Genomic DNA, 66,614 nt, shown 5'->3' on the forward strand with positions numbered 1-66,614 from the left:
TTTTTTTTTTCCATCCAGAAGGGATAAAAATGAAGGGTTGATGATAATAAAACGTGGACTATCAAATTATTCTAATTTTTATATATATATATATCAGCTTTTTTTTATCTACTATTATAATTTTTTAATGTAAAAAATCTGTTTAAAAAATCTGTATTTTTATTTTTTATGTCCATGACAAAGTAATAAGTAGATAATTAATATTTATTTTTTTTATGTAAAAAAACCTTTGTATCCACCTGTGGAAAAATAACTTTAGTGGAAATCTGAAAATGGATTATTATTGATTAAAAAATAATAATAATTAGAACCCAAATAATACTATTTTTAATATTAATACTTTTAATTATAATAAAAATAATAATATTTATAACACAAACAAATAATATTTTTGATATTAACAATTTTTAATTATAATAAAAAATAATAATATTTATAATACAAATAATTATATTTAGAAACCCAAGACCCAAGAACCTTGGGTTTTTGACGCAGGACCCAAGAACATTGGGTCCTGAAAACAGGACCCATTTAGCCTTAGATCCTAACACAAGACCTAAGAGATTGAGTCCAGAAGAAAAACCAAAAGTCTTGGGTCAGTGTGGTTGACCAAGAGATTTGGGTCTGCGCTCTAGCTACACCCGAACTCTTTAGGTTAGGTGCTGTTTTCCAGCTCCAAGTTTCTTAGATCTGAGAAAGGAATGGTCTGACCCAAGTTAACAACAACAACAACAACAACAACAAAAATAATTGATTTTACCTTTCAAATTCATTCCTATGTTTTTTTTTATAATAATAATTTTTTTTACACAAATTTTAATAATATTAATGCATATAATAATATTTACAATATTAAATAATATTAAACTCATTTGACCTAAGTTCTCATGATATTTATAACACATATAATACTATTTTTAATATTAATACTATTAATTATAATAAAAATAATATTATTTATAACACAAGTAATAATATTTTTTATATTAATACTGTTAATTATTATAAAAATAAAAAATAATATTTATAACACAAATAATACTATTTTTTATATTAATACTTTTAATTATAGTACAAATTATATATTTTATTACACAAATAATAATATTTTTGTTTATATTAATACCTTTAAATAATAATAAAAATAATATTACTTATAACCCCGAATAATTACTATTTTTTTAAAATTAATAATTTTAAATTATAATAAAAAAAACAATATTTATAATACAAATAATAATATCCTTAGATGTGGCTGCACAACTAGACCTAAGGAACATTGGATCCTATTACCTAGCCAGACCCAGCCCCGTTTTTAAAGTGTTTTGGGTCTAACTTAGCCAAATCAAACATTATTGGCGCCATGCTGGGAAGCAGAAACCCAACAACTAGTGGCTTATTTTGGAAAGTGTTTTTTGGCCAGACCCAAGAGCGTTGACTCCAAACTACCAAGCCAGCCCATAGCTTTTAACAGAAGAGCAATGCCTCCAGCTGTAATTCTTGACAAAAATCATAGTAGAGGAGGGGCAAATGCCCCCAACCGCAAATTCTTGACAAAAAAACATAGCAGAGGAATGCCTCCCCCGGGGCCTCTACAATATTTATAACATAAATAAATACTATTTTTAATAGTAATACTATTAATTATAGTAAAATCAATAATATTTATAACATGAATAATACTATTTTTTAATTTTAATATTGGTTAAATTATAATATTATTTATAATACCAATAATACTATTTTTTTACATTAATGCTTTTAATTATATACCAACAAAAAATTATTATACAAATAATAAAATTTATAATATTAATAATAATAAAAATTTATAAATATTTATAAATACAAATAATAATTTATTTGGGTATGGGTGAATAGCTAGACCTCAAGAATAATTGAGTCTAAGCTCCCCACCTAGACTCAAGATCCGGTGGGTCTTACTAGGCAGCTAGACCCACATCCCTTTTGAAGTATTTTGGAATTTGGCTGAGCTACAATCGCCCAATACTATTGGGTCCTGTTTAGCAGTAGGATCCAACGTTGTGGCTCCTTTTGGAAGTGTTTTGGGCTTGGCTTGGAAGCTAGACTCAATAGCGTTGGGTCCATCTACTAAAACCAGACCCATTAGCTTTTTGGTAGAGGAGGTGATTATTACTTAAAAGTGCATTTTCATTAAGGTTTTATATCATCATATTACATTAAAGTATCATTAAATTCCCCTAACTTAAGTATGTTTTATAATAACAAGTATGATAATATAAGATATCTTTAATTTTATGATAAATGTTCATTTTGAATGCATGCATATCTCATCAATTCAAAGGATTAATTGACAAGCATTGAACCTCACCAAACCACTGAGAAAAGAATCGTTACTTGAATCAACAATCAAGCAACTTAAGCAAGGAAGAAGGCTACAGTACCTTGCAACGCTAAAGAATTTGATAATCTCACAATCGAACATCATGCTAAAGATTGTGAAGATAATGCTAGCTAGTATGTATTTCTATAATTCTAAATATCATGATAGGATTAAATAACATCTCCTGGAGATCCACACTATGATTAGATAACAATCTCTATATTTTAATTTTTTGATATATATATATATATATGATATATATATATATTATATGGAATCAATATAAGACATTGTTGAGTTCCATTTGAAACCATGATATTTTCATTTCTTAGTTTTTAATTTGGTATCAAAGCAAGTTATTGCTCTAAATATTAGCTTATGTTTTTTATTTCCATATTTAGAGCAATAACTTGCTTTGATACCAAATTAAAAATAAGAAATGAATAGCATGGTTCAAAATGGAACTCCAACAATGTTATATTGATCCTATATATATATATATATATATATATATGGATCAATATAACATTGTTGAGTTCCATTTGAACCATGCTATTCATTTCTTAGTTTTAATTTGGTATCAAAGCAAGTTATTGCTCTAAATATTAGCTTATGTTTTTATTTCAGGCTATTTTAAGCTGTTTATTTAACCACTTTTAAAACAATTTGTTTCAATCCTCTTCATTCTTTAGATGATTTTTTTATTTTATTATCTTTTTTAATGATACATCAATTCATGATTTGTTGATTCATCATCCTTAAAATCTCTATTATTTAAATAGTTTGAATACTCTCATTGTTTAATTGTTATAAAACCATCATTATGCCTTTATGGTATGTTCATTGTATTTTTATTGTACATCCAAGTAGTAAGCATGAAAGTTTTGACTTGGAATTTGATTTATTGAACATTTTTGTTCCTCTGCTTTTTCATTGTTTTGCAAGCATATATTATAACGAACCTCACAATAAATTTTTATTTAATGACCAAATAAGATTAGGTTTATCGATGGTTGAATCATTTTGACAAAGTAGATGAGGTTACAACGGCATAATATAAATAGTGTTTAATATACATCAAACGCATGAAAAGTAAAATTATCATGAGTTTGAAGGGAGAGCGTTAAGAGATTGTGACATGCTAAGAAAATAATCAAGGTAAATATTCTTAATCATTTACCTAATTAATAAAAGGATAAAAAAAAATATTTCAATTATCTAATTAAAAAGAGATGATCAAGCATTTTATATAATTTATTTTATTCTATTTCTTTATATGTCTTGTTATATAGCAATATATAAACTCCACATGAGTTAACTTAATTCATTATATATTAAATTATTAAAATAAAATTATTCTCTTTCTATTTTTAAATTTGTATAATCATCTTGTTGTTTTGTTAAACTAGTTATTCGATACTTAAAGGGAATTCTAGACCACAACATACATTACAACCAAACACTCTTTACAGTCGAATAAATATCATGTACAATTAAGAAGCAAGACGTTGTAGCACACTCCAAGACTGAACTAGAATAATAAGTGTTTGCACATATGTGACGTTGGGACGATCTTGAGCAACGGCTGTCGAATGCAAAGATCTTTTGTGGTGATGAAGAAAAGAACAAGAAATTCTTAATTTCTTATTAGTAAAAAAAAAAGAAAAAAAGAATGGAGTCACCACTTAGTATTTTGATTACTAGAAAACCTTTACTGGTTTTAGGGTCTAGATAAAGGATTTGATTGTATATAAGGAGGATGTATCGCTCCTAGTACATCTTACCTAAGGTAAGTTGTATTGTTTGTTTGTCTAATATAAACTAATTTATTGTTTTGTATTTTTAACTATTGGGTAATGTTTATAAGGTTTAGAAAAAGTTCTTATTAATAAAAAAATCTTTATCCTATCAAGTTTAATCTTAACCATTTTAATGTCCATTTCTTTTTATAATTTTTCTTTTAATATCTGGATAACGTCCTTACATAGTTAAGTTTGGTAATACTTGATATTCAAGAACAATCAAACTAATTTTTTTTAAAATGCAAACCAAGTTTCTAATGTATTTCATAAATTTAGTTATTAAATCTAAAAATGATTGCAAATATATCAACAAACTATTTTTCTTGAAATTTTGTATTTAAAGATGCTAAAGCGGTGTGTTTAAGATTGTGGGTAACAGTGGCAGTTCAAATTGTTTTTTCGTTTAGAAATGAATTAAAATAAAGTTTTTATTTTTTTATTTTTTTAAAAACTATTTTTGACATCATCAAATTAAAACGATCCAAAAACATAAAAATAATAATTTATTTTAAGTAAAAAAATAAAAAGTTTTTCAAAAATTTGAGGGAACGGGGTGTCAAATACAAGGACTTAAATCATGCCTTGTATGTTTTGTTTTTATTTTTATTATTTATGAAAATATGATTTTTTTTATGTTTAATTTTCGAGAGACGTTTCATATATAATTAAAAAATATAAAGGAATGATTTTTTTTGTTATTTGTATATAAAACCAAATAAATAAAATGTGCACACCTATGTAAAACATAAAAATATATACACTCTAGACACTTGAGGGTCTAGCCCATTGGTCAACAGCAAAGCTTGTCTTTGCGAAGGTCCTGGGTTCGATCCTCAAGAGTACCGAGCCTGTCACCCCTTAAAAGCGGTGCTTACCTGCCTACTGGGCTTGGGCAGGATGTTCAGTGGGCCCGGGGAATAGTCGTGGTGGCGTAAGCTGGCCCGGACACCTATAGACCGGGTTACCAAAAAAAAAAAAAAAAAAAAAAAAAAAAAAAAAAAATATATATATATATATATATACACACATCACTCAGCCCATGAACATGAATTAAATACAGCCCAAACAAAACAAAGGAAAACAAACAATGCAACATCATTTCGCCAACAAATAAAGCCTGCCCATATAATCAAAACTGAAATCAAACATAGAGACCCTAAGAACACGAGTTCAAGCCTGAGAGATTTGAATCTGCAGGCCAGAGTTGATGCATGCAAGTGGTTTTCATGGTCCTTTCGGGATGGGAAGAAGAGCTTGTCCTGGAGATGCCTAGCAACAGAGTGATGACCTTTAACTTTGCTCCACCGCGCCGCTGCAGAAAAAGGGAAGATGGGTGGATCTGGCTTGGCTTCCTCCTCCTTCCCTTCCTTCGCCGGTGATGAAGATCCCCGTCACCTACAACAAAAAGAAAAACGCACAAGTAGTCTATTTTAGTTGTTTTTTTAGAATCAGTTTTCTTCTGCTTTCCAGTTCTATTCTGCTTTCACTTTGTTCTTTGTCTCAAAATCAGTTCTTTGGGGCTTCGCGTCTTCTCACTCAAACTTTAGGTTAGTCTTTGCGATAAGGAGGAGCAAATGTTGGGGCGGGCATCTTTTGGGTGAGATGGAGTCGTGGTTGGCCGGAGTGAGAGATGAATTTTAGGGAGAGGCTATGGCCGTGTGGGTGCTAATTAGAGGCTGGTCGTGGGCATGTATTAAGAGGCCCGGTTGAAGAAGGAAGATCTGTTGCTGCTGAAGATCTCCGGTGAGGCACGTGCTATGCTGGATTGTAGGCGGTTTGGACGGTAGAGGACGATGTTGAAGAGGTGAAAAACTGGAGGCGTTGTGGCATGGGAAGGAGCTCTCTGATTTTCAACCGAAAATGAGCGTGCCAAGAGAGCTTAGGAATAAGGAGATCAGGGGTGCAGCCTTGGTCTTCTAGTTTTTTCACAAAAGGAAGGGGAAGATGCCGGGTAAGGAGGAAGATCGGGCAACCGCTGGGGGGGAACTTGAGCGGCTGGTTTTATTTGGGCAGAAGGCAAGGAGAGTGGGAGGAGATGGTGGCGACAGTTGGAAGCTGGGGAAAGAAGAAAAAGATTTTGGAATGATGGGGGCGGCGGCTACGTTCGAGTGAGGAGAAGAAAGAGTTTAAGTCTTTTTATGGTTTGTTTTTTGGTGTGCCTCCCCCAAATGTTCAATAATTGGCCGCCCTGTATTTTGAGTTGTGGGACCATATTAAGGTAAATGTTGTTTGGGCTCAAAATTGGTTCCGAGTCAAACTTTCGTTTGCTTTTTTTTTTTAAATTTTGATTTTTCTTGTCTTTTTTGAAGAACGAGCAAATATCAACAACTTGGTTGGCTCAAATGAGGAAAATCAATGGATTTAAAATGACGCGTGAAAAAGTGAAACTTGTTCGCAAGATTTTGAAATTTATTATTTTCAGACGACATTGAAAAGCATAAAAATGATACAAAATAATATTAAAACAATTTTTTTTTTGGATTTTAGTTGTTTTTAGCTATTTTTGGATTGTTTGAAAATTTTTTATAAAAAAGGTGGGTAAAAGAATTAGGTAAAGCAGATGCCCCTCTTTAACAATGGCTTGACGAAGCAAAACTGATTCGTGTTTGCAATAGTAGCTTTGTTTAAGAAAAGATGAAATGAAAACGATCTCATATATTGGGCCGATCCTGTTCTGTTTGAAGAAAGGGTGGTCGCTGTTTTCACCGGGTGGACCAGCCACACATCACTCACGACTAGTCCTATTTTCAACAGCGACTTTGCCCACACAGTACTCAAAAGTGGTCTATTTTTCACGGGTGACCAGCCCACACACTTTACACTGGTTTATTTTCACGGGCGATGTGATATCCGCACATCGGAAAGGCGAGGGGTCTCAGAGCCAAGGGCCTTATAAGTGGGTGCTGGTTCACTGTTGTATCGCGTCTTAAAACTAAAGACCGTGCGGGTTGCTTTCCCTTGTGGTAGGCTGCCGGCTCAAGGCCCAGGGGGACCTTAACCAGCGGACAATATACGGTGGGGCCCAGTCGCTCGCGTAACTTACTTACCGTTTTTGGGGCGTCTAGGTCAGAAGTGGGGCTCGCGTCACCAAGGAACAAGAGACCGTGAGGGTCGGTAAAAAGCGCAAAGTCGGACAATATAAGATGGCGCAAGTTGGGTCGGTGCCGTTACATTGGATTATCGAGAGCGAGGACGCCCGTCTTAATGGTGGGTGAGAATTGTGATATCCCCACATCGAAGCGAGTGTCAGAGCAGGGGCTTATATAGTGGGGTTGGTGTGCTAAACTTTTGTTGTAACGTGTCTAAAACCGTGCGGGTTGCTCCCGTTGTGGAGGTCTGCGACCAGGCAGGGGGGACCCATAGGCGGACAATATACGGTGGGGGCGCCCACAGTCGGCTGCGTAACTCTGTTTGTAACGTGTTTTGGGGCGTCAGGTCGCTCAGAAGTGGGCTCCTGCGTCACCGAGGAACAAAACCGGTGAGGGCGGTAAAAGCCCAAAGGTGGACAATATATGGCAAGTTGGGCCGGGCCGTTACAGGCGACCTGCCCACGCCGATACTCAAAGTGGTCTTATTTTCAAAGGGCGACCAGTCCGTCACACTAACTCACACTATCTATTTCACGAGCGAACCTGCCCACACATACTCAACTTTGGTCTATTTTCAAAAGGCGACCTACCCTTTTGATTGGGTTTACCTGAGATCCCATTTGACGATCTAAACAAGAACCAAAATCGGTGTGTAGCTCGGGTGAACTTGAAATTCCCATCTAGTGATTCCATTTAACCAAAGCTGAAATTTTTGCGCGGTTATATCTAAATTGAGATGCCTTCGCCCGATTCCCCCTTTAAATTAGAACCAAAATCCTTTATGGTTAGGCTAAACTGAGATCCTTTGCTGATCTCCTCTTTACCAGAACCATACCGGAAAGTCTGTGTGTGGTTTAGGCTAAACTCGAGATCCCTTCACCATCCCGTTTAACCAGAACTCATCACCAAAATCCCTTTGTAGTTAGGCTAAATTGAGATCCCTCGCCCGATGCCATTTTAAACCAGAACCAAAGTCTGTGGTGTTTTAGGCTAAACTAAGATCCTTTCGCCGATCCCTTTAACCAGAATCTAAATCTTTGTGTGGTTTAGGCTAAACTGAGATCTGCTTCACCGATCCCCTTTAACCAGAACCAAAATCATGATTGATGGTAGCTTGGTCAACCTGAAATCCCCATTCTGAAGGTCTTGAGTCCCTTCAGACAACCAAAGCTAACATCTTCTTGGTGGTTAACCTGAGATTCCTTCTGGCAATCTCCCTTTAACCGAAAAAAAGTATGTTTCTTCTTCAAGATGATTGGGTTTTGAAATTGAAGACTCTTCTTCGTTGATCTTCTTATTTCTTGGGTGAGATTTCGGCCCTAATGTTAGGGTTTATCTCATCTTCCTCCCGTCTCAGGGTAAAATGACAACATGATTCTAATTTTGTTGTTCTTCAACTCAATGATTCTTTCTTTTGTACCCCAATCTTGCTGGAACAGGACTACATTGAGGATTTTCCTGCAACAAATAAAAAATATTTGCAAATGCTTTCGATGTTAGATGAAATGCATGCATCCTTACCTGATTTGAAATATAGGTCCCACCCTCTCCCTCTCGATATCCATCATTAGCGTGCCTTTGTTTGTTATTCAAAGCTTTCTTTCTTTGACTTACAAGCTTCAACTTAGAGTGTAAGGTAGCTGGCGATGGTAGTGCCTATCTTGGTTACTCGCATGAGAATTACTGCTCTCGTTGCTGAGTCTCAAGTAGCTTGACTAGGCTTCCCATGTGTGATGTACTTGAAGTTACCATTCTATGATGAGCTTATCTCTGGATGTTCTTTCGAGAGAATTGTTCTTTGATTGAATGTGTGGCATCGTTGCCAACGGCCCATCAAAATTGTCATCAATCACGAACTTGCCTTCGGTGTAAACAGTGACTCTACTGAGTACAGTGTTATCATTAGCCTTCTTGAAACAATCATCCAAATCGTTCTAGACATGCATCTCATAGCGTGCAGTGAAAGACTCATTGTTGTATGGCTTAGGGGTTTCTTAATAATTTCTTCCCACGCTCCCATCTAATCGGATCATGAAAAGAAATGCATTGAAATTATTAATGATGTTCACCTTTATCACCCATAAATTCACGATGTGGTGAAGTGCACCTTGGAGCTTCAAAATAGATGGTCCCGTATAGGTCAGTTGGTTGGGTGCATCCTTTCAACATTCATTCAAATGCAACTTGCGATAACATCGTTCAATTAAAAGATCATAGAGTGCCATGTTGGAGATGAAAACCAAGATGAAGTTGTAGAAAATATATCCTTCAAGGTGAACAGCGTTGGCTCTTCATCATGTGTTGTCGAAGTTAACTTAAATCAGAATTGGACTGTCTTCGAACAACATTCCCCCAGTTTGATAACTGACAAAACATGCTCTTTTCTGTCTAATACTCAAATGGCTTTTGTGATCGTCCCCGGAATGACTTTGATGGACTTCGCTCAACTCAAATCATTTGAATTCTTTTTTTATCCTCAGCTGATTTTAAATATTGTTTGTTTGTTTTCCTTCTCAGGGGTTCTATTGATTGCCACCCCAGGTGGTCAATTTTTTTAAGGAGTGTTGAGATCTAAATGTTGATGTCAGTTTTTGTCAAGGATTTTGCAGACTAAAAAAATGTTTCTTTCTGTGTTCGGATCAATCTTCTTGTTTTGAGAATCAACTCTCATATTTCAAAGATCATGTCTATTTCACAAGTGACCTAGTTTGTGTGAAATTAGATGTCAAAGATGTCCTTTTTTTAAAAGACCTTATTTTGAAAATCAAGGTTTTTTTTTTTTTTTTTTATCAAAGATCCAACACAACGTATATTAAAAATATACAGTCCTTTAATTGTCATGTATTTTGAAGAAAACAATTTAACCCAATGTAGCCGATTAAAAATGGCTTTTTTCCATGGTTCTTTGTAACAATTTGAATCCTTGATATTTGGTGTCGCAACGTGTGTGGCGTCGCGACAAAAATCTTGTGTTTCCATTTTAATAAAAAAATATAAATGTAAATCTATTTCTATGTGGCAGATATTGGAAGACAAGAAATTCTTGTCTTTTATTGGTAGACAAATGGAATGGGAGTCGCCACTTTGAGTTCTAGTATTTTGGTCACTAAGAACCCTATACTGGTCTTAGAGATCGGTACTAAGTACGGGGACTGTTGCGTAAAGGGAAGGTATTAACACCCCAAATACGCCATATCCTAAGGTAAGCTGCATTGTTTTTATTGTCTGATAAAACTAAGGGTTATTGGACTCTGTTGTTGGTCTGTCTATGGTTCAAAGAACAAATCCTCCTCGTAAGAAGGTCTTTATCTTATGGGTAAAATTCCTAAATCGTTTCTAACGTCTATATCCTAAAACTTTATATAATATTTACGAATACGTTTTATGTATAAATCGTAATCCCCAATACTAAAATAAACAAAAAGATTTTTTTAGAATTTTTGGAATATTGGCCTAGTTCTCATGGCTTGATATAAACTGTTATTAAAGCCAAAATGTATGCTAATACATATATTGTTTTGAAAATTTTCTTTGTTGTGTGAAAATATGATGTTATAATATTTATATATATATATTGGAGAGACTAGCCGTATTTTTTAAAACAAAAAAACATTTTTTGGAAAAATATTTTTTTTTTTTTATGTTTTTAACGAAAATCGGAGTATTTAATACTGGGTTTTATTCTTACGGTATAAAAATACAAACCAATATTAATCCACCCTAATAAATATGCAGGAAAAATCAACAATATTTTTAAGAATTTTTTTGAAAGCAAAAACATTTTTTTATGTTGAAGTCTTTAATGTTTTGATGAAAACCGGGTATTTTAATAATGAATTTATATCTCTACGGTATAGAAATACAAACCATTATTAAGCCAAAAATGCCAAGCAAATCAACAATATTTTTCAAAGATTTTTCAGAATATATTTTTTTTAAAAGAAAAAAAAAATAATATATATATATATATATATAATATAATATATATTAAATACATAATATAATATAATATAATATTATGTGGGCGGGGCCGGCCCAACTGAATGGGCCAAACCCAGCCCAACAGGAATTGGGATTGGGCCGATCTCGGTCCAGGAGAGGATTGGGCCGATCTCGGCCCATTTAAGCTTTTATCTCTGACTGGGCCAGACCTGGCCCAGTATGCATGACTGGGCCAGAATCGGTCTGGCCCAGCAAAAGAAAACAGTCGGGAGGGGAATTAATTTTCCCCTCCCCTTCTCCTGCATGCAACACAATTATGCATGCAGGAGGGAAGCTTCTTCAACTAACAGGTGCAAAGGGGGGGGGGAGAAGACTTTACCTGGCGTGGAGGAGGCGGTCGCTGGTGGTGCTGTGATGGAGGCCGGCGTGGCTAAAGGCGGCGAGGCTGGTTGCAGGATCTGATCGCCGCTGGAGGAAGAACAAAACAGGTCCTGCAGAGGAGAAGGAGAGCCCACGGTTGCAACGGTTGGAGCGGCTGAAGGGAGAGCTGATATCCTGGCGGTCTTTGGTGCTGCTGCTATCCTGCAGAGGAGAAGGAAAACTCATGGTTGCAAGATGGTTGCTGCGGCTGCTGCTACTGCTGTTGCTGCTGCTGGAGGCCTCGGTGATAGAGGAGAAGAGTTTTGCAGAGGAGAGAGAGATGATGCAATCACCGTGTGTGATGTTTTGGTGGCTGCTTGAGGTGGAGATGACGGTGAGAAGACGAGTGATGATGGTGGTGGTGGATGAGGGCCAACGGCGGAGAGGGAAAGAGAAGAAGAGGCTGGTTGCAGGAAAACTGAGCAGTAATGGCTGGTTTTCGTCCGACTTTGTGTTTTATTTTTTCCTCCCTCAGGTCTTCAACAGAGATTCTATTTATAGGCGGTGCAAAAGGGCAACATTTTCTACATTGGGAAAAACTTTTTAGCCCTTGATTCGACCCGAGGAATCCAAGCCACTGGTTCAAAGTGTGTACCTTGAACTGCGAATTTTGGCAATCCAAGGTTGCAGACTGCCGAGGTGGCAACTTCGGGCTTAATAAACGGACCCGTTTCTAAATTTTTCGACCCGACCGACCCCTTCTCCAGGATAAAGGGGTTTCAGGTGACATTTTGTTGCGGTGCACCGTTTGTCGATTTGGAGGCCAAAGAGCCAGAAAATGCGCCTGGAAAGCAGTCACTCGGGCAGCTTTTCGAGGAAGAAACGTGAACAGTAACAGGCGACGTGTCGCTTGATTTCCCTGCGCCTTTTCAAATTAATCCTCCAGTTTTCAATTTCTTCAATTTGACCCCGAATCAATCCAATACAACACCTCTATTTACGCGCCTTTTCCAAATTGGTCCCTGGTTTCGAATTTTCTCAATTAAGTCCCTAATTGGCCATTAAACTTTAATATTTATGCAATTAAGCCCCTAGTTGGACCTAATAAATTGCTAAAAAATATATTTTGACCCCCAGAAACTTAAATTTCTTCTAATTAAAGCCTAAATTGACTTAAAAATCAATTTTTCTTGCATCAAAACCCCTATAAATCCAATTAAGTCCATAAACATCCAAATTTGGGCTTTTCTCCTCAAAATTTAAATTTTCCTTCTTAAAACAGGGCCCTCATCCTTCAAGAATATACTGTCAAAAATCCAATCTTTGTATTTTTTATACTCCTTGACCAATTTTCTGACCATTTTTCTGAACGCTTCTGCCTCTTGTTATTTTTCTAACCTCTTTTGGCTATTTATTTTATTTTTTATTTTTGTGGGGACCCCGAAAATGGGTTACAACAGATGCCCCCTCTTTATAAAGCTTGCGGAGCAGGGATTTTGCGCAGTAAGATTTATAAAGATAAACCAAAACTGAACTCCTGAAACTGATCTGGTTGGAGCTTGATCGCTCTGAAACTTTGTCTTTACAACAATCCTCCTCAACCCAAAAACTATGATCAAAATTTAGTCATCTCGAGATCCCTTCTAGCGATCTCCTTTAACCAAAAAAACTTGGAATCCCATCTGGCGATTCCTTTTAAACAAAGCTGAAATATGAGGTCCCTTCTGACGACCTCCTTTGACCAATATCGAAATACGAGATCCCTTCTAGTGATCCCCATCAACTTGGGATCCCATCTGGCGTGACCTTCATCGAGAATGGTCTCATTATTATGGGGTGACCTACCCAGGTAAAAAAAAAATGGAGAATGGTCTCATTCTAATGGGTGACCTACCCAGAAAAAATAATGGTCTCATTGTGATGGGTGACCTACCCAAGTGGAAAAAGGGAAGAGTGGTCTCATTCTTATGGGTGACCTACCCAGGGGGAAGAATGGCCTCATTATTTATGGTGACCTACCCAGGTAAAAAAAGATGGAGAATGGTCTTCATTCTTATGGGTGACCTAACCCAGAAAGATGATGGTCTCATTGTGATGTGGTGACCTACCCAAATTGGGAAAAGGGAAGAGTGGTCTCATTCTTATGGGTGACCTACCCAGGGGGAAGAATGGCCTCATTATTATGGGTGACCTACCTAGGTAAAAAAAGATGAAAAATGGTCACATTCTTATGGTGACCTACCCAGAAAGATGATGCGTCTCATTGTGATGGGTGACCTACCCAAGTGGAAGAATTCTTAGTAAACTCCATGCTTTTCTAAGAAATGGTTTCAATATGAGTCCCTTCTGGCGACCTTCCTTGATGAACATCAAAATACGAGATCCCTTCTGGCGATCTCAAATAACTTGGAATCCCATCTGGCGATTCCTTTTAACCAAAGCTAAAATATGAGGTCCCTTCTGGCGACCTTCATCGAAATACGAGATCCCTTCTGGTGATCTCCTTTAACCAAACAACTTGGAATCCCATCTGGCGATTCCTTTTAACAAAAGCTAAAATTTGAGGTCCCTTCTAGCGACCTCCATTGATGAATATTGAAATACGAGATCCCTTCTGGCGATCTCAAAACAACTTGGAATCCTAATCTGGCAATTCCTTTTTATTCAAAGCTGAAATATGAGGTCCCTTCTAGCGACCTTTCATCGAAATACGAGATCCCTTCTGGCAATCTCCTTTAACCAAACAACTTGGAATCCCATTTGGCGATTCCTTTTATACAAAAGCTGAAATTTGAGGTCCCTTCTGGCGACCTCCATTGATGAATATCGAAATACGAGATCCCCTTCTGGCGATCTCAACAACTTGGAATCCCATTTGGCGATTCCTTTTTTACCGAATGCTATCGATGTCGTTATTCCTGCTAGCAGGGTTTGAAAACCATTATCTTCTCTTCTTGTTGTTCTAGAATCAACTCGATGATTCTTTCTTCGTCCATAATCTTGTTGGAATGCACTAAGATCTCCTCCTGTAACGATCCAAAAACATACATGCAATGATTTATGATTAGATGTAATGCATGCATTCTTACCTGGTTTTGAAACATAGGCCCCAACGTCTTCTTCTAGTTCATGAAACTCTCTCTTAACATGAGCTTGCTTTTTGGAGTCGTATGCTGGATTTATTCTCACATTGCCCTATCATATCTTTGAGAAGAAGTCTTTGACTTTTCACAAGTAGCTTTTTTTCCGAAATGTGTGACTTGTCAATGCTTTCTTTGTCATTCCTTTGCCAATGCTTTAACTTATCTTTTTCAAATCTACGGGCTCTCATCCCGTAGAACTTTTATGAAATATCTTTTATTGCCCCCAGTGTGGGGTGTGATCCTAATCTGGGTTTTTATAAAGAAGAAATTCATTCTGGCTCAAATAAGGACCACCAACGATAAACTCTTTAGAGAGTGAAGGGATAATGATTTCAAAATGCACCTTGTTTAGGGTTGATAAACTTTATTCTTATCTTGAAAGAAATAGATAAGCAATTTATCATCACGAATTACTTCTGCTATTTTGTTGCAGTAGGATCGAAGGTGAGTGTTTAAACCAGTGTACTTAATGAAATCGGGTATCCTAAAATCCTTTAGCACCATAATGTTTGGTACCAGACATACTTTAACTGCTCGCATTGGGTCAAACCAAATCATTACCCTCAATTGCCCTTAATCTTTCTTCCAAAGCACACAACTTGTCCTGGTCCATCAAACTAGGAGACCCATTATCCGAGGTTCCTTCCGTTGTTAAGTCAATAGTGATTGGAGGATGAGTTGGCTGGATAGGGGTGATAGGCACCAAATGTTGTTCGTTGGCCGAGTTTGCCCCCTGGTTTTGGGATGCTTGAGGGATATGAGCTGCTGGCGCTCCTTTGGGTGGTTGTGCTGACGTTCCCTCCCCATTCTTAGTTCTTAGAGGTTGCTCGAACAGGTCGGTCAACCTAACAACTTCACCTTTTACGGCTTCTAACTCGATCTGATAGCGTGACTCGAAATGAGCTCTTTCTTCGTTCTCCATTCTTGATCTGGACCGGATTTGGTGAACTCTAGACGTTGGACCTATGTTTCACGATCTGGCGTGTATGTGATAAACAAAATGCGTGATGAAAATGCAATGCACATGTAATGTGTATATATTTTTTATAAGCTGATTCATGACTTTCGTAATCCTTTAGGCAAGATTTATGAGTTGACTCGATTACCATAAAGGAGGGTTTGCTAAGTTCTTATCATAGTGGCTTACCAAAACACATTAAGAAGATAAATACGTCACGGACTTCTTATAAATAAAAAGAAAGCGACTCATACAAAAAAACGATAAAGGAAAAGAGATTCTTATACATTGCTACCTCTAAATGGCATTTCCCCTATTAGCTAAATCCCCAATAAAACAGGCCATGGCCCCCATGTATTCTCGATACTTTGAAGCGTCATTTCCAACTTGGGTGGCTTGCTATTGCAACCTTTTCGCATAACGGGCTACGTGCTCAACTTGTTTTGACATATGTCTTATCCTATCATGGAATACGGTGTTATCCGCGATTATCATTTCATTGCTGGCTCTTAAGGCTTCGTTACTTCTTTCCAACACCCGGACCATATCTTAAGACCGTGTCAGCTTATCTCTTACCCTCTACAGCTCTTCCTTTTCAATATCCAGCTCGACTATTTTGGAATTGATTTGAACTGCAAAGCTATCCATGTAGCCTTGGCATTCTTGACGCTCTTGCTTAGCCTTACTCATCTCCTCTTCCATCTCAAAGTAGTGGCTTCTCAACTCCCTTAACTCTTCTTCTCGTACCTCGATCTCCGATTGTAAAGCCCTCAACCTTCCTTTCGAAGACTCAGCTCTCTTCTGGTAATCTCTCATGTCAGACTCAGCGGCCCTTCTCGCACTTCTCTCTTCCTCCAGTTGCACCATGTATTGAGCTCTGACCTTCCTTTCTTCTTCTATGTCGAGCTTGGCTAGACGATTCTTCTCCTTTTCATCTTCTACTTTCTTTAAAAGAAGGTTCCTTCCCTTCTTCAAAGAATCCATCATCTCCTTATCAACATTCACGCCTTTTGTTGATCTCTTAACCTTAGCCAACTCTTTTTATGCTATTCCATTCTTCTTGACCAACTCATCATAATCAGCTATTCGATTCCTTAACTCAGCCTGGACCCTCGTTGTTATCTCTTCAGCTACCTCGACCCTTTTCTGCCATTCTTTTAGAGACATTAACTGCTTCTCTTGTTTTTCTAACCGCTGATTCAAGAAAACCCTCATCGTATTTTCTTCCTCTAGCTGGTTCTCTAATAGTTGTCGCTGCCCCTTACTTTTGCTGAGATCTATTCTACACTGCTCTAGCTGCTTTCTTAGATTTTCCTCATCATCCATTCTTTTTCTTTTCTGTGGTTCTATCGTTGCTTCCGACTGTTCTTGTGTAGAGAGAACCTTCACTTCAGAAAAATCTTCATTCCTCCAAACTATATAATTCTGGCTGAATGAGGTTTCAAAACTGCTTCCTTTTTCCCGTTTCACCTCCAAAGGTATTTCTCAATCCTGTCGGATAAGCTCCATTTCTTCGATGAATGGCTGGTGCTTGAATAAACCGATGAAATCAGCTAAACCCAAGGTTCTTGGTGTATATTGCATTCCGCCTAACTGCCTTGTTACAAGGGCGGGCGCATAGCTGATGTAACCGGTTACACCAATCAAAGGAACCTATATCTTGCTTCCACAGCTCATGGTGCAAATAACGTTGTTCATCCACGACGCTTTCCACTTGAAGTTTCTCCTTGGCAAGGCTGCATACTTATCTCTCCAAGTCTTCTCATCCCAATTCTTCCAAGTCTCATCTATGGTAATCTTTAACGGTCACAAGTCAAACCACCAAAAGTTGTTGAAGATGTCTCTTGGTGTTTCGATATGACTGATTATCCATAAATACAACATAGGGATGCAGCATCTCATAGCTCCTTTTCCATGCGTTCGGCAGTGATTGAGAGATAACATGGTTTCCCCCAAGATGGCTGAGGAAGGATTGATCCGGTCATGCTCATATTCAACGAAGACACTTGCTGCTTCTAAACTGATGACCCCAGCTTCAGAAGGGAACAATACTAGTCCAAAGATGGCGAAGGCCACCAACCTATATCGTTCATCTCCCAACTTGCCTTCTTCGGCATTTTTCTTCATTCGGGCTTCAATGACCTTCCATTTAAAACCCCCTTCGGCGACTCTACATTGGTTGATCTTTCCTAAGCCTAATAAATTGACTACCTCCGAAGCTGTGTCTTCAAATCTACGTCGGTGGTAGATTTTGTGGCTGTCATTTGGAAAGTCCAGAATTCTCTCATATTCTTCCAAGGTTGGTGTCATATCGATGTTTCTAAAGGTAAAACACCGATAACTGGGATCCCAAAAATTCAGAAGGGCTTTGATCGCCGCTGCTTGTATAGGCAACCTCATTATTTGTGCAATTCTCCCATATCGCCTTTCCAACAGAGTCTCGTCAACATATTCCATGATAGACAATAACTTCCCTAAGTCGTTTACCATGTGATTTACCTTGGTAATGCATGGTAAACCACTAGCATCGATTCTTGGGCATTTTCCTTCGGTGATCTGAGCCAACTCAGACTCTTGTCCAAATTCTTGGAAAGAGAGGTACTTAGTCATGATTTCAGCTCAAAACCTGGGTTGATGAATTTAACATTATTAATCGTGATGAAAGTAAGATACATATCCTAAGGACAAGCTCTATTTATTAAGTGAGAATGGGTAGGTTTTCTATCTAGTCTTGAAGGGTCTCATATCTGCCTAGTGACGTTCTTCGTAAAGACAGTATAGGGGCGTTGCAAAGAACAGTTAAGGCACGTATGCCCACCATTGCCAAGCAGACACTCAGATATGAGTTGGGTGTTTCACACATTTAAACCCTGACCAATAGTCTTAGGGTAAATCGCTAATTCCCCACTTAACTTAAGGCTTGTGTGTGCTTCTCAAAATAAAAGTAAGTGATGCATGAAACAATTTTATACAATGCATGAATAATAAGGGTAAAATAAAAAACAAATATGCAAATAAAAGGAAAGGCATATTAACAATAAACACACGAAAACACAAACAAATCAGACAAAAAACAAAGCTTAGTCTACAAGGTCCCAGTGGAGTCGCCATTCTGTCGCACGTGTGCGGCGTCGCGGCGAAAAATCTTGTGTTTCCATTTTAATAAAAAAATATAAATGTAAATCTATTTCTATGTGGTAGATATTGGGAAGACAAGAAAATTCTTGTCTTTTATTGGTAGAAAATGGAATGGGAGTCGCCACCTAGTATTTTGGTCACTAGGAACCCTAACTGGTCTTAGAGATCGGGTACGGGGACTGGTTGCTTAAAGGGAAGGTATTAACACCCCAAATACGCCCTACCTAAGGTAAGCTGCATTGTTTTATTGTCTGATAAAAACTAAGGTGTTATTGGACTTCTAGTTGTTGGTCTGTCTATGGTTCAAGAACAAATCCTCCTCGGTAAGAAAATCTTTATCTTATCGGGTAAAATCCTAATCGTTCTAACGTCTATACCAAAACTTTATTAATAATATTTAGGAATACGTTTTACGTATAAATTCTTAATCTCAAATACTAAAAGAAAACAAAAGGATATTTTTAGAATTTTTGAAATATTGGCCTAGTTCTCATGGCTTGAATAAACTGGTTATTAAAGCCAAAATGTATGCTAATACATATATTGTTTTGAAAATTTTCTTTGTTGTGTGAAAATATGATGTTATAATATTTATATATATATATTGGAGAGACTAGGCCGTATTTTAAAAAACAAAAAAAAATTTTGGAAAATATTTTTTTTTTGATGTTTTAATGAAAATCGGGTATTTTAATACTGAGTTTGTATTCTTACAGTATAAAAATACAAACCAATATTAATCCACCCTAATAAAAATATGCAGGAAAAATCAACAATATTTTTTTAGAATTTTTTTGAATACAAACCATTATTAAGCCAAAAAATGCAAGCAAATCAACAATATTTTTCAAAGATTTTTCAGAATATATTTTTTTTAAAAGAAAAAAAAAAATATATATATATATACATATATAATATAATATATTATAATACATAATATAATATAATATATATTATGTGGGCGGGGCCGGCCCAACTGAATGGGCCAAACCCAGCCCAACAGGAATTGGGATTGGGCCGATCTCGGTCCAGGAGAGGATTGGGCCGATCTCGGCCCATTTAAGCTTTTATCTCTGACTGGGCCAGAATCGGTCTGGCCCAGCAAAAGATAACAGTCGGGAGGGGAATTAATTTTCCCCTCCCCTTCTCCTGCATGCAACACAATTATGCATGCAGGAGGGAAGCTTCTTCAACTAACAGGTGCAAAGGGGGGGAGAAGACTTTACCTGGCGTGGAGGAGGCGGTCGCTGGTGGTGCTGTGATGGAGGCCGGCGTGGCTAAAGGCGGCGAGGCTGGTTGCAGGATCTGATCGTCGCTGGAGGAAGAACAAAACAGGTCCTGCAGAGGAGAAGGGAGAGCTGCTATCCTGGCGGTCTTTGGTGCTGCTGCTATCCTGTAGAGGAGAAGGAAAACTCACGGTTGCAAGATGGTTGGTGCGGCTGCTGCGGCTGCTGCGGCTGCTGTTGCTGCTGCTGGAGGCCTCGGTGACAGAGGAGAAGAGTTTTGCAGAGGAGAGAGAGATGATGCAATCACCATGTGTGACGTTTTGGTGGCTGCTTGAGGTGGAGATGACGGTGAGAAGACGAGTGATGATGGTGGTGGTGGATGAGGGCCAACGGCGGAGAGGGAAAGAGAAGAAGAGGCTGGTTGCAGGAAAATTGGGCAGTAATGGCTGGTGCACGGTTTGTCGGATTTGGAGGCCAGACGAGCCGGAAAATGCGCTTGGAAAGCAGCCACTCGAGCAGCTTTTCGAGGAAGAAAGTGAACAGTAACAGGCGACGTGTCGCCTGATTTCCCTACGCCATTTTTCAAATTAATCCTCCAGTTTTCAATTTCTTCAATTTGACCCCGAATCAATCCAATATAGGACCTCTATTTACGCGCCTTTTCCAAATTGGTCCCTGGTTTCGGATTTTCTCAATTAAGTCCCTAATTGGCCATTAAACTTCAATATTTATGCAATTAAGCCCCTAGTTGGACCTAATAAATTGCTAAAAAATATATTTTGGCCCCAGAACTTAAATTTCTTCTAATTAAAGCCCAAATTGACTTAAAAATCAATTTTTCTTGCAATCAAATCCCTTATAAATCCAATTAAAAATCCAATTAAGTCCATAAACATCCAAATTTGGGCTTTTCTCCTCAAAATTTAAATTTTCCTTCTAAAACAGGGCCCTCATCCTTCAAAAATATACTGTCAAAAATCCAATCTTTGTATTTTTATACTCCTTGACCAATTTTCTGACCATTTTCTGAACGCTTCTGCCTCTTGTTATTTTTCTAACCTCTTTTGGCTATTTATTTTATTTTTATTTTTATTTTTGTGGGGACCCAAAAATGGGTTACAACAAATGCCCCCTCTTTATAAAGCTTACGGAGCAGGGATTTTGCGCAGTAAGATTTATAAAGATAAACCAAAACTGAACTCCTGAAACTGATCTGGTTGGAGCTTGATCGCTCTGAAACTTTGTCTTTACAGCAATCCTCCTCAACCCAAAAACTATGATCAAAATTTAGTCATCTCGAGATCCCTTCTGGCGATCTCCTTTAACCAAAAAAACTTGGAATCCCATCTGGCGATTCCTTTTAAACAAAGCTGAAATATAAGGTCCCTTCTGAAGACCTCCTTTGACCAATATCGAAATACGAGATCCCTTCTAGCAATCCCCATCAACTTGGAATCCCATCTAGCGATTCCTTTTAACCAAAACTAAACTCTGTGTGTGGTTGGGTTAACCTGAGATCCCAGCTAGCGATCTCCTTTAACCAAATACAAAAATGCGTGTGTGGTCTCATTATGATGGGTGACCTGCCCGAGTGGAAAAGGGGAAGAGTGGTCTCATTCTTATAGGTGACCTACCCAGGGGGAAGAATGGTCTCATTATTATGGGTGACCTACCCAGGTAAAAAAAAAAGGAGAATAGTCTCATTCTAATGGGTGACCTACCCAGAAAAAATAATGGTCTCATTGTGATGGGTGACCTACCCAAGTGGAAAAGGGAAGAGTGGTCTCATTCTTATGGGTGACCTACCCAAGGGGAAGAATGGCCTCATTATTATGGGTGACCTACCCAGGTAAAAAAAGATGGAGAATGGTCTCATTCTTATGGGTGACCTACCCAGAAAGATGATGGTCTCATTGTGATGGGTGACATACCCAAGTGGAAGAATTCTTAGTAAACTTGTTCAACTCTTTTAGCTATCTTCACAATCTCATGCCAATCTTTTTATGCTTGTTGTGATTGTTTGAAGATTGGTGGAAACCTTTCAAGGTCATTAGGTATCCTGGTAGCACGCAGCATCGCCACTGCCGACGTATGGAATCACACATTGTCTCTACTAAAAGAGAAACCTATGAATCTAAAACTATGATGTCTCCTCTTCAATTCCTCACCGATGGTGCAACAAACAAGCACCAATAAAGGGAGTTCTGCTCTGTTGAAGTTTCAGTCTTCTTCATGTTTTTTAGTCTAGACATGTCTCTTCTCTCTACTTCTGCGTTTTAATGCTAACACTCTTAGGATAAAATTGTAGATGATCTGAAACTACTGCATTCCTTCTTGAATTCTCCATTGGTAGATCCATAAATAGATCTCTGTTGAGACAGCTCTGCTATGTTAAAGTTCCAAGTAAAGTCATGTTTTTCATACCAACATCTTGTGTTGCTGGACTGCAATGGAGTTCATAGCAGATGTGGCTAGAAAGCAGGCTTTCGCTGTAGTGCAAAAGGCTGACAACTATTGGGTGCCATTGCAAGATGTGGAGTTGGTGAACAATTAACAGTGCAGTTGAACTAAAAAGGATATTGTCTTTTGTTTATTACTGAAGGCGTTGCTGCTGTTGTTCATGACTGAGGAGAGGTGGTGCCACTTTAGTGTTTATAGCCCCTACTGGTGGAGCGCTGAGGAGAAAAGTCAATGATGTTTTCCTTGTATGGGACATGGGCTAACAGTACTTCCATAGGAGGCTGTGCAGACATTCCCTTTCCACTCTTGAAGTTCAGCACTTGTTCAAGTAGATTGAGTTTAGCTACTTCACATTTGATGCTCTCAATTTCCTTTTGACAAAAAGTCTTATCGGACCCCATTCTCAACTTTTCTCATTCTAGTGTAGTAGACCTTGGGTCAGGGAACCTACTTTTCATCCCGGTGCATGCATGATAAATGTATGAGCATATAATCTATATGATAAACTCGCCCTTCGAGGAGTGACATATGGTCGTAACTCTTGTATGATGAAACAAAAATCTTGATTCTTGCCCAAACTCTACAATGAAAATTTTCTGCATGATGACCATTATGTCACCCACAAGTCTTGAGTTCAAGATGCTTCAAGAAGGGTTTGCCCTGATGCAAATAATGATAGCACATACAACCTAAGGACATGTTCTATTCATTATGTGATCATGGGTAGATTCTCTACCTGGTCTCAAAAGGGTCTCATATCTGCCCAATGACGATCTTCGTAAAGACAATATAGGGGTGTTACAAGAAATGGTTAGGGTACGTATACCCGCCATTACCATGCAGGCACTTAGATATGAGTTCGATGTTTCTCGCATCTTAACCATGACCAATAGTCCTAGGGCAGATCGTTAATTCCCCACCTAACCTAGAAGTTTGTGTGTGCTTGATGCATGAAATAATTCTATAAAATGCTTGGAAAATACATTAACAAAAAGTAGACAAAAAAACAAAAACTTAAACACATCAAATATACAAAGCTTAGTCCAATATTGTTAGAAACAATACCTTCCCTAGTGGAGTCGCCATTCTATCACACGTCAATCGGGCCTCGTTGGCTGGCGATTTTTTGTTCACTTGATTGATTTGTTGGGGGTCGCCACTTAGTATTTAATTGAGGGCTACTAGGAAACCCGGGTGTACTGGTCTTGTCAGAGATTCACGGGTAAGGGACTAGTTGTGGTTAGGGAAGGTATTAACACCCTTAACGCACCCTACTTGAGGTAAGTTGCTTCGTGGCTTTGATATGTTAAAGAAGTTTTAAAATTTTTGTTCTTTCATCAGATAATAGAAATATGACTTACATGTAAGTTCATAATCCTTAACTGTGACCAAATCAAAATATTAAATTCTTCTTTATTTTTTGTAATTTTATCATAAAAAAAAAATTCATAAACAAAATACAAACAACACATTCACTTTCACTATATTTTTCTTTTCCTTTTCTGTTCTTTTTTTTTGTACATCCACACTACAAATTATAAAAAAATTCAAAACTATACAAAAATTACATTAAATAATTTAAAATTTACAAAATAGCCCCTAAAATTCCAAAAATTGCTAGGAAGGCCTTCTACAACCGCAGGAACAATGGCGGTGCTAAGGCTGACGGTGAGGACGGTGTTGAGAGGGGAAAATGGAGGTTTTTGCTGGGAAGGGCTATCTGATTTTTAGCCAAAATAGAGATGCGACCAAGAGAGGGATGAAGGAGATCAGGGGTGGTTGCCTTGGTCTTCTGGTTTTTTTCAAAAGGAAGGGAGAAGATGGTCGGGTAAAGAGGAGAAGATCGGGCAACCGCTAGGGGGAACTTGAGCGGCTGGTTTTCTTTGGGCAGAGGGCAAGGGAGAGTGGGAGGTGATGGTGAGCGGCGACTGGAAGCTGGTGAAAGAAAAAAAGCTTTTGGATGATGGGGGCGGCGGATGCTTCGGGTGAGAGTTAAGCTTTTTAGGGTTTTGTTTTTTAAGTTGCCTCTTCCAAATGTTCAAAATTCCCCCCCTGTATTTTGAGTTGTGGACCTATATTTATAGGTAAAATGTTGTTTGGACCTCAAAATTGGTCCCTCAACTTTCTTTCTTTTTTATAAATTTTGATTTTTCTTGTATTTTTTAAAAACAAGCAATATCAATGTTGACTCATGTTATTACTCAATTTTGGACCCCACATGCTGGTGATGGTGTATACCTCTTTTGAACTAAGTGTAGAAGTTTAGCTCATGTTTGCTAGAAGATTGACAAAAGCAGAGAAAGAAATATTTTCTTTCGAAACCTTGTTTAAGCTATTTTCTGTTCTTTGTATCCTTCCCCTTTGCTACCAAAATTGTCAGGTTTTCTTAGATTAGTCAGGAGTCTTTATAATGCTAAATTCATTCTTTCTTTATCTGGTCTTTAAGGATGGATAAATCCCTTAGAATTTGCACTAAAAAAAATAGTTCTGCTACTGTCGCAATTTTTGGTTCCAACTTAGGCTCTGATTCTGACTTGGTTTCGTATGATATCTGACCATCCTAGCTATATTATGTCACTCATGATATGTTGAAATATTAACCTACACCTTTATTAGGTCCTAGAGATCATTTTTCTTAGGGCAGATTCTCAGTCAGATTTGAATGCTCTGCATTGTCAGATCAAGGACCTTTTTGACCAACTAGATTACTTCCAGATTCTATTCTCTAAAACAATTTTATCTCAATTCGACTCCTTCATCAAAGTTGTAGTCCTGGACGTATAGATAATTTTGGGCTTTTGAATCGTTTGATTTTGATATCAGAAGCTCAAGATATTCCCGTTTGCATATCTAACAAGAAGGCAAAGAATTCTGCCGTGAGAAGGATACTGACTTGAGTTTGCACTAAAAAACTCTATTTCCATCACAAATTTTGTGATTTTTGTTCTTATTTCATACTCTCAGTCTTATCGGGATGCTCGGCATTGTCATTTTCTGAATTAGACCCAGAGATCCGTTTTGACCAACTAGATTACTGCCAGATTCTGTTCTCTAAAACGATTTTATCTCACTTCGACGCCTATGAGCCATGGTCATTATTAACCTGGTCCACGCCTTTATCAAGTTCCTTCTTCTAGTCCTGGTATTCTTGGTCCTGGCATTGACATTCCCATCTGTCAAATTTGTAGCAAGAAGGGACACGTAGCTGCTCATTGCCATCAATGACATAGTCAATCGTCTTCTTCCACCTCTTCAGTCCAATGTTAGATTTGTTGTAAATTTGGGCATTCTGCTATTCAGTGCTATCATAGAGGCAATTTCTCCTATCAAGGCAGACCCCCTTCCACTAATCTTAGTGCAATGCATGTAAATTTTCCTTCTTCTACTTTTACTAAGTAATTTTAGGTTGCTGACACTGGAGCAACAACTCATATGACTTCTGATTTTGGGTTATTAATTTTGGGTTGCTGACACTGGAGCAACAACTCATATGACTTTTAATAATCTAATGTGCAACCCACAATCATATGTTAAAGTGTGTGTGTGAAAATGAAGATTTAAGAATACTTGTTAAATGAGCATATGAGCAGAATCAAGTGATAACAATACGAGAGTTTGTAAACCTGAATATTTCAAGAAGTATTCTGATAGACCTTGTTAAGAATGTTTACTAAGATGCATCTCAAGAGTCACTTTAACAAAATAACTCCTTTTACTCTGCCATCCTAGTAACAACATTTTTGCAAATGGTTTATGAAATAGAAAACACAGTTTTTTTTTATATATCAACTACTACCCTTTTCCCCCCAACCAAAATGAGACATTGTTCTCAATGTGGTTCCAGTTCGTTGGAGTCGCCACCTAGTATTTAATTGAGGGCTACTAGGAAACCCACATGTACTGATCTTGTCAAAGATTCACGGGTAAGGGACTGGTTATGGTTAGGGAAGGTATTAGCACCCCTAACGCACCCTACCTGAGGTAAGTTGCTTCGTGGCTTTGATGTGTTAAAGAAGTTTAAAAATTTTTTTATTTTCATTGGATATTAGAAATACAACTTACATGTAAGTTCATAATTCTTGACCGTAAACAAATCAAAATATTAAATTCTTCTTTATTCTTTTCGATTTTATCATAAAAAAACATTCATAAAAAAATACAAACAACACATTCACTTTCACTATTTTTTTCTTTTCTTCTTTTTTTACATCCACACTACAAATTATAAAAAATTCAAAAACTAAACAAAAATTACAATAAACAATTTAAAAAGTTACAAAAAATAACCTCTAAAACATAATCAAGAACAGTACAGCCATGGGAACAGTGATGAAAGGCTTCTGGTCATGGAAACACTGGTGGCGCGTCTTCTCCATGCGCCATAAATTAGTAGAAGCATAAATGCAGGGAGACCAATAGGCTTGAGGAATTGATGGGACAGAAGACCTGAACCTGGACAAAGTATAGAGGCCATCTTTACCCTGTCCTGAGAGGAGTACTTCAATGGTGTTGAGATCCTTGACATAAAATAGAAAAGGGTGAAATTCAAATTACTAAGAAAATCTGCATATTGAAGAGGATTTGCCCTTGTAACAAGACTTGTCACTAAGTCCTTAAATTCTCCGTGAAGGCCACGAAACACATATAAGTTGAAATCTGCTAGTGAAATAGGCTGGCCAACAGCGGCTAGCTCATTAAATAAAGCCTTAGCCTTTTGTAGAAATTGAGTTACCGATTCATCACCTTGTTGAAGGTCTTGAAAAGAGCCATGAAGTTGCATAATACGGGAATTGGATGTGGAAGCTAGAGCTTGCTCAAGTGTGTGCCAGACAGAGCATGAGGTTGGACAATCAACAACAAGATGAAGAACTTCCATGGATAACGAAGAGACCAGGGCACTTAAAATGAGTTGGTCTTGTTGTTTCCAACAAAGAAAGTGTTGAGATACCTGCAGAGAGACACCATCGACAGTAAGAATATGTGGAGAGGGGCAGGAGTTTGAACCATCAACAAAGCTAAAAACTCCTTGGCCTTGAAGATATTATTTCATTTGCATTCACCAATACAAATAATTGGTGTTTGTCAGTTTCAAAGAGATGACCTAATGAGTGCGGGAGAGAGAGGGACACAATTGCCACAGCAGAAGCGACAATGGCTTCTGTAGAAAAGGACAGCAACAGAGGAGCATTATTGGGGTTGAAAAGAGCATGGCCAATATTTGTAGGTTGTAGCCACTGCGGAACCGAAGGTGAAGAAGAAGGTGGTGCTGCGGTAGAAGAGGAGGATGACACTGCTGGTGCTGCTGCAGAGGGAGAGATGGCTACCGGCTGGGAGGAATCCATTGTAGAGAGGAGAAGAGGTGTTTTAGTTTATTTAAAGCTCTGATACCAAGTTGAGAATAATAAAATGACTTAGGTTGGCCTTATTCAACCTTTCCTATTTATATATGTGGGGCATAACACGTCATTAACCATAGGGATTACAACATTAGAATAATCCTATATTAATTTCCTATTCAAAAATATATATGCTATACATTCTATAATAGTCTCAATAGTTTTAAATAGTTTTTAAAAAAATTATGTCACCTCAAGATTTATATTAAAAATCAAACTATATTTATACCACTCATCCAACTTGCTTTTAAACTAGCTGAGTCGACAACATCACATCTAGACAACTCTAAAACTATTTGATTTGAAACATGGGCTCCCTAAGCAAACCAATTGGAAGGTTTCAGGATTAACCCATTTGCCACTAAAATGCTTTCTTGTAATGTAGGCATTTTTTTTTATATCGTAACCCATTGTGTAATGCAATCCATGTTGATAGTGAAGATCTAAATGGGATTTTGTTGATTAAACAACTGGTGTGATATAAAGGAAATAATCTCAAATCATTGACAACTAAAAATATTCAACTTATTCTCCCGTTTTATTGAATAAGTTAATCATTGACCGAAGAATAGTGCAATTATTTGGTGTTTTAATTATTGAATAAGTTAATCATTGATTAAAAATAATTATTTGGTGTTTTAATAAGTTTTTAGCAAAGATTTTCATGAAGGAAATAAGAATAATTGGTACAATTATTGAAATTTGTATGTAAAAAAACCATATGAAATGTGCAAAGTCAACATCATAACCTCCTGATTAACGTTGAAAACAACGTAAAAGAATTTTAAAATGCTATTAAAAATAATAAAAAGAATATTATAGTTTATATATTGATATATGAGTTGAAATGAGTTTCCAAAGCTTACATACAAGCATCGAACCTCACCAAACCAGTGAGAAAGAATCGCCACATGATCAACAATCAAGCAACTTAAGCATGGAAGAAGACTACAGTACCTTGCAACGCTAAAGATTAGATATCTCACAATCGAACATCATGCTAAAGATTGTGAAGATAATGCTAGCTAGTATGTATATTCTATAATTCTAAATATCATGCTAGGATTAAATAACATCTCTTGAAGATCACACTATGATTAGATAACATCTCTATATTTTAATTTTTGATATATATATATATATATATATATATATATATATATAACATTGTTGAGTTCCATTTGAACCATGCTATTCATTTCTTAGTTTTAATTTGGTATCAAAGCAAGTTATTGCTCTAAATATTAGCTTCTGTTTTTATTTCAGACTATTTTAAGCTGTTTATTTAACCACTTTAAAACAACTTGTTTCAATCCTCTTCATTCTCTAGATGATTTTTTAATTATTATCTTTTTTAATGATACATCAATTCATGATTTGTTGATTCATCATCCCTAAAATCTCTATTATTTAAATAGTTTGAATACTCTCATTGTTATTGTTATAAAAACCATCATTATGCCTTTATGGTATTCATTGTTTATTGTTACATCCAAGTAGCAAGCATGAAAGTTTGACTTGGAATTTGATTTATTGAACATTTTTGTTCCCTCTGATTTTTTATTGTTGCAAGCATATATAACAACCTCAACCAAAATTTTATTTAATGACCAAATAAGATTGTTTATTTATTGTGATTATTTTGACAAGTAGATGAGGTTACAACGGCAATATAAATAGTGTTAATATACGTTAAACTCATGAAAAGTAAAATTATCATGAGTTTGAGGGAGCGTGTTAAGAAATTGTGACATGTTAAGAAAATAATCAAGGTAAATATTCTTGATCATTTCCTAATTAATAAAAGGATAAAAAATAAAAAAAAATATTTCAATTATCTAATTAAAAGAGATGATCAAGCATTTTATATAATTTATTTTATTCTATTTCTTTATATGTCTTGCTGTATAGCTATATAAACTCCACATGAGTTAGCTTAATTCATATATATTAAATTATTAAATAATAGCATTCTCTTTTTCAATATGGTCTTCAATTGAAATTTATATTTCAAATTTCTTTTAATTAAGCTCCTATTTACACCAATTTAACATTTTAAAGTTTCAATTGTCTCTAATATTACAATCTTTGTGAATTGATTCGAATTAGACCTTCAAACTTGCTTTTTTTTTTCAATTGAGTCATTGATTAAATCCACAAAATCCATTAGAAGTTTAATTAAGTCCTTAAATTTAATTAATTCTTTCAATTTTTATCCAATAGACTTTTAAACTTATTTTTTCTTTAATTAAGTCCTTAAATAAGTCAATTAAACTTGTTAGAAGTTTGGATTTCAACCTCAATATTTCCTTTCAATTTTGGTGAAGTTTGGATTTTAACCTCAATTTTCTTCCTTTTTCCATCATATCTTGTCAAAATATCATAATCTAGTTGTTTTTTTTGGTATTTTGATTTTTTGCAGCTCGAAGACTATCTCCTCGTGTCTTAAAATTATTTGGAGTTTAGTGATCTACCATCATTTGTTAGTGATGCAGGTTCATATCCAGCTATACGAGAACTCCTCCTTGTTGGGTGGTGATGAATTCTGAGAAAGGGAAGATCCCAGAAGGGTTTGTTGAAGAAGTGGAGAATAAGCCTTTGTGAATAATTGGTATAAAATAAGCCAATTATCTAGTAGTTCACCCAATAGTAAGAATTTGGGATTAAAATGTTTCCTTCTCCTGAGCTCTTAGGTTCAAGCCTTGTGGTTGCTAATATTGATGGCCAGTTGAGGTTTATATGGTCGTTAATTTCAAATCTCGTGTAATTAGTCGAGGTGCATGCAAGCTGATTTGAACACACATATTAATAAAAATATAACAATAAATAAGCCGATTAATTAATATCTATAGTTGGATAGTTGTCAACATTGAAAGGAGTAATCAGTAGGTAGCTAGTTCTTCGTCCCCAAAATTGTAAATGGAAATACCAGTAGGCCAACTTGTGGGTGGTCCTTAAACGACGTGCATATATAGTTGTTTTTTTTTGTTTTTAAACTGACAGACTTGGCATTCAAAATTCCAAAGCATCCACCTCTCCTGTGGTCACCCGTGATGTGAGGCGTCCCAAAGTCTCTCTTCCTTCAATATTTTGTTTATTTATGGAAGGTAGATTCGAATTATATAGTAAAAGTACGGTATAATTATACGTTATTAAATATAATTTTAAACTAAATTATTGAATTAAATTAAAATTTTATCACAAAATTTTAAAGATAATTTTTTATATTGAGGCAATCTTTCAGGTGAATCGGTGTTCGGTACAGGCTTGTAATATATATCAGAACAGACTATATAAATTTTATTATTTATTTTCTTTTGACTTATAGAATTTCTATTTGGTAAAAATCTTTTTTCTACGAAGATGTGACAACTTGTTTTGAAAATTTTCTAATTTTACAAGGATCTTTAATAAGTTACAACTTAATTTCTAAGTATGGTTAGAATTTATTAATGTTCTAAAATCATTTTCTTATAAGGAATTTTTTTTCATCCTAATTACACAAGGAAAAACAAAACGGGTGGTATTTAATAACATATTGATTTTTAGGATCATTGGGCAGATAAAGACTTATGATTTATGAGTTTTATTTTTATTTTTGTTTGCTATAGCCCAAGGCTTATTTGAATTAGAGTTTGAGTTTATTAGTAAAGATTTTTAGATAATTTTTATAAGTGGATCAATTCAGCATATAATAATAGATAATTTTTAAATAACCTTTTAATTAATATTGAAATTAATGCCCCTTTTCTTTGATTTGTTTTAGTTTTTGTATTTAACTTTTTTAAAATAGTAATTGTTTTTTTAATTATTTTTTTATATATTTAATTTTTTGAAGAGATTTTAATTCATTTATATTTTTTGTGTTTTATATAATTGAATTTTATTTTTAAGGATAAAAAATATTTATTTTTAGATAATATTTCTAATAAGTGAAACTTTGTGATATATTTTTTTTCATATGAGTTTATGTGTGTATTTTTTCTATTATTATTTAATTAAATAAAAAAATAATTTTAATAAACATAGTTATTGAATATAATAAGGTGAATAAATCATGTTGCAATATCAAATATCTTAATTTACATCCGTTTTCTGACCTTTATACATGCATATTTAGTTATTATTGATGATTTTTATTTATTTATTAATATAAATGGTTAATAATTTATTTAATTAGATGCATGTATAAATCTTTTAATTTAATTTACATAAGATATTATTCATGTAAAACAACATGCTGCAAATACCTATATATTTAATTTTTTGATTGAAAAAAAAAAATCAGCCCATGATAAAGCGGGAATCAAATATCTTATAGTGGCTTGAAAAATCAGCCCACTGTGTCATTGATGGATTGTTTTTAGGTGATTTTGTGGCCCTATTTTGCCGTCATAAACTGATAGGTGATATATTATCATCTGTGTAATGAAAGTGAAAACTTTCTCGAGTCACTATCTCGAAAAAGACCCATGGACAATCATTATCCTGTATCCCAAGTATTGAAACTACAAGTCTTGCTATAGTTTATTAAAATAGGTAATAATTAAAATTATATTCTTATATAATTCCAGGATATTTTCGGTATAAAAAGCATAATTATATCAATTTGGATAGAAAAACTTGAGATAAAAACATATTAAAAAAATTGAAAATTTTATAAGAATATAATAAATACATTTAGAAATATAAAAGCATATCAAAGACTTAACCAGTTATATAAAAATAAATTGAATTATTTATTCAAAAAAATAATTAAAAAATTTATTTGCTTATGCACATTTTTGTTTGCCATCAATGCTAAGATAATTGACTATGATTATTTAACTCTGCATTGAAACTTTCATACTATACTATAATATTATTCTCAATATAATTGGATCAAATTCTTTTGAATGTGAAAAAGAATTCAATTATTCTTAACGTGTTTCTAGTAAAAAAATTTAAATTATATAAGAATTTATTTTATATGACCCGATTGACTTAATAAGTTTAAAAACAATCTAGATAACAAATAAAAATATAATTTAAATTTAAAAAATCAAGATTATATTTTTTAAGACTATTAAAATGATAATATATTAAATCAATTCGGATCAACTCATATTAATCTATCAAATCTATTTCTTGAATTATAAGACTCTGATAATCCTATAAAAAATTTTATTAAATTTATTTTTCAATCAATCCGATATCAAAAAATAAAATATAAATATAAATTAAAAAAAACAAACCAAATCAATCATATTAATCTATAAAATTTAAATCACAAAATTAAAATAACATTATAAAAATAAATTTATATAAATTATAAAACTCAATATTTAGTTATCAATGCACTAACTAGCATCATAGCAGGAGGGCAAGGGCAAGTGTGCCAGTAATAAGAGCTAACAGAGGGTGTGTTGTGGAAAGGACATCCTCTCATATTTCGGTAACTTCGAAGGATATTTTGAATTTTTCGGTAATGTTCAATATCAAAGAAGAGAGAGAACCATTGAAGGTGGGAGGGAGGATCATCTGACTCGTCTGCAGTATATGTCATCGTTGATAACGTGGAGAGTTCCTAACCATCCACTCACTTCCAAAAGACTCTTTTCACTATTGAAATGAATCAATAATGAGCCCTACGGAGAAGGTGAGAGAGATGGAAAAGATGGTTAATAGGAGCCATGTACTAGTAGTTCCACACTGCCAGGCGCAGGCCACATAAATCCCATGCTGCAATTCTCTAGGCGTCTGGTCTCCAAAAGGCTCAAAGTCACCTTCGTAATCACCAAATTCATATCCAAGTCCAGGCAGCTTGGCTCATCAATTGGTTCCATTCAACTCGATACCATATCAGATGGCTCTGATGATGGATTTAATCAAGCTGGTAGCAGGGAGCCCTATCTTTCAAGCCTACATGATGTTGGTCCAAAAACCCTATCAGATCTCATCAACAGATACCAAACCTCTTCAAGCCCTATCCATGCTGTAATATACGAGCCTTTCTTGGCTTGGGCTCTCGATGTGGCAAAGGATTTCGGGTTATTTGCAGCTGCTTTTTTTACACATGCTTGTGTTGTTGATTACATCTTTTACAATGTCTACCATGAAGTGTTAAAGATGCCAGTTTCTTCAACCCCTGTGTTGATCGAGGGATTACCACTACTGCTTGAGCTTCAAGACTTGCCAACATTTGTTGTTCTGCCAGATTCATATCCTGCTAATGTTAAGATGACCATGAGTCAGTTTTCTAATTTGGACAAGGCTGATTGGATCCTCATCAACACTTTCTACAAGCTGGAGTGTGAGGTAGGCAATTTTGTACCGCATAATTGGATTTTAAAACTATTTGCACTTCTTTTACGGTTTCTGGTAAAATCTCATTCTCTTTCTATTTCCATCCCAAACCAATTAATTTCATCAATTCCATCCCAAATAATTGTGAATTGTAAATAATTAAAATTTGAAACTCTTAGCAGTAAAGGTAACAGAATCATGAATATTTAGAGATAAATAATTTGAACTTGTTGTGTTTTTATGTTATGTAAATTAAGGGTCCAAATCTCCACAAATATTTTGTTGTTCCTTCAGGTAGTGGATACAATGTCAAAAGTTTGCCCGTTATTGACAATTGGACCAACAATCCCATCATTATACTTGGACAAGAGTATTGATGATGAGGATGACTACGGTATTAGTCTCTGTGAAATAGACGCATCTTTTTCTATCAATTGTATATGTGTCCTTTGGTAGCTGTGCTTCTCTAAGCAACAAGCAAATGGAGGAAATTGCATGGGGCTTAAAGAGGAGTAATTTTCAATTCTTGTGGGTGGTGATGGATTCTGAGAAAGGGAAGATCCCAGAAGGGTTTGTTGAAGAAGTGGAGAATAAGGGATTGCTAGTGAATTGGAGTCCTCAAGTGAAAGTGCTAGCAAATAAGGCTGTGGGATGTTTTTTCACACATTGCGGTTGGAACTCAACAATCGAGGCATTGAGCTTGGGTGTGCCAATGGTGACAATGCCAGGATGGAGTGATCAACAAACGAATTCTAAACTCGTTGAAGATGCTTGGAAGGTGGGTGTCAGAGCTAAGGTTGATGAGCATGGAATTGTGAAGAGAGAAGAGATTGCCATTTGCATAAAAGAAGTGATGGAGGGAGATAGAGGCAGAGAAATGAAAATGAATTCCAAGAAATGGAAAGAGCTGGCTATTGTTGGAATATTGTCAATTATGTTGCCATTGTCAAAGAAGATGGCTGTCATTATCAAAGAAGATGGTTGTCATATGAGAGTCAAAGAGGGGTGCTGGTATAGCATTTGCAGCCCCTTGACATTGTCAAAGAAGGAGGCTACAATGGTGGGTTGTTGGTGGCAGCCAACAACCATTGTCTAATGTCAAAGTTTGGTAAGTTTGGCATCCTCCATTGTTGACAAAGAAGTAAGAGGAGCTGTCATTGAAGCCTATAAATAGACACCAAGAGTGCAGCACAAAATGAGAGAGAGAGTCTTGTAGGAGAGCTACAAAAGAGAGAAGAAAAGAGAAAGAAAGAGAAGGGTTGCCACCAGCAGCCCTGCTGCCTTATGCAGCTGCTGCCCTATGTAGCAATGAGAGATGGGAGTTGAGTGGATGTGATCCTCCTCCATGTGTTGTATTCTTTCTCTATCTCTAATAATATTGATCTCTCCCGTGGATGTAGGTAATTTGCCGAACCACGTTAAATAATGTCTCAGTGTGCTTACCCCTTTTATGAGCAAAGATCAGTACATCACCGGTCCCGGATTCCGCCCAACAATTGGTATCAGAGCCCCGTTCGTCAGAAAACAAAAGAGTTTTGTGGTATATCCGAATTTTCAAAGTTGTCAAAAACAAGTTTTGATCATTCCACACGCGCCGCCTGAAGAATCTGCCCAGATCGCCCACGCGCAGCCCACGCGCCCAGAGGTTGAAGACGACTGAGCCACACGTGCGCCATATTTGAGCCGCGCCGAGCCGTTTACGCCGAGTCCAGCCGAGCTGTCCTCCGCGCCGAGCCGAGCCGCTTTCCAGCCGCCATCGCTCTTAGAGCATATTCCCAGAATATTCTCGGTTCAACCCAGCGAACCGTCCGCCGTACAAAATTGGTTTTTGGAGCGGTTCACCCATTTTCTGACCCGATTTCTACAAAGTCAGATCGGTTCCCTACTATTTGGACCATTCTGGATCAATCTACAGTGTCCGTTTGGCCAAATTCAGCTCCCAGAAAGCGATATAGTCATTAAAAGAGCAAAATGACTACAGAAGGTACACATACACTCATCCCGAAGCTGACCAAAGACAACTATGATAGTTGGTGCATCAGATTGAAGGCATTCCTCGGTTCACAAGAGTGTTTGGATATTCTACAACATGGTTATGATGAACCAGAGTCCAAAGAAGTAGATGCTCTACAAGAGGCACAAAAGCAAGCCTTGAAAGTCAACAGAAAGAAAGACAACAAAGCAAAGACCATCATCTATCAAGGTCTTGATGAAGACACATTCAAGATCATAGCTTCCGCTGAAACATCACATGATATATGGGAGGCTCTCCAACAGAAATGCAAAGGTGCTGACAGAATCAAGAAGATTCGTCTTCAATCTTTGCGAGGTGAATTTGAGTTATTGCAAATGAAATCCTTAGAATCTATTTCTGATTATCACACAAGGATTATGGTGATAGTCAACCAGATGAGGAGAAATGGAGAAGCCATCGTCGATTCTCGAATTACAGAAAAAATTTTGAGATCCCTAGATCCAAAATTTGATTTTGTTGTTGTCGCCATTGAAGAGTCCAAAGAAGTGGACAAGTTGACAGTGGATGAACTTATGAGTTCTTTGCAAGCTCATGAGCAGAAGATTCTAAAGAGAAATGGAGATAAGGCCATCGAACATGCCTTACAAGCAAAGTTGTCTCTCAAGGATAGATATGAGCAAAGGGAGACTTCAACAAGTGGATACACCACTTAAGCAGGAAGTCAACAATCCAGAGGAGGATTCCAGAGATTCCAAGGAAGAGGTTCTTGGAATACAAGATTTAGAGGAAGAGGTGGCAGAAATACCACCAGAGGAGGCCGATGACAACAAGCATTCACTCCTAGAGGAAGAGGAGGCGGTTACAATAACCGTGACAAGAGGAATATCCAATGTTATAGTTGCAATCAATTTGGGCACTATAGCACTGAATGCAGAAGAAAAGCTCTGTTAGAGATACGTGAGCAAGCCAACTATGTAGATAAGGATGACAGAGAAGAAGCTGCATTTCTTGTCCAACAAGAACTTGGCGAGAAACAGGAAAATATATGGTATCTAGATACTAGAGCCAGTAATCACATGTGCGGCTACCGAGAGTTATTTGGTGATCTAGATGAGACCAAACAAGGTCTAGTTACTTTTGGAAATACCACAAAGGTTCCATTCAAAGGTAATGGCAGCATCTTATTTGCGTGCCTATATGTTGATGACTTGATATTCACCGGCAACAACCCTACCATGTTTGAAAACTTCAAACGAAGCATGGTACAGGAGTTTGAGATGACAGACATTGGTTTAATGTCACATTTTCTTGGCTTAGAAGTAACGCAGAAAGAAGAAGGGATTTTTGTATCCCAAAGCAGTTACGCCAAAGATATTCTTGAAAGGTTCAAGATGGAAAGCTGCAATCCGGTATCAACTCCAGTTGAGAATGGAGTGGAATTGAGGAAGAGTAAGGTTGGAAATGTTGATCCAACTTACTTCAAAAGCTTAGTAGGAAGCTTAAGGTACTTGACATGTACCAGACCGGATATACTCTACGGAGTCGGACTCATCAGCAGATACATGGAGACACCAGACCAGTCTCACTTGAATGCAGCCAAGAGAATTCTTCGCTACATCAAAGGCACAATGAATGAAGGTATGTTTTATACCTCAAGTAAAGATTTTAATCTTGTAGGCTACTCAGATAGTGATTGGGGTAGAGATTTGGATGAAAGGAAAAGCACAACAGGGTTTGTCTTTTTCATGGGAGACATATCTTTCACATGGTCATCCAAGAAGCAATCGATTGTAACATTATCAAGCTGTGAAGCTAAGTATGTTGCTGCCAACTCAGCCGTATGCCATTCAATATGGTTAAGGAATATGCTGAAGTTTTTGGGATTTCCTCAAGAAAATCCTACGGGGATTTATATTGACAATCGATCAGCAATCGCATTGGCAAAGAACCCAGTGTATCATGAAAGGAGAAAACACATTGATACACGTCATCATTTTATCCGGGAACATGTGAAGAATGAAGAAGTCCAACTGATATCTTGCAACACAAACGATCAAGTTGCTGACATCTTCACAAATCCATTAAAAGGAGAAGTATTTATCCGATTAAAGTTCATGCTTGGCATGATATCCCTCAATTGAGTTTAAGGGGGAGATTTGTTGAATATTAAACTCAACATCCAGAAGGTCAAGGAAGGCAACCACAGCTGCCACCAACCGACCAGCCACCAACCGCAGCCGCCAGCCGCCTTCACACTTGAAGGTTGAATTTTCTAGTTTTTGATTTCGTGTATAAATAGAGTGCCCAGCTTCTGTTAATGTATGTGGAGAGAATTGAGAGAAACACTAGAAAGAGAATAGAGAGAGAGGGCGTGTATTGTGTTAAGCTTTTGTTAATTAATTGTAAGCTTTGGATTTTGTAATAAAACCTTGTGTTTTATCCCCTCTGAGTGTTTCAAAGCCACCACCAGTGGTTTCTCCCACCAATAATTGGTATCAGAGCTGATGGTTTAAAGTGGTGTTTGATTTTTGCTCAAAAATGAAAGTTGTCAAAAGGATGTTTTGACCATACCCCTGTGTAGAGGAGGAAGAGATGAAGCCACTAGTGAAAACGATGTAAAATTCTGACGTGGGACATGCCCGCAGGCGCCAACACGCGCCGGAGAGGAGGTTGCCCACGTGCACCAACACGCCCCACGATCGTGAGCCCCAGTTCAGACCGTCACATGACGACAAACGGAGACACCTTAGAGAAGGTGTGAGGGCCATGAAAGGAGCCCGGTTCAGAACGCTCCAGTAAAGCATGTGCTGAAGAAGCAAGATGACAATTGCCCACATAAATGGCAAAGGGGGTGATTGTTGGAATATTGCCAATTATGTTGCCATTATCAAAGAAGAAGGCTGTCATATGAGAGTCAAAGAGGGGTGCTGGTATAGCATTTCCAGCCCCTTGACATTGTCAAAGAAGGAGGCTACAATGGTGGGTTGTTGGTGGCAGCCAACAACCATTGTCTAATGTCAAAGTTTGGTAAGTTTGGCAGCCACCATTGTTGACAAAGAAGTAAGAGGAGCTGTCATTGAAGCCTATAAATAGACACCAAGAGTGCAGCACAAAATGAGAGAGAGAGTCTTGTAGGAGAGCTACAAAAGAGAGAAGAAAAGAGAAAGAAAGAGAAGGGCTGCCACCAGCAGCCCTGCTGCCTTATGCAACTGCTGCCCTATGTAGCAATGAGAGATGGGAGTTGAGTGGATGTGATCCTCCTTCATGTGTTGTATTCTTTCTCTATCTCTAACTAGTATTGATCTCTCCCGTGGATGTAGGTAATTTGCCGAACCACGTTAAATATTGTCTCAGTGTGCTTACCCCTCCTATGAGCAAAGATCAGTACATCACCGGTCCTGGATTCCGCCCAATAGCTATCGAGGCTACAAGCGAAGGTGGAACTTCTGATACTAACATTAATGTACTAGTAGCTATGTTGAGAAGCACCAAATGATTTAAATTATGTCACCTTATGCACAGTGCATTTGTATTTTATTTTTTTCTAGGAAATTAGAGTTAGAAAATAATAATTATTGAAACTCGTTAATCCAAATAAAGCAAATTACATAACTAATGAGGTGATTTATCACCCACGATGGAAGATACTTTTGATTCTAATATCTTCACAATAATGCACATGTATTGTCCTATGATTTGCTTGGGCATATATTTTGAAGACATTTATCTAGTTCAATCCAGGACGTGGACCTTCATATGTTCAGAAAAAAACAATTTGTTGAGAAGTATCCATCATTGCAGAATGATATTTTATTAAACTATTCCATCAATTTGGAACCAATCTTTGATGGATCCAAGGAAGGCGAGATGGCAACAAACATTAATAAGTATTTCGAGCATTACAAGCTCACAATGCCTCACATCTTATCCAACCTTATTGGTAGATATATTGGGCATTAGATGTGGATCGAAATAAAGGCATAGAAGGTGGTCCTTTTTTCACTCAATCTTGTGCAGTTATTGTTGTTCTTTTTCATGCCGCTTGTGTCCTTGCCTTTGTTGGAAAATTTGGAGTTCAATGATCTACCATCATTTGTTAGTGATGCAGGTTCATATCCAGCTATACGAGAACTCCTTCTTGGTCAGTTCTCAAATTTTCTTGAAGCAAGATGGCTGATATGGAACAACTTTAATGAGCTTGAAGTTGAAGTGTGAACTCCTATTCTTTAATAATATAGTCATTTCTTTTGTTCATTCATTGGATGTTGAATACTGCTTGACATTTTGCTATTTCTGTACCAAGTAGTGAACTGGATGAGAATCAATAAATGGCCAATCAAACCAATAGGACCAATGATTCCATCAATGTTCTTGGACAAATAGTTGGGAGATGACAAAGATTATGGCTTAAACCTTTTCAAGCCCAATTCAGATGTTTGCATGATGTGGCTGGACTTAAAGGAACCAGGGTCAGTTTTGTATGTCTCATTTGGAAGCCTGGCTACCGTCGGAGAAGAACAAATGGCAGAGCTGGCCTGGGGTCTTAAATGAAGCAATAGGTGCTTCCTATGGATAGTAAGAGAGTCAGAAGAGAGTAAACTTCCAAAGGACTTTGTAAAGGAGACATCAAACATAGGCCTAATCATAAAATGGTGTCCTCAACTACAAGTTCTGGCTCACAAATCAGTTGGATGCTTCATTACTCATTGTGGGTGGAACTCAACACTCGAGGCATTGAGCTTAGGAGTGCCAATGGTGGCAATGCCACAGTGGACTGATCAACCAACCAATGCTAAGTATATAACTGATGTTTGGCATGTAGGAGTTAAAGTAAATGTAAATGAAAAGGGGATTGTCACCAAAGAAGAGGTAGAAAGGTGCATAAAGGGATCCCGAGAACTCTGCATGTGTGAAAGCTTGATAGCAGAAGTGGAACGTGGCCTAATCTTCTCTGATGGTGAAGATAACAAGATTTGGAAACATCATAGCTCCAACAATTACACAGTCTCCTCTGGGTGCCATCTCTTTGACGGTTTAAATGTTTCAGGACATCTTCACTCCCCTGCTTTGCTTTGGAAAGGGTTTGCACCTCCAAAAATAGATGTGTTCATATGGCTTCTTTTCAATGGCAATGTCTGCACAAAGGGTTTCTTAGCTGAGAGGAGAATCATCAATTATGAGGAAGCTCTTTGTCCTTTCTGTTACAAGGAGATTGAGACTATACATCATCTCTTCCATCTTTGTCCAAAATCATGGTCTCTTTGGGGTAGACTATTTAGTTGGTTTGGGTGTGTAGGTTGTCTACCAAAAGAACCATATCATAACCTTCAGGAATGGTCCAACATGGTAAAAGGAAAATTCCAGCTTCAGGCAATTACCCTTCTCTGTAAAGGATTATACTGGTCAATTTGGATAGCGCGCAACCACATGATCTTTGATAACAAAACTCCAAACTGGGATGTGATTTTTGACCTCACCTTTCATCGGTTGGCCTTTTAGTTGAAGTCCTTTGTTAAAAATTTCAGTTATACAGGCTCTGATCTTTATAGGAATCCTGAATGTATCATGAACTGGACTAACTAGTCAGGTCTTTAGATTCCTTGTTTTCTTAATGTATTTTTAATTTCCCATGTAATCTTCCTTAACAGCCCTCATCTCCTTAAAAAAAAAAAAAAAAAAAAGAATGAATTAAAATTTGGGTTAAGGGCAACATGATTGGAAGTTTAAAGATTTTTATTAAACTCTTGACTAGTTTAATTAATTAAATCAATGGCTTAATTGGAGAATTGATTTAATTAAAATTTAGATTATTTTAATTAATGAAATCAAGATTTTAATTGAAGAATTAATGAGTTTGAGAACTTAATTAAATTTTGATTTAATTAATTAAAGGAATCAGGGGTGTAATTGAAAAAATATCAAAGTTTGGAGCTGATTCAAGGAAAAATTGCTAGAAAATTAAAGTCCAAGGACCAAATTGAATAGTCCAAAAACTCAGGACTGTTGTGTAAATGGCACTATAAATCAAGGATTCAATTGACTTAATCCAAGGGTACAATTAGAAATTGATTATTAATGATTAAGATCTCAATTGTGAAGTTCAAAACATCCAGGGACCAAAGTGAAAAATTCCTCAAAACACACAAACGGCGCCGTTTGCAATAATATTGTTCGTCATCCCTTCCATTTCGCCTGGGCAGCCGATTCAACAGGAAAATCAATGCATCCGATTCAACAGGCCATGATTCCGGTTGTGAAGGAGACGGTTTTTGAAGATCTAGCCTTATAAAAGAGGGGACGAAACCAACACAAAGAAAGGAGGAAATCAGAGGAAAAAAACCAGAAACAGGGCAGGAAGAAACCCAGAAAAAACCAGAAAAACGCAAGCAAAAAAAACCCAGAAAAGAAGAAGAAAAACAACCCAAAAACAGAGAACTCACAGCACAGAAACAGAGCAGATAAAACCCAAAAAAAAATATACAGAGAAGGGGGAGAAAGGCAGGGTAGAGTCACAGATCAGTCATGGCCTTTGTCCCTGCAGAAAAAGAACAACCAAGAACCAAGGACTATTGACAACCGGCATCACCATTGTCTGGTTTCCTTCATCTTAAAACAGAGGAGACAAAAACGCAAGCAAAGAAAAACAGCAGAAGGAAAGAACACAAGCAGAGGAAACGAGATCGCTGCTACTGCCTTCAGTGTTTCCAGAACCAGGAGACAAAGCAAAGGAAAACGAGAATCAAAGGCATAGTAAAGCAGAGGAGAAGAGAACAGACGACCACCGGCATCGCAGCCTTCTTCATCATCTCCAGCAGCAGGTATCGCCACACCTTTTTTGCTTCTTCATTTTAAAATGCAATTGTAGTGTTACAAGAACACTGTGTGAAGGTAATTTAATTACCTTCACCAGTGTTCATGCACGCGTGAACAATTCACACGTGCTGTTAGTATTTTTTATTTTTTTGCCCAGCTGGTCGCTGGCTGGGTCCAGCCCATGTGGGCTGAGCTGGGCCCAGCCCCAAAAAAATATATATGCTGGGCTGGGCTGGGTCCGGCCCGACCCCAAAAAAAACAAAAAAAAAACAGAAAAATAAAAAAAAGAGGTAGAGAAAAAATAAAAAAAAAAAATGTGTATGCATTAAATAAAAAGAATGTAAATTTATTGGTTTATTCACTAACGCCACAGTTAAGAATAAAAATACCGGTTTAAATTTATATTATTTTTATTCGTTGTATTTTATTTTATTTGGATGAATAAAAATAATGTAAATTTATTGGTTTATTCACTGACGTCAGAGTCAGGAATAAAAATACCGGTTTAAATTTATATTATTTTTCTTCGTTGTATTTTATTTTATTTTAGCTAGAAAAATAAAAAATATGTGCATGTGTAAAAATGAATCTAGTATTATTTATTTATTCACTGGCGCTAGAGTCGGGAATAAAAAAAAAACATTTGATTTAAATTTATTTTTTTAGCTACGTAATATTTATCAACGCCAGAGTTGGAAATATTCGTAGTTAATATTCACGGGCGCCAGAGTCAGGAATATTGTAAGCAAATTTTCATAACATAAAAAAAAAAATAAACATTTAGCAATTTAAGACGAAACTAGCAATGCAGCCTGCCTCAGGTAGGACGTTTAAGGGGTGATAATATCTTCCCTTTTACGTAACCAGTCCCGAACCATAGAATCTCTGTTGACCAGTTAGGGTTCCTAGTGACCATAATACTAGGTGGCGACTCCTTAAACAAGAATATTCCCATCAAAGAACAGGATGCCAGAAATCCGTTCTTTCCAAAGATTTAAAACTAATTTTTAGGGCCGCCGCGATGTCGGGTGCGATAGAATGGCGACTCCACTGGGGACTAATGGACTAAGCTTTGCCTTTTGTTTATCAATTGTTATAATGTTTTTTATGTTATGTTTATTTGTTTATTTTTCTTGAATTTACTGCTTTAGCATGCATCCATGTTTATATTGTCATGCATCACGTTGAGAGCACACACCCGAAAATCTAGGATAAGTGGGAAAGTAACGGTACCCCAATAGCTTTAGCCTGGGTAAGACTCGTGAAACCATCCAACTCTCCCTTGATTGTTTACTTGGAAGTGGTTGATATGCCAAACTGATATTACTCAGGGCCTCTATTTTCACACTACTTGTAAGCCTCATATCGACCTTTCATGGACGATCACTGAGCATGCGAGAGACCCTTTGAAACTAGATAATGACCAACCCTTTGATGCACTCAACAATTAGGATCTTCCTATTAGGTTGTCATCCCGTGAAGGACGTGTCTGCATTCCATATGCATTTTTAATTGAATCAACATTTTTTTGCATGATTTACATATAGCAGGTTGAAATATAGGTTCCCCATTGAAACCCATTCGAGAAAAAGACAAATGGAAGATGAAGAAAGAGCCCAGTTGGAAGCCCAACATCAAAAAGAGGTGGACAATCTTAAAGAAGAAGTCGCAAGGCTTACTAGTCTACTCGAGCAGGCCTTAAGAGATAAATCTGGAAAAGCAACACTTATAGCTCAGCCTGAACCTATGCTTGTAAATTCCTTCAATCCACAAAATCTGGGGGCAAATGGGTTGTCATCTGATTTTCAACAAGCCATGCACTTTCAACCAGCATACCCCACGAGAATGTCGTTTACCATTAATTCTACAGAGAATGAATCTCAAAAGGGCAAAATGGTAAAAGAAGATGAGCTGAACAAATTCATTGCCCTAGAACAAAGGATGAGGGCATTTGAGGGAATTCACCTATATGATCCTATAAAGGCTGCTGAGATGTGTTTGGTGCCCAATGTTGTCATTCCCAAAAAAATTTAGAGTGCCAGAATTTGTTAAATATACGGGAACTCAATACCCTATAACTCATCTCAAAGCATATTGAAACAAAATGGCTGAGGTGGTTCATGATGAGAAACTGCTGATTCATTTCTTTCAAGACAGTCTGAGTAATGTTGCCTTCACTTGGTATATGCGGTTGGAGAATACCAAGGTTAAAAAATGGAAGGATTTAGTTTATGCCTTCATGAGGCAATATAAGTTCAATATAGATGTTGGCCCTGATCGATTAAGCTTGCAAGCTATGGAGAAGGATAACAAAGAGTCCATAAGAGAATACGCTCGAAGATGGAGTGAGGTAGCTGCACAAGTTAACCCTCCCATGTTGGAAAAAGAAATGATCAGTTTATTTTCCAACACCTTTAAAGCTCCATACTTTGAATACTTGGTTAGAAGCTCTGCACAATATTTTACTGGCCTGGTTGTTATAGCTGAGAGGATTGAACAAGCCATTGGGTTAGGTAAGATCGCTAACCCGACTGAGAAGAACGGTTTCACTGAAGATGGTTGCCAAGGCACTTATCATTTCTATAGCTAATTGCTTCACATCGACTCCTAGAAATCAACTATCTTGAAGATAAAGCTATGGTGATATTAGGTCGAGAATGATCTACATTTGATTTCAATTGACTGTTGAAAAGATGTCGTTGTCAAGGAGAATGAATGATTGAAATATTCCAGAAATTTCAATCAATGATTGCTAAATGTTTAGCCCCTTTATATGTTATCATGCCAGTATTCATAGCCCAAGATGTTGTCATAAGTTCTTTCTTGTTGAACTTATTTTCTAAAGTTTCAATGAAAATAATGAGTTTGTCATTCAATCGTGTTTACGATTAGCATTATTCATTTTTTCTGAGAGAGTTTTCTTATAAAGATTCACAAACACATATTTGAAGCCTTGTGCGATCTCATAGACGCAATTCATCTACTTTACCAAAAATCAATTTCCCTATTGGAGTTTTGAAAAAAATTGATCTGGCATTTTGATTTCAAAAAAATAATTTGATGTTTATTCAAAAATGACATTTTTGACATTCTACTTGTAGAATGACAAGTGAATCAAGCAACTCCATCATTGAGGTGACTAAATTAGAAAAACAATTGTGAAAAAAAAAAAAGAATAAACACCCTTACCCCATTACTCTTGAATCATGTGTTTTTAAATGTATGAATAATGGTATGTAGTGAACTTGTTACTCATAACTCATGAAATGCATCTTTGCAAAGAATAAACCATCACACTATACGAGGTCAAAGTTTATTGATCATAGTTGTTTGCGCTTGAAATGAGGAAAGACCATCTTTGTTATTCCTTTCACGTTCTAAAATAAGTACATCCCTTGCAAACCCTTTTTGAGCCTGGATAATTTTTCTTTCATAAAAAAATCCCGACTAAGATCACACCCTACACTTGGGGCAAGTGAATTTTCAATGATCAAGAAGGATGATAAAGCCGTGAGAAAGCCAAAAGGAAAAAGAGTCCAAGAAACTCAAATGCTAGGGATCATGCCCACATAAAAAAAAAAAGGGGGCAAGTGAAATTTCAATGATCAAGAAAGAGGATAAAGCCGTGAGAAAGCCAAAAGGCAAAAGAGCCCAAGAAACTCAAATACTAGGGGGCATGCCCAAATCACAAGAAAAAGTGATAACCAAGATAAAGTGAGTATGCTCTAGCGAAGCAATGAAAAAGAAGAAAAAAGGGGCAAATAAAAAAAGAGCGGCAAAGGAAAATATGAATGACATCAAAAGTCAAACTATTGATCGTGATCTTCAGTTTTTGAAACCCTGAAACACTCTTTGAGCCTTATGAATCCTTTTCTTTCATAGCTAAAAACCACAGCCTACATTACGTGCCTGTAGAAGTCCTTTCTAATCAAGCAAGCAAGCAATCTAGAACAATAAACAATGCTCTCAAAATGCAAAGATTCTTTTTCATAAGATTCATGACATCAGTAATAAACTACTCATTATTATTCATGCAGATAAAAATAAATGTTCAAAAAGAGACAAGTATTTCTCATACAAAATCTCGAGCTTTTTCTCGAGCCCTCCACTTCGAAATAAAAGGTCATCTCATGACATATTTTCACCGAAGACCTCATTACCAAACACAAGAGCAAATAATTTCTTTTCTAAGAAAGAAAATAACCAAGGAGTTGCAAGATTTCAAAAGCAAATTATTTTGGACTCACATTGAAATAAATTTTGTTTTCAAAATGCAAGATCAAGATTTCAAGACTCATTCTAGACCCATATTCCTCCACCAAACTAAAAAGGAGAGAAATGAGAGAAAGGCCTCTTAAAACCTTTATTTATCTGAGTCGTTGACATAAGCACACTTAGGGGCAATAACCAATACAAGGGGGCAACATTGTGTTTAGAAGGAAAGATTCTAGAAAAGGAGATGGTAATTTCCTTCAACCAGACAAGGGGGCATTTCGATTTACAAAAGACAACTCGATCCTTTCAGTAAGTGATACCGAATGTTTTTAGCAGTGAGACAAGTGGTAATGAATAATCCTCTCAAATTATTTGACGAATCAGAAAATCTTTAACAAGCAAGTGGGTCACGATGAGCACCATAAATGTTGAGTTATGCAAACAAATTTGGAAGTAGACTTACATGGGCCAACTCGAGTGAGCTAGAAGTCAAGCGACAAAGATGACTCAAATCAGATAGCAAGATCTCACCAACTAATCAACAAGAAGATTGTGAAGAAATAGGGGCCTATATTTCAAATCAGGTAAAGATGCATGCATATCATCTAAACTTTGAGACATTGAGCAATGATTTCTGCATTAGAAAAAAATTCGAACAGAATCCATCCAGTGGAAGGCCACCTTGAAATGGCGAACATTGAAATTGCTTTTGAAAAATTTTCACTTTTGAGAATTTTTCAACCTAGGCAGGCCGCCCATGAGAATTAGGCCACCAAAAAAAAAATCTCTGTATTTTTCCACCACTTTTCAACCTCAACCATCATAGGTAGTGCATTTCCTATCCTACCTCCATTCGAGCGCGCCTTTGAGCCCTCGTCTTATTTCTTTTCGAGCGCGCCTTCGAGCCCTCGACCATCAAAGGTAGTGCATTTCCTATCCTACCTCCATTCGAGCGCGCCTTCGAGCCCTTGTCTTATCTCCATTCGAGCGCGCCTTCGAGCCCTCGACCATAAAAGGTAGTGCATTTTCTATCCTACCTCCATTCGAGCGCGCCTTCGAGCCCTCGTCTTATTTATTCGAGCGCGCCTTCGAGCCCTCGTCTTACATTCGAGCGCGCCTTCGAGCCCTCGTCTTATTTATTTTCGAGCGCGCCTTCGAGCCCTCGACCATCAAAGGTAGTGCATTTTCTATCCTACCTCCATTCGAGCGCGCCTTCAAGCCGTCGTCTTACATTCGAGCGCGCCTTCGAGCCCTCGTCTTATTTATTTTTTAGCGCGCCTTTGAGCCCTCGACCATCAAAGGTAGTGCATTTTTTATCCTACCTCCATTCGAGCGCGCCTTCGAGCCCTCGTCTTATACATTCGAGCGCGCCTTCGAGCCCTTGTCTTACATTCGAGCACGCCTTCGAGCCCTCGTCTTATTTATTTTCGAGCGCGCCTTTGAGCCCTCGACCATCAAAGGTAGTGCATTTTCTATCCTACCTCCATTCGAGCGCGCCTTCAAGCCCTCGTCTTATCCATTCGAGCGCGCCTTCGAGCCCTCGTCTTATACATTCGAGCGCGCCTTCGAGCCCTCGTCTTACATTCGAGCGCGCCTTCGAGCCCTCGTCTTATCTACATTCGAGCGTGCCTTCGAGCCCTCGTCTTATCTCCATTCGAGCGTGCCTTTGAGCCCTCGTCTTATATATATATATAAAATCCTCGTATTTTTTCACTGGGCCGGTAACCCATTACAATATACCATCACAAAAAAAAAAAATCCTCATATTTTTCAATCATTAGGCAGGTCGCCTGGAACAATTAGACCACTCGCGAAATTCTTCACGTTTCTTTTATCATTGGGTAGGTTGCCTAAAACAATTTGATTTTTTAAAAAAAAAAAAAAAAACAAAAACAAAAAAAATAGGTTGTCTCCCAAATGACTTGTTTCTTGATTTCTACATCTCTCTGTAAAGGTCATGTGTCAATCTACTGTTTTCAAAGTTTTCAAAACTAAAAAATAAAAAAAGAAGCAAAAGTTCTTTCTGTATCTACTTTTCTTTATAAATTTACTACACAAAGCTAAAAGAAAATGAAATTTTCTAATATCTTTTCATATTAAATATTATAAAGAGGGGCAACTGTCATAACCCAATTTTTGACCTTTTTATTTTTATTATTTGAAAAATGATAAAAAAAAAAAAAAAAAAAATAAAGAATGAATTAAAATTTGGGTTAAGGGCAACATGATTGGAAGTTTAAAGATTTTTATTAAACTCTTGACTAGTTTAATTAATTAAATCAATGGCTTAATTGGAGAATTGATTTAATTAAAATTTAGATTATTTTAATTAATGAAATCAAGATTTTAATTGAAGAATTAATGAGTTTGAGAACTTAATTAAATTTTGATTTAATTAATTAAAGGAATCAGGGGTGTAATTGAAAAAATACCAAAGTTTGGAGCTGATTCAAGGAAAAATTGCTAGAAAATTAAAGTCCAAGGACCAAATTGAATAGTCCAAAAACCCAGGACTGTTGTGTAAATGGCACTATAAATCAAGGATTCAATTGACTTAATCCAAGGGTACAATTAGAAATTGATTATTAATGATTAAGATCTCAATTGTGAAGTTCAAAACATCCAGGGACCAAAGTGAAAAATTCCTCAAAACACACAAACGGCGCCGTTTGCAATAATATTGTTCGTCATCCCTTCCATTTCGCCTGGGCAGCCGATTCAACAGGAAAATCAATGCATCCGATTCAACAGGCCATGATTCCGGTTGTGAAGGAGACGGTTTTTGAAGATCTAGCCTTATAAAAGAGGGGACGAAACCAACACAAAGAAAGGAGGAAATCAGAGGAAAAAAACCAGAAACAGGGCAGGAAGAAACCCAGAAAAAACCAGAAAAAACGCAAGCAAAAAAAACCCAGAAAAGAAGAAGAAAAACAACCCAAAAACAGAGAACTCACAGCACAGAAACAGAGCAGATAAAACCCAAAAAAAAAATATACAGAGAAGGGGGAGAAAGGCAGGGTAGAGTCACAGATCAGTCATGGCCTTTGTCCCTGCAGAAAAAGAACAACCAAGAACCAAGGACTATTGACAACCGGCATCACCATTGTCTGGTTTCCTTCATCTTAAAACAGAGGAGACAAAAACGCAAGCAAAGAAAAACAGCAGAAGGAAAGAACACAAGCAGAGGAAACGAGATCGCTGCTACTGCCTTCAGTGTTTCCAGAACCAGGAGACAAAGCAAAGGAAAACGAGAATCAAAGGCATAGTAAAGCAGAGGAGAAGAGAACAGACGACCACCGGCATCGCAGCCTTCTTCATCATCTCCAGCAGCAGGTATCGCCACACCTTTTTTGCTTCTTCATTTTAAAATGCAATTGTAGTGTTACAAGAACACTGTGTGAAGGTAATTTAATTACCTTCACCAGTGTTCATGCACGCGTGAACAATTCACGCGTGCTGTTAGTATTTTTTATTTTTTTGCCCAGCTGGTCGCTGGCTGGGTCCAGCCCATGTGGGCTGAGCTGGGCCCAGCCCCAAAAAAATATATATGCTGGGCTGGGCTGGGTCCGGCCCGACCCAAAAAAAAACAAAAAAAAAAACAGAAAAATAAAAAAAAGAGGTAGAGAAAAAATAAAAAATAAAAAAATGTGTATGCATTAAATAAAAATAATGTAAATTTATTGGTTTATTCACTAACGCCAGAGTTAGGAATAAAAATACCGGTTTAAATTTATATTATTTTTATTCGTTGTATTTTATTTTATTTGGATGAATAAAAATAATGTAAATTTATTGGTTTATTCACTGACGTCAGAGTCAGGAATAAAAATACCGGTTTAAATTTATATTATTTTTATTCGTTGTATTTTATTTTATTTTAGCTAGAAAAATAAAAAATATGTGCATGTGTAAAAATGAATCTAGTATTATTTATTTATTCACTGGCGCCAGAGTCGGGAATAAAAAAAAAACATTTGATTTAAATTTATTTTCTTAGCTACGTAATATTTATCAACGCCAGAGTTGGAAATATTCGTAGTTAATATTCACGGGTGCCAGAGTCAGGAATATTGTAAGCAAATTTTCATAACATAAAAAAAAAAAAAAACATTTAGCAATTTAAGACGAAACTAGTAATGCAGCCTGCCTCAGGTAGGACGTTTAAGGGGTGATAATATCTTCCCTTTTACGTAACCAGTCCCAAACCATAGAATCTCTGTTGACCAGTTAGGGTTCCTAGTGACCATAATACTAGGTGGCGACTCTTTAAACAAGAATATTCCCATCAAAGAACAGGATGCCAGAAATTCGTTCTTTCCAAAGATTTAAAACTAATTTTTAGGGTCGCCGCGATGTCGGGTGCGACAAAGATTAATGATATAATTTTAGAAAATTCATGTTTTAATGTTGGCGTGTGATGCTTTGGCTGTTACTTGGATTCAATAAAAGCATGAAGAGCTTGATTGATATAATAAATACATCTCGAACGCTTCATTAATCCATTATTGAAATCTATAAACAAACAATTATATATTTATTAACGACCAAACTGATATGAGGAATTTATACAATAACTTGACAGATCTGATTGATTGGCCACGTCATCATGTTTTGGCATTTGTTGCGAGGTGGTGAGAAAAGGTTTATGAGACATTTGCAGAGATTCAACATCAGTTTTGAGCACCTTTACAACTTCATGCATTGAGGGACGATCCTCGAGTTTTAATTGTATACACCATATGCCACTATAATCATCTTCTTTGTTATCTTCTTTTCTTGCTCTATGGTGTCTCCTGATACTTCTAGGTCATTTCCTTCACAAACCTGCTCATAAACTCATGAAGGAAAGTAGATTTGGCTTGCATCCTCTATCAATTCACTCAAGTTCTTCTTTCTTCCTATCATATCCATTAACAATATCCCAAAACTATAAACATCTGCTTTGTAAGACACGCCTCCAATATTTTTGTAGAACAATTCAGGAGCTATGTATCCCATTGTTCCTCTAGCCGCAGTGAGGGCCACAATGCCATTATTTGTTGGGTACAATTTTGCTAATCTAAAATCTGAAATCTTTGGAACTAAATTCGCGTCAAGAAGATATTGTGAGGCTTGATATCAAAATGCAAGATTTGCATATCACAACCTTGATGTAGATAATCAATGCCACGAGCAATCCCAAGAGAAATGTCAAACATTTTCTCTTTACTTAATGTGACGCTACCTCGTTTAGGAAAAATATACTTATCAAGAGAACCATTAGGCATGAACTCATATATAAGACCACGCTTTGATCCCTCGGCGGTAAAGCCTATAAGCTACACCACATTGACATGGTAAATTCTTCCAATGGTGTAAATTTCATTGGTAAAGTCTTGTCCATTACTCTACAAGAACTCTTCAATGATGTCATACATTGATAAGTGCCTTCTTCGCCATGTGTAGATTAAATAGGTCACGAGGCATAAAAGCCCAAAAAGGAATAATATTGCACGAAATATCATTGTGCTGAGAAACAACAATAACAGTCAATGACAAAATGAAATAGTGCTAATTTGATAGATTACCACATCAAAATTATTTTATAAATGAAATGTGATTTCCGTTGTGTTTGCCTCCTGATAAATCCTTACAAGCTTACTATGTATCGATGGAAGCATCAACATTTTTCAAATCTCAAATCCATTGCACCAAAAGGTAAAAACTTCTTACAAAAATGCAAGAAAAAAAAGATTTTTCACGGAGCATCTTAGTGAATTTTGATTTTATCCATCTTAGCTTTGGATTTTTTTTAAGTCATTAAAGTTGCTAATAAAATTAAAGAATTAGACTCAATTAAAAAACTAAAAAGTTGAAGGGCTTATTTCCATGAAACCAAAGTCACTGAAGATACTTTCTTGCGCTTTTCCATTTTTCTTTTAATCTTATGTTTTGATTTTCCAATGCACACATTTCATGTTCTACAACGAATCCAAAGAAGCATAGGAAAGTACTTACCAGTGAAAATAAGTAGTGCTATGAGCAAAACTATGATTATTCTGAGAAAATCTGAAGATATGGTCTTGGTCCCAACATATGTATAGTATTCTGCCATATGAAAACATGAAGACATTGGAAAATAAATAAATAATATTAAAAAGGTTTTTTAGATGAACTCAATAATCTCAATATTTACTTGATAACTCGAGAGTTATTGTAATTTACTTTTGTAAATTCGGAATCCCAAATGCGGTTGTCCTCCAAGATTTATAGAAAAGGAGAAAAATCAATATGGGGAAATCTTATAGATAGTAAACAAGTGGCAATCATGTACAAGAAAGAAAAAAAGTAATTAATCATAACTTATTCCCTATATAATGCTTTTAAATGGTTTTTCTGCGCATATTGTCTATCATTAATGAAACAATTCCAGATTACAAAAAAAAGAACTCTAAATTAACTCACCCCCTCTTCTTGAATAGTATATCCATGTTCCACTTGGAAAATACTTGGTTATCGGCCCAAAGACTTCATTGCGAAGAAAAGAGAAGGTCATGTCAGTGTTCAGCCTTTGCAGAACCAATTCATGTAATTAAAATTGTGTTCCATGCATGCAGTTTAGACTTCATGTTTGAGTAAAGAAAAAGGCAGGTTCTTACTGAGATAACTGAGTATGCGATTAGTCAGAAAAGTCTGCAAGAAAAAACAAATAATTTTTAAAGAAACTAGTGATCTCAATAATTGGTAATATTTATTGGCAGACAAAGACAAGCTGTGTCACCTATTGCCACTCTGATAGGAGCACCATTGAGGCCTGCGTTCATATAAACGAAGAAATCATCAAATTACTTGAGTTTTGAAGGTTTGCGTTGTCATTGAATACCTAATTGATTGAAATAAGGAACCGTAAGATCAAATAGGCCAACATGGAGAAAGTAACAAATATAAAGGACTGCCAAGGAAAGCAACAGTCAAGCAAACGAAAAAAGCTGCAACAAACAACGGAAAAGGCATAACCACAAGACACAAACATTAACACTTTCAGTAGAATCAATTTTCTTTCTTTTCGTTTTTTTCCCCTTTTTTTGTCATTACAATGTACTGTTAAGATTGATTATACTACCTCTAGTAGTTTGAAAAAAAAAAAAAAACAAAAATAGTTCAAAGCCACCAAGAGCTAACAAGAAGAAGAAAATATGTATGATCAATGGGAAGATATATATCTAGGCCAATTAACTTATAATAAACCCAGAACAAGATAAAGCTTTAAGCAATGTCACAACAACAAGACAATGGTCATGGATTTGCATAAAACACCTTCTTTTATCAAGTATAAAAGAGAGATTTGTGCTGTTATGAAATCTATATTCAAATTAAGGTAAGCTGAGAGAGAGATAGAGAGAAGAAAACGCACCGTATGAATCACAATATGTACTATCATAGTTGCAGTACTGGATCTCATTGACAGAATCACAACAAGCTGAGTACCATGAAAGCTCAAATCCATTTAATGCAATAGAATTTCCATTTTTTCAAGAAGAAGCATCCACTATATAGTCTGGAGGACTCAGTACAGGATTTTCGCAAGTTATAAAAGTTAATCTAAAGGTCATAAAGTCGGTGCGAAGGTTATCGAACCCAAAGTTATATGGAAGATAGTTCCTGTAGCTGATGTAATTATCATATGCGATGAGAGATCGATGAGGTATGGAGAAGCAATCATCCTTCTGAACAGCAGCTTCCACAAGTCGAACAGTGAAGTTACTGTATTCGATCGCCTGAACATAATATTTCACCGTCTTCAAGTATAAAGTTGGACGATGGTTTTCACAAACAAGTTCATAACTTTTGTGGCCGCAGCTTTTGGGATCGGTGTTTAATCAAAAAGGGTAGCTGATATTATGGATGTTTCCACAGGAAGAAGGAGAGCAGTAATTGCTGTTCTTTCTAGCACTGCAGCTATGGTGGATGGCTATGATCTGTAGAAAAAGAAGGGCTGCATATGCACCAAAGAGGTGCCTTAATGTTCCAATGAACATCAGGACGCCAATCGTTTTGTTACACTTTGGACATGAGTTTTATGGCATATGTTTTAGTAAATTACATGAAGAGCTCCTACCAAATTAAGAAGGGCTGGGCAGCTTCTTTATGGCTTCCAGTTAGGAAAGTCAAGCTAGTCGACATGATTGAGCTTCTTGTTTTGGCATGATTTGACTTTACACGAATCTAAAGTAATGAAGATGGCATCTAGATCTGAATTATTTGCCGGTTCATTTAAATTACTTTTTGCCATCAAATTTGAACATTGAATTGCAGTCCACAGGGCTTGGCTTTTGGATATGGAAAATCACTGCTCGCGGAAAGCCAAGAGACACACGGTCTTTTGTTCAGAATTAGTAACCTGCTGCCCATGTAGTGGAAGGTGGCAATCTACAGCTAAAAAGATAATGAACATGGAAGTGTGAAAACAGAAGAGATTGCTTTTTCCAAGTGATTTTCATTTCAAGGAGTGGATCAGTGGAGGAGACTTCAAATTCCAACATCAATGAACTTATCTCTAACTTGACAAACATCAAGTTGACATAATCTTGAAGTTTCAAGGTTGTCTCAATCTTGACTAGCTAGCGATTGTTGACTAGCTAGCGATCGTATGCTTGTTTGTAATTTAATGGTTTCACACTACCCAATTGCATGCTTATTTATTAAACATGTTTTCCTACTAAAATCATTTGAATAAGCAAAACACAGGATCATTTTTAAAATATAATTTATAATTTATATTTATTTTTTCAATATAACCACAGAAATTACTATATTACCGAACAAAAACTAAATGATTGCATTTTGAGTGTGTTTATTAGACAAAAATCCTAAATGGGAGAAAATAAAATTGAACGTAGCCCATTGCATCGGGTGTTTCATATGTATCAATTTTTTTTAATCGTAGGTGTCCGGAATTTTTACGCATATTATTAAGATTCTAGAGTTAATAACCATGTAAATCTCTAGTAGTCTTGAGGTTTGTGAAATTTAAATTGATAATCTTTAGAGAGCAAACTCAGGATCTAACTTAGGTTCAAGCCTTGTGGTTGCTAATATTAATGGCCAATGGAGGTTTATATGGTCGTTAATTTTAAAACTCGTGTGATTAGTCGAGATACACGCAAGCTGACTTGAACACCCATATTAATAAAAATATAACAATAAATAAGCCGATTAAATATCTATAGTTGGATAGTTGTCAACATTGAAAGGAGTAATCAGTAGGTAGCTAGTTTTTCGTCCCTAAAATTGTAAATGGAAATACCAGCAGGCCAACTTGTGGGTGGTCCTTAAACGACGTGCATATATAGTTGTTTTTTTTGTTTTTAAACCGACAAACTTGGCATTCAAAATTCCAATGCATCCACCTCTCCTGTGGTCACCCGTGATGTGAGGCGTCCCAAAGTCTCTCTTCCTTCAATATTTTATTTATTTATGGAAGGTAGATTCGAATTATTTAGTAAAAGTATGGTATAATTATACGTTATTAAATATAATTTTAAACTAAATTATTGAATTGAATTAAAATTTTATCACAAAATTTTAAAGATAAGTTTTTATATTGAGGCAAACTTTCAGGTGAATCAGTGTTCGGTAGGGGCTTGTAATATAAATCAGAACAGACTATATAAATTTTATTATTTATTTTCTTTTAACTTATAAACTTTCTATTTGATAAAAATCTTTTTTGTACGAAGATGTGACAACTTGTTTGGGAAATTTTCTAATTTTACAAGGATCTTTAATGAGTTACAACATAATTTCTAAGTATGGTTAGAATTTATTAATGTTCTAAAATCATTTTCTTCCAAGGAATTTTTATTCATCCTAATTAAACAAGGAAAAAAGAAACGGGTGTTATTTAATAACATATTGATTTTTAGGATCATTGGGCAGATAAAGACTTATGATTTATGAGTTTTATTTTTATTTTTGTTTGCTATAGCCCAAAGCTTGTTTGAATTAGAGTTTAAGTTTATTAGTAAAGGTTTTTAGTTAATTTTTATAAGTGGATAAATTCAGCATATAATAATAGATCCATTAGGGTTAATTTATCAAAACTATTTAAATATATGTAACTTAAATTTTGGCAGCCATTGATGAATAATACTTCTGAATTTTTTAATTTTAACGTGTGAGAGATTTTTGTATTTTTTTTATTCTTGAACAAATTGAATCTGTATAAAACATTAACCTACTTTTGTGGTCTTATTCAACCCTTATTCCATTAGTGATGTTTTAAAATAAGTTATTATTGTATCAAATTTATTTTGATTTTTTGAGATAAAATCTACAAAATCAAAAGGTTGGCATAAAACAGACTACTTTCTTCTTTCGACTAAAATTGATACCTTTCATATTAAATTAGCATAAAATCTGGGTTTGCAAACATATATGGAAAGGGTGATTTTTTACCCATGTTTTGCTCCAATCACAGCTTAGACATGTTTGGCATTGCGTTTTAAAAGTGCTTTTGAAAAAAAAATTATTTTTATTTTTATTTTGAATTAACATGTTTTTGATGTTTTCAAATCATTTTAATGTATTGATCTCAAAAATAATTTTTAAAAAATAAAAAAATATTATTGATATACTTTTCTTAATGAAACAAATATTTTTCTTGTTCTTCAAGAGTAGTGTCGCATGTGTGCGGCGTCACAAAGATCGTCCACCCTCAAGGAAAAATAGTAATGTAGAGACAAGGAATTCTTGCCTCTTATCAGTGAAAAATTTGAATGGGAGTCGCCACCTAGTATTCTGGTCACTAGGAACCTTAACTAGTCTTAGAGATTAGGTACAGAGACTGGTTGCGTAAAGGGAATGTATTAGCACCCCAAATATGCTCTACCTAAGGTAGGATGCATTGCTTTAATGTCTGATAAAATCTAAGATCTTGTTGTGGTTTCTATTTGTTGATCTGTCTATGGTTCAAGAAAAGTTCTCCTTTGTAAGGAGATCCTTATCTTATCAGGTAAAAAACCTAATTGTTTTAAGTCGTCAAAATAAAATACATTTTTAATATCAGGAATACGTTTTACATATAGATTCATAAACCCTGATATTAAAACAAAACAAAATAAAATTTTTGTTGTTTTTTAAATTTTGGCCAATGTTCTCTTGACTTTAATAAACTGGTTATTAAAGTCAAAATACATGTTAAAACATTGTTTTGTTTTTTATGTATGAAAAATACAATATGATTTGTAGATTTGAGACACTTGGTTGTATGCACAAAATTTTTTTTCTCTTTTTTCAAATTTTTTTGTATTTCTAGAAGTTTTGACGAAAACATGGTATTTTAATATCGGATTTTGTATTTTTAACGACATAAAATACAGATCGATATTAAGTAAAAAAAAAACATAAATCAAAAGGTGAGCAAATCACATCTGCTCTTCTCTCTTCCCTCTCCCCTCTTTTGTGTTCTCTCTCTTCTCTTGTTGTCTCTCTCTTGGTTTGTTTTCTTTTGTTTTCTTCTTCCTTTTCTGTACACTCTCCTTTTTTTGGTCTTCCCCTTCTCTTGTTTTTATAGGCAAAAACAGGGGAAGGAGACGTGGCTGGGGTGGCCATTGTGCTGCCGCCCCGAACCGCCCAAGTGGTATGTCTCCTCCATTCTTCCACCATGTGGCAAGCAAGTGGATAGTCGGCATCTTTTTGAGAGAGAGTTGGCGGTGGAACACAGGAAAAAATCTTGTTCTTCCTCCCCTGCTTCGCACGTCCAGGGGAAGAAGAAGACGTGGGTGCCGTTCAAAACGGCACCGTTTCAAGTTTTCTTTTTTGTGAACAATGCATGAAACGGTGCTGTTTTTCCCAAAACACGTCGTTTCATTTAAATGGATTTTGGCGTCAAAACGCGTCATATTCAAAATCAATCCTTCAATTTGCGCGTGTTTTGCATTTTGGTCCTTGGTTTGGATTTCTTCAACTAAGTCCCTAATTGGCCATAAAACTTCAATATTTATGCAATCAAGCCCTTTATTTGACCAAGAACTTTAATTTGACACCAGAACTTTAATTTCTTCCAATTAAAGCCCAAATTAACACCAAAAATCAATTTTTCTTGCAATGAAACTCTCCATAAATTTAATTAAACCTTCAATAAAATTTAATTGAGTCCATAAACATATGATTTTGGACTTTTCTTCCTCAAATTGAATTTTCTTTGTCAACACGGCTCTCATCAATCAATAAAATACTACTAAATTTTAATTTTTGTATTTTAAAACCTCCTCAACCAATTTTTGACCATTTTTTGAGTGTTTTGAAATCCTTTTTCACTGTCATATTTTTTTGATAATATTTTTTGATTTATTATTATTATTATTATTATTATTATTTTGTATTTTATTATTTTTTATCTGAAGATCCAAAAATAGGTTACAATAAATAGTACCATCATTTTTCCAGGTATGTTCCCTTCTTTTTTTTTTTTTCTTAACACTTCAGCTTGCTTCCAAAAATAGGTTACAATAAATAATTCATTCTGCTTATGGGTGTTTTTGTTTGCATAAATAGAAGAATGACGAGAGAATGGAGTTGATTTCATTTTTCTATTGCAATGATTTTTGAAGAGATTTTTAGAAAAAGTTCCAATTTGATTAATCTAAGCTTGCATCCTGTTTGTTTCAAGTTGCAGTAGTTTCTTTGCTCTTCCTTCTTTCCGTCCACGCCTCTGGTTGCTGCGTGAATTCGTGTTTAGGTTATTCACTACAAAATTTCACAGTTTTACCGACGGAAATATTCCGTCAGTGTGTGATAGAACTTTCGTCGGTAAAGTATTTACCGACTATATTACCGATGGAATACTCCCGTTGGAATACCTTTTGTCGGTGATTCCACATTCCGTCGCTATATCGGTCGGAAATACAAAAAAAACTTTTACCGACGGACCATGCGCGCCAAAAAAAAAAAGTTTCCCGCTTGGCATATACCGACGGAATATTTTCCGTCGGTGTTATAAAAATACCGACGGACGAACTCCGTCGGGAAAAGAGTCGGTGATATTTTATACCGACCGAATATGTCCGTCGGTAAATACGTCGGTAAATTTATACCGACGGATTTGTTCCGTCGGTGATGGTCGGTGACGGTGGCAGGCACTGTCGAATTCCGATGGAGTTTTTTCGTTGGTAAATCCCTGTGTGATTGTTTTTTTTTTAATTTTTTTTAATTATTTTGAAAAAAATAATATAAATTAATGGTAATACAAACCAATTATGCAAATCAAATTTATATTAAGCAACAAAAACTCAAAGTGAAATAATATTCATTACAAAATGAATGTGTTTCAAAAAAAAACATTAAACAAAATTTTAAATGTAAATAATGTTTATTAAAAATTAATATAAAGGTGAAGGAGGAGGAGGAGGAGGAGGATGGGGGTTAGGCGGCCAAAAAGGATTAGGCGCACATGTTCCACCTTGTGTCATGTTCATGACCATTTGCCGAAGCTCTTCATAGGCCGCTCTTTGTTGTTCAGACTATGCTCTGTGTTGTTCGTTCGCCAATCTTTGCTCTTCTTTGAGTTGTGTGTATGCCTCTGATAGGTGGTCGCACCTTTGCTGCAAGGCCACAAACTCCTTAGATTGGGAGCTCGATACAGATTGGGAGCTCCCAGCGGTTGAAGCAGTGCCGGTCGACCGCAAGTTGGCCGCGGTAGTGTTGGAGAGCCCGTAAACCCGATTTTTATCGGGTCCACCTGACGATCCAGCCTCCATCCACAAATCCGGATCGAATTCCGGATGGGTCGATGGATCGTCCCCATATCTCTCCCTCAACCGATTATTATAGGTCTCCTGAAAAAAAAATCATCATATTCAATTCAATAAACATAATAATAACTTACAAAATAAAATGGTTGAACAAACATACCACAAAATGTTGAGCACGGTTGTCAACGAACTGTTGCTTCCCCTTTTGGCGGTCATGACTTCGCACGTGCGTCTCCACAAACAACTCCATAGGGCTCGGCTGACGTCCAAGAGACGTAGCCTATAATGAAAAAAATGTATTAACAAATTAATTGAACGATATATTTCATTTAAATTAATCTTACCATCCGTTTCGCATGTGTAGAAAACGGAACGGAGCCGCCGGTGTGCATTGTCACCGAGCCATGAATTGGCCGATTCCGGTTGCCAGCACCGGACTGTGAGCGTCGAGTAAACCGCTCAGACATCACGTGCTGAAGATAGTGCGGCCATATATCTTCCGGGATGTATATTGGTTTGAAATCCCTCCAAACCGCAACATCGTTCCAGCCTTGGAACCCCTTATCCCTCGCTGTTTTTTTTGCTTTTTTCTGGGTGTCATACCAAAAATCACGCAACCTAATTCACGCACAAAAAAATTACATTTCGAAACATAAATAATTATGTAAAAAGAAGTCGTATTGTTTTCGATGTTACCTAATTGCCGCGTGATTTTCCCACACCCTCCTCACAACAGTGTCATGTTCATCGTCCCAGTAAAATCGATGTTGTATATAAAAAAATAATTTTTTAAAATGTTAATAATTTATTTACAATTATAACTAGAATTTATTAGAAATAAGCTGAAAATTATATATTAACACGAACCTCAAATCTACGAAACCATGCATTGATTTGAGGCATCCATTCAGGATGTCTGGATATCTGACTCCATTGAAACAATGGAATCTCCATCGACGCTTTAAATGCCGATGATATTACTCGAGCGGCCTCAATGTTTGTGAACCTGAAAAGAAATGAAATTAATTTGTGATTACTTCATAAATTATGTTTTAAATTTGTTTTTTTTTTATATAAAAAAAATAAAACCTTAACAAACTTACATTGAAAGATCGTCCTTCCACTGTGCCTCGTACTGGCGGGTAAATTGATTCCGCTTCGAAGGCACGCCGCTTCTGCGATATGAAACATCGCTGGAAGAGGCAGCATCGGTTGACGGCGCAGGTGGTGTAGGTGCCTCTTCTTGAGAGGCACCTAAGGAAACATCATCATCGCTGTTAGACGAACTTGATTCGACTGGACGTGAACGACCAGCTCTGGTTTTCATTTGCGCATCTAAACAATTTTATATTAATAATTGTATAATAAAATTCAAAAGTTAAAAAAAAAATCGGCAGCACCTCCCCTATACTGGATACTACCCAAATCCACAAACCTGCAAATATTAACAATAGCCACAACCAATTGAACCAATCTATACTAATTATTCCAACATATTCAACTATTAATCCTAAGATAAATTCAACGTTAACAATTACAATTCACAAATTAATCAATAATTATATTCAAAACAATAAAAAATATGACAAAAAATAAATTCAACAAATTATAATTCAACAAATTAATCATTACAATTCAACATTAACAATTATAATTCAACAAATTAATCATTACAATTCAACATTAACAATTATAATTCAACAAATTAATCAATAATTATATTCAAAACAATAAAAAATATGACAAAAAATAAATTCAATAAATTCAACAAATTATACTTCAACAAATTAATCATTATAATTCAACATTAACAATTATAATTCAACAAATTAATCATTATAATTATGACAACAAAACAATAAAAAATATTCAAAAAATTCAAAAAAAAAACCTACATCAATAAAAGGAACGAAATATACATACCTTAATAATGTGACAAATTCAAAACTTTATCTACATTACCAAAAAAAACACCAAAACAACAAAAATAAAAACAACTAAAAATAAATTAAAGTAAATAAATTAAATTGGAAATCGATAATTATTCCAATAAACGCAATTATTAATTCTAATGTAAATTCAACATTAACAATATTAATTCAATAAATTAATCAATAATTATATAGGCAATACAACAATAAATTATATTCAATAAATTAAAAAAAAAATATAGACTAACAATTAAATTAACAAATATTCAACAAATTCAAAAAAATTCAAATATTCAAATTTAACTAATTCTAAGTTAAATTAACTAATAACAATTCTAACAACACAACACAACACAAAAAATATTCAAAAAATTAAAAAAAAAAAACCTACATCAAGAAAAGGAACGAAATATACATACCTTAATAATGTGTCAAATTCAAAACTTTATCTACATTGCAACAAAAAACACCAAAACAACAAAAATAAAAACAACAAAAAATAAAATAAAATAAAATAAATTAGAAAAAAAACACATACCTTTTAATATGATGAAGATTTACAACACCAAATCTTGCTACAGATTAAAGGTGAAAGTGTTTAAGGATTGAAGGGAAAAATGAAAAATCTTAGGTGAAAAACGGAGGAGAAGCGAAGCGGCGGGGAGAAGAAGAAAAAATGAGGGGAAGCGGCGGGGGCTGGAACTTATAGGTCAGTTTTACCGACGGAATCACCGACGACATTAATTCCGTCGGTAAAAGGTAAAAATTTCCGTCGGTAACCGGTTAAAAATCCGTCGGTATTTTTTGAATTTCGCCCCGAATTTTTAAAAGCCCTCCATTTTTTTCGCAGTCCGTCGGTGATTCCGTCGGTAATCTGACAAGTTCAGAGGCGCATTAATTCACACACTTTGGAAATTGCGCGGTCCGTCGGTATTTCTGTCGGTAATATGTGTGACCGACAAAATACCGACGGACCAATTCCGTCGGTATACCCATCGCTGATTGTGGCATTTTGTTGTAAATATTTTTGAACTCTCTGTGAGATACCGACGGACTAGAATCCGTCGGTATACCCGTCGCTGATTGTGGCACTTTGTTGTAAATATTTTCAAACTCTCTGTGAGATACCGACGGACTAGAATCCGTCGGTATACCCGTCGCTGATTGTGGCATTTTGTTGTAAATATTTTCGAACTCTCTGTGAGATACCGACGGACTAGAATCCGTCGGTATACCCGTCGCTGATTGTGGCATTTTGTTGTAAATATTTTCGAACTTTCTGTCAGATACCGACGGACTATAATCCGTCGGTGTATGCGTCGATGAAGCCGTCGGTAATTTCGTCGGTGTTGGTGGCATTTCGCGTAATTAATTTCGAACTCTCTGTGAGATACCGACGGATGACTATCCGTCGGTATGGACGTCGGTAAGATTGCATGATGTAGGAAAGGTTGTCTTTGTATTGCCTTTTTACCTTTCTGCAGAAACTTAACTGATAAACTGTCAATTACATAAACACAATAACCACATTGCTTAAACAGTTAATATTGTGTTTTACAAAATACATCATCTATAATCTAAATTACATGAGACAAATGTTTTTACATAGGGCTTCATTTTCATAATTAGTCGGAATTTTCTTCTTCTTCCTCATCAGTTGAATTGTCATCATCTTCATCGCAATTGTCGCACGTGTGCGGCGGCGCGGCGATCGTCCACCCCAACCCTTCATGAGGGTGTGGTATGTTGTCTATTTGGCATGGAAAATATGGTGAGACAAGGAGTTCTTTGTCTCTAAGCTAAAAATGGACTGGGAGTCGCCACCTAGTATTCTGGTTACTAGGAACCCTAACTGGTCTCAGAGATGGGGTACGGAGACTGGTTGCGTAAAGGGAAGGTATTAGCACCCCAATTACGCCCTACCTAAGGTAAGCTGCATTGTTTTGTCTGATAAAATCTAAGATCGTGTTGTGGTTTCCTATTGTCCAGGATATGCATTACATGTAATGTCATACCCCGGGGTCTATTGTCCAAAAAAAACAAAAAGAATTAAATATCCGGAATATGCATTACGTGTAAAGTCATACCCCGGATACTAAGATGCAAACAAAAATTTTTGTTGTTTTTGAAATATTGGCCAATATTCTCTTGACTTTAATAAACTGGTTATTAAAGCCAAAATGCATGCTAAAACATTTTTTTTTTGTGTATGAAAAAAATACAATATGAATTTTTAGCTTTGAGACACTTGGCCGTATGCACAAAAACATTTTTTTCTTTTTTTTCAATTTTTTTGTATTTTTGGAAGTTTTTTTGACGAAAACCGGGTATTTTAATATCAGATTTTTGTATTTTTAACAACATAAAATACCACCCAATATTAATCAAAATGACATAAAAACTACGCGGAAAAATTATAAAATGCTGAAACAAATATTTTTGATTTTTTTTCTTTGAAATGGGCCGGGTCAGGCCCAAATACATGGGCTGGGCCGAACCTGGCCCAAATGCATGGGCTGGTCACTGTGCACATAGTAACCGAGGGTACTGTATACACAGTGACCAAAGAATTAATTAGCAAATGCACAGTAATGTGAATTAATTATCCAGTTACTGTGCATAGCACAGTAACTAGCTAATTAATTCTGCAGAACGTAAACGTTCTGCATGAACTGAAGCGCAAAAAACGACGGGAAAGGTAGGACGTTACCTGGAGCTGTGTTGATGCTGGCAGCAGCTGATGCAGCAGGGGTGGCGGCGGCGGCGCTGGCGGTTCGCGGTGGCCGGCGGTTTTCCTTCTCTCTCTCTCCTCTGTTTTTTCCCGTTTTCTTCTCTGCTTCTTCCCTTCTTCTTCTCTGCCTTCTCTCCTCTCTTCCCACTCTATTCTCCCTTCTATTACCTCTTCTGTTCCCTCTCTCTCCGTCCTCCTTCCTCTTCTCTCCCCCCCCTTTCTTCTGCTGTTCCTCCTCTATTTATAGAGCCCGTGAGCATGTTTTCTTCATTGTGGAGCCAAGGAACGGGTCATACTGCGGCTGGTCGGGCACGGCTGTCCAGGCGTGCCTCCCTCAGTTTCGGCGGTGCGGTAGGTGGTCGGCCAATGTCTTCGGTCGGTGGGCTAGAGGGACCGGCGGTCGGTGGGCTTGAGGAACCGGCGTCATTAAATATGCATTCTTTTCCCTTTTTTCCTGCTGTATGCTCGGTGGGGAAGGAAGGGGAACAGTGCCGTTCAAAACGGCACTGTTTTGAGCTTTCTTTGATTTTTTTTTATTTTTTATTTTTTATTTTTATTTTTATTTTTTATTTTTTTTGTATTTATTATTTTTTTATGGGGACCCAAAAATGGGTTACAACAGTTGCCCCCCTCTTTACAATGCTTACGGAGCAAAGATTTGAGCATAGTAAGTGTTGTAAAGAAAAAAACATTGGTCTTCCGAAACTGGTCGTCTCAAAATTTGATTGACATAAAACTTCAACCGGACCCAAAGTCCTGTGTATGGTTGGGCTAAACTGAGATTCCTTTCGCCAATCCCCTTTAACCCGAAAAAAAGGAAAGAATGTGAAGTGTGGTCTCATTGTAATGGGTGACCTACCCAGATATAAAACATGGAGAATTGGTCGCATTGTAATGGGTGACCTACCCAGAAAAATGTTGGTGAGGGCTCAAAGGCGCACTCAAAAAGAGATAGGGTTACAAAACGCTCTACCTGACTGGTGGTGGCTCAAAGGCACACTTTGAATGAGTTGAGGGCTCAAAGGCACACTTAAAAGGAGGTAGGGTTAGAA

The 66,614-nt window shown here is 36.3% G+C and overlaps 1 long non-coding RNA gene and 2 pseudogenes across 3 annotated transcripts; 2 read left to right on the forward strand and 1 right to left on the reverse strand.

Annotated features, from left to right (window-relative positions):
* Window positions 1-33,371: 33,371 nt before the first annotated feature.
* LOC118037234 (flavonol 7-O-beta-glucosyltransferase UGT74F1-like) lies at window positions 33,372-36,694 on the forward strand (annotated as a pseudogene).
* Window positions 36,695-39,636: 2,942 nt separating this feature from the next.
* On the forward strand, window positions 39,637-41,784 carry LOC118037233 (UDP-glycosyltransferase 74D1-like; annotated as a pseudogene).
* Window positions 41,785-51,682: 9,898 nt separating this feature from the next.
* Window positions 51,683-55,573, reverse strand: LOC118037220 (uncharacterized). Of its 3 annotated transcripts, XR_012168442.1 has the most exons (6): window positions 54,561-55,569; window positions 53,928-54,029; window positions 53,806-53,839; window positions 53,612-53,674; window positions 53,165-53,254; window positions 51,683-52,675 (listed from the first exon to the last, which is right to left on the reverse strand). It is a non-coding gene; the product is annotated as an uncharacterized lncRNA (long non-coding RNA). The 3 variants fall into 3 exon arrangements; XR_012168443.1 differs by having other exon boundaries at window positions 51,683-53,254; window positions 53,372-53,674; window positions 54,561-55,573; XR_012168441.1 differs by having other exon boundaries at window positions 51,683-53,254; window positions 54,561-55,566.
* Between the last annotated feature and the right edge of the window lie 11,041 nt (window positions 55,574-66,614).

The sequence above is a fragment of the Populus alba genome, chromosome 17 (assembly GCF_005239225.2).
Source record: "Populus alba chromosome 17, ASM523922v2, whole genome shotgun sequence".
In the NCBI taxonomy this organism is placed as follows: Eukaryota; Viridiplantae; Streptophyta; class Magnoliopsida; order Malpighiales; family Salicaceae; genus Populus; species Populus alba.